At 41.7% G+C, this 72,089-nt stretch overlaps 3 protein-coding genes across 4 annotated transcripts; 2 read left to right on the top strand and 1 right to left on the bottom strand.

Annotated features, from left to right (window-relative positions):
• The first annotated feature begins 14,742 nt into the window (after nt 1-14,742).
• Nucleotides 14,743-17,369, top strand: LOC148871615 (putative lysophospholipase BODYGUARD 4). Its single transcript, XM_088967234.1, has 4 exons — nt 14,743-15,269; nt 15,586-15,935; nt 16,492-16,688; nt 16,850-17,369. The coding sequence occupies exons 1-4, from the start codon at nt 14,861-14,863 to the stop codon at nt 17,190-17,192; spliced, it is 1,299 nt and encodes a 432-aa protein (XP_088823360.1). The 5' UTR covers nt 14,743-14,860; the 3' UTR covers nt 17,193-17,369.
• A 19,715-nt stretch (nt 17,370-37,084) lies between these two features.
• LOC148871614 (mediator of RNA polymerase II transcription subunit) lies at nt 37,085-58,327 on the top strand. 2 transcript variants are annotated; one of them, XM_088971066.1, is made up of 7 exons: nt 37,085-37,448; nt 39,158-39,320; nt 44,557-45,031; nt 57,255-57,314; nt 57,411-57,479; nt 57,698-57,741; nt 57,813-58,327. In XM_088971066.1, exons 1-7 carry the CDS (start codon nt 37,169-37,171, stop codon nt 57,994-57,996), a joined length of 1,275 nt encoding a protein of 424 aa, XP_088827192.1. In that variant the 5' UTR covers nt 37,085-37,168; the 3' UTR covers nt 57,997-58,327. The 2 variants fall into 2 exon arrangements, with proteins under 2 accessions (XP_088827192.1, XP_088827193.1); XM_088971067.1 differs by having other exon boundaries at nt 57,790-58,327.
• Nucleotides 58,328-63,207: 4,880 nt separating this feature from the next.
• LOC148871613 (uncharacterized) lies at nt 63,208-64,569 on the bottom strand. The gene has a single exon (XM_088970043.1). It carries the CDS (start codon nt 64,567-64,569, stop codon nt 63,208-63,210), a length of 1,362 nt encoding a protein of 453 aa, XP_088826169.1.
• Between the last annotated feature and the right edge of the window lie 7,520 nt (nt 64,570-72,089).

The raw sequence follows: 72,089 nt of genomic DNA, 5'->3' as shown, positions 1-72,089 counted from the left end.
CATTGCTTTACTTGATATTTGGGCCTCCTTAGCGGATGGGCTCTTTGAAGAGGTAAAACTCCACTGATATGGTCTACTTGTAAGACAATTAATATATATACTCAAGATTAAAGAAGCGAAACTCCACTGATATGCATGATGGATTGAGAGCAAATAACGATACATGGGCCTCATGACACAACAGTGTGGCACAAAAGAAAAATCAAGTTAACTTATCATCATAGTGCCACATGCAAGTTCTTGATGTTACCTTGCGAATTGCCTGCAAGGCCACACTAGCCGGACCTCAAGAGTTGCCTTGTGAAGTCATATCATTCTAACTTTGTGACTTGCCTCACCATATTAGTATGTTTCACCTCACAAGTTTCCTCAATACATTACAATACCCCAGCCTTTCGAGTTGTCTCTTATGGTTATAACAATCCTGCCTTGCAAGAGTAAGATATCTTGCCTCATGAAGTAGAATATGTCTCACTAGCCTTGTGAGGCACTGGAAGTCTGATATGTGTGTATGTCTTGTGAGGCAAGCTAAATACTAATGAGGTGGCATCTAAGTATGTATAGTGAAGGTAGGTTAAGGGTGTCAAATGCATGATTGGTACCTCAAGAGAACCATGGCTAGTTGTACCTAATTGTCATACTAACATGTGTCACCAACGAGACCTGAGATCATACTGTAACAAACTTGCGGTCTTGAGAGACATGTGCCCTGAGAAGAGAAATTGACAGGATTTGCCTCTAGGAACTAGTATTAAGGAATATTCTAGAATTCTTTCTTCATGTACATAGTCTTGTGCCTTCTATAAATAGAGAAACCACTCTTTTCGAAAGGGGTCTAATCATCACTCAACGAAAATCTAAGTTTTGCATTCTATTGATATCTGCTTCTCCTATTCCAAGACTCCAAGTCCGTGACAAACATGTCACTGCTTATAATCTCCATTTGCTCTCCGCTTCCCACTGCCACCGCTAGAGAGCCATTATCACTAGATCCACTGGCACCTAAGGAGGATATCCCTTCTATTGAGGATGAAGATGAGAATATTCATGATAACCAATGGGCCAGTATTGATATAGGAAGGAGCAAGAGGAGCAATAGAGAATGCAGCACATGGAACAAAATCAAGACTGCTTGTTCTAACTACCATAGATCCATTTCTTGGCATCAAAAGCCTATACTCCACTCATAACACCAACGTAGTTGCAGAACACACTTTTAATAATTCAGAAAAAAAAATAAAAATAAAAAGAGAAAGAGAAAGAGAAAGAAAGAAAGAAGTGTAGGTAGAGTGGTAAGGTAAGAGGAGTTGGTCTCCCTGAAAGGTAGAGGATGATTGGAGGTCTTTGTGAAGGAGAGGTTTTTGAGGGAAGGGTATAGAGGATATAGGTAAGGAAGTCAGGAAGCAAGGACTCTCTTAGTACTCTTAAGATAGATCTCGTGTGGAGGCCTTTGAGTCTCTCCCTTACTATAGAGTGACAACTGAAGTTGTATCAAGAAATATACAAAATGAATTTTTCTTATTCGAGAAATGAGATGACGATTTTCTAATATACCCAATGAGTAAGCCTTATCGGGGTTTTGCCATATGTCTAGTGAGGATCTTTTGGGATTGAGATTTCCCATCCCTTTGAACTTTCACGTAGAGACAATTCTGATTATAGCCCTCTTATGCTTATTCGAAGTCATGTGATGGAAATGAAGCTTTTTAGGAAATGACATGGCTTATCATGATGAAAGGCTATCATGGTTACCTGTACGACAAAGACATGCCTTGCATAGCCATGATCGACACATAGAGAACATCACAGTATGCACAAGTGTGCTCGTCATTCTTGTGTGATTTTGAGTCATCACAGAGGTCTACACTTGTGGTTTCATGGCGATTCTGATGGAAAATACAATGCTCATTGCAAATCCTATAGTGGTTGCCTTTGCATGATCATGATCCTCATTGCAATCTTTGCAATGTTGATCTATGTATTCTTACAAGAAGAGTTTAAGTAGAAGCTTTAGGAAGAAGATAAAAGAATGGTAGAGAAGATAAGAGAGAAGAGAGTAGTTCGATCTCTATCCTTTGTCTCTCTCATTTTATTTATATATGCTGAAATAAAAATGTGTAATGTTACAAGAGTGCCCTTACTTGGGTGGCTGACTTAGGCATAAACAGAAAGAGATAAAAATAGGCCAATAAAGAAGGCCCACTACAATAGAACTAACAATAGAAATAAAGTTATTTAAAACAAAGAGAACTAAGGCCCATTTGGTCCAATATCTCCACACTCTCCTTCAATCTGAGCATAGATGTCAATCATGCCCAACTTACTTACACAATGTTGTAGCTTTGCTTTGGGAACTCCCTTAGTTAGAAAATTTGCTAGTTGTTCTTCTGAAGCAATGATAGGAAGGCACACTTCCCCCAAGGCCACTCTCTCTCATATAAAGTGTTTATCTACCTCAATGTGTAATTACCATGGACTCTGATCAGTTGGTCCAGTCTTCGAAGGTCCAGAAAGACAGTGGGAAAAGAGGGGAAGAGAGGAGAAGAGGGAGAGATAGATGAAACGGGTCTCTGTTAGTAAGTCTTGAGGACTTTATGTTTGTGTCTTACTTGTTTCTCCTTTTATAGACAAGATCCTGAGGCTATTAGGAGAAGATCCTACAAGAGACATTTTTTATTACGAAAGGGGATCTTTGTCTTTATTTCAACTATTAAGGGAGCACCATCGGAGTTTCGCCACATATCCAACAAGATCCTTCAAGGAAAAAATTTCCTTTCTCCTAAGGATTTTTGCATGGCACATGTAGGCTACATCCCTTTATGTGTTTCCCTATTGCTATATGTCAAGGACAAGTCTTAGGTTTGACTGGCATATGGGTGCTTGCTTGAACGCCTCCAAGGTGCCTCATCACAACTTGTTGTGACCATAAGGGATGTCAATCACCTGTAGGTAGGTGTCACTAGTCTCGGGGTTTATCCACCATTTGTTACAGCACGAGTTGCCATTTCATGCTCATCGCAAGGTGTTCATAGTGCATAAGGAACATCTCAAAGTTGCAATATTATTTTATGTCCATCACATGTCTTATGCAATGTTGGTTGTTTATCGCAGGTCCCAAGAGGTGTTTTATGTTCATCGCATGTGTATGAATTTTTCATCATTTTGACGTCCTCATCGTAATCCTAATGATGGTAAACTACATGTACTTACAATTAGCATCTCTACTTATTGATAAGGGTATTCTTGTCAAAAAGCATTCTTTGTAGTTCACCTATTTGCTTGCATGGTTATCTTTTGTAATTGGGTGTTTTGGAGATTAGTTTGTTGTCGATTATGATTTCATGGCCGTGATAGGAAGAAGAGGGCTTGGAGATCTTTGAATTTTGTTGGAAAGAAGAAAGTAATTGGTGTATGTTCATCAAAAAGTGGATGTTGCAAAGTGGTGGGGCTTTGTGGCAATGAGAGTGTGGATTAAAGCAATTGGTTAGACAGTGAGTTTGTTTTGTGGCTTGTTGGCTGGTGGTGGGAATTAATACAGATCCTTGCCTATTTTATTGTCCATTACAAGAGTGAAAATTTTTATTGTCTTCAGTTTTCGACCTTCGAAGCTGGTGTTGAGGGTTAACCTATTTCGTGGAACTTGGGAAATGAAGGATTGTGGGAAATGGCCCTAAGTTAAGGTATTGTTAGCAATGCCTTTGTTTAATGGTGTATCAAATGAGGGTGATACAATTGGATGATTCCTCTATTGTAGCCGCCCTATTTTTTATGGAAGCCCTTTTGTCGAGAAACTTGTATGCTATTACTTGTTATTTTAAGTTTACCACCCCTTATTTCTTGATAGAAGGCATTCTATTAGGAAACATTCAAGAGCGGGAAGAGATTGTGTTGAAATTTCAGTCCCCTATTTCTTGATAAAAGGCATTCTATCAAGAAAATATTTGAGGGAGGGAAGGGTGAGTCCAACTTGCAGCCCCCTGTATCTTGATAGAAGGCATTTTATCAATACATATTGAAGAGTATGGATTGAGTGAAGTTTTTAACTTCCCTACTGTAGTTGGATTGAGCATGTTTCATCAAAAGGTGTGTATAGAACCACATGCACATCGATACATGCCTAAAGTTGTTGGAACACCGAAATGCACTGTTGTCAATAGGCATGTATTGTGATTGATGAGTTGGTAGAGTTGCTAGTGGGTTTCCATAAATAGAAAAGGCTCGAAAATAGTATTCTGCATTTGGTGGTAAGGGGAAAATATGGTACAAAGGTGATAATAAGCCCCCTATTTAGTGTGCTGAATTTTGGAAGGAATATAATATTATTCTTGTGATGCAATTTGAGCATTTGTTGCAATTGTTTTTGTCACAACATACTGATAATCTCGTAACAATAATCTCGTGGATCATGATGCATGTAGTTTTATTTGAACTGAGTGTAGGATACATAGTCATGTAGTTTGGTTGGTGTGCTAAAAGATTAACAATCAATTAAAAGAGTTCTTTCTCCATTAGTTTTGGTGTAAGATGGATGGCATTAGAATGCACTAGTTTCGAGTTATTGTGCAACTATTTGATTATAGTAAACTTTGTGGTCTATTCTACTTGTATCTATTTGTGATATAGACAAAGATAAAGTAAATTACTAGTGCCTAAGATTAGTTACCTAGAGCTTCATAAGTAATGTGCAATGCTTGGGGTTGCCAGGGCTCTATGAGATGACAATCTGGGATACCAGGGTCTTGTGATATGAGCACTTGGGGTTACCAATGTTTCATGAGATGAGAGTGCCTGGGGTTTCTAGGGCTTCCTGCAATTGAACACTTGGGGTTGCCAGGGCCTCCTGGGGTTGCTAGGGAATTGTTTTTGAGCGCTTGGGGTTGCCGAGGAAATTGCGATGGGCTCTTGGGATTTCCAAGGCCTCCTGAAGTTTCTAGGAAATTGTCATTGAGCGCTTGGGGTTGGTAGGGCCTTCTAGGGTTTCCGTGGAATTGTGATGAGCTCCTGGGATTTCCAAGGAATTGTCATTGAGCGCCTAGGGTTGTTAGGGGTTGCTAGGGAATTGTGATTGAGCGCTTGGGTTTGCTAGGGAATTGCGATGGCCTCCTAGGGTTGCTAGGGAATTGTCATTGAATACTTAGGGTTGTCGGGGAATTGCGATGATCTCCTAGGGTTGCCAGGAATTTGTGATTGAGTGCATGCGGTTACCAGGGCCACTCAGGGGTTGCCGAGGAATTGTGATGAGCTCTTGGGGTTTCTAGGGAATTGTCATTGAGTGCCTGGGGTTGTTAGGAACTTGTGATTAAGTGCCTGAAATTGACAGGGCCTCTCAAGGTTGTCGTGGAGTTGTTATTGAGCGGTTGGGGCTGCCAAGGCCTCCCAGGGTTGCTGGGGAATTGCTAGAGTCCTCGGGGCTTCCTAGCTGAGACCCAACCAAATGTTCAAATTCCACCCCCTTACACTTATACTAGGCAGTGTGTCAATGGGAATGCCAAACCCTCACGGGATCATCGACACTCGCCTATAAGACATCCCGAGGCCCTCCGACCGAATAAACTCTCGACGGTGTTGCTCGATGGAGTGAAACTGATGTCCAAACTCCATCCCACCGGCACTTAAACCTGGTAGAGGGTCGATGGTGCTGCTAAACCCTCATAGTTGCGTCAATACTTGCCTGAAAGACATCCCCAAGCCCTTCAACCCAATAAACCCATGATAGTCTTACCCGACGGAACAAAATAGAGGTTATGCAAAACCTTCGTTTTGCTCAGTTGTAGCTCTGGAGCGCCCCGCTTCGCATCGTGGCATCGGGGGACATCATAGTACGACTTTGCAATGGTCCCATAACTGATCCATGTCAGGAGAGCCAAGCGCGACACACATGTCCAAATTCTACCCTAGTACTTAGACTAGGTGGAGGGTTGATGGGACTGCCAAACCCTTACAAAAGCATCGACACGCGTCCAACAGACATCTCCGGGCCCTCCTCCCACCCAATAAAATCCCGACAGTCTTGTCCAATGGAACAAAACGGAGGTTTTGCAGCCTGAATTCCAGCGGACCTATCCTTATAGAATAGTTGCATCCCGGATTCCAGCAACATCCCCAAGTAATTGATTTTTCTTTTCCTTATATCAATTTGTATGTATGACTGCATATACTTGCTTATGAATGACTATAGCGTTGATGATGGGTTGCATTTTGTGATTGCGTATCCTTGCTTATGCATGATCATAAATCATACTTCAAGTTGTCAGCTTTGCCTCGTTGGATTACTGCATTTTCTTTGAAGCATTAGCAAGAGGTTTGCCGTATTCCCATATCCAAATAAACTTTTTACATAGCTTTCTTATTCATTGACTTAGAATGGAAATTTTCTTGTTTCAAACACTCCTAACTTAAGAACTTAATCCCTTGTTATTGATAAAGTTATTAATAGATTAATTGAAATTAGAAAATCCAGATTTGGAGGAAAGCTATATACATTTAATTTGAATAGTTGTTTAGAATCAAAATTTTGAATTGGGAAGAGGAGTTCGTGATGATGGTTGAAGCTCAAGTTAAATACAAAATGTTTTATCGGTTCTTCACTCAGTGGGTTATCTTCCAATAGTAGATATTGAAGGTACAAGGTATTTGGGGAAATTCCAAAGACATGCTTTTTCATAGTCATGACCACTGGTTATATACGTAGGCGCAAACCACCGGCGACCCTGAAGATGGAACTTGTTTCGATAGCAAGGATTCAACTAGAAGGAAGCGGCAGAGGTGGTGTTTGGACATGGGGGTGAGAAAAAAACCAAAAATCGAATCGATTGAAACCGAACTGAAAAATCGGTTAACTGAATCGGACAGTTTGGTGTTTTTAAAAAATCGAAGGAATCGGTTCGGTTTCGATTAACCAATTTAAAAAACCAGTGGTTAATCAAACCGACTAGTATATATATATATATATTTCTATATATTTTATTTATATTTATGTATATTATATATATACATATATATATATATTTATATATTTTTTATATATTATAAATTTATAAATATGCATTATTGATGATGCGCAATCCGGCTACTCCTAGCTGGAAGTGACAAGGCTTCTAACTGGCGACGGGCAAGGGATACCTACAAGAAGGACGAAGGGACCCGGGGTTGAATACCCAACGAGGACTCTCCGATGCTTAAGTTAGAACTCGGTAGCGAGTTGAGAGAATAAGTTTGCAAGAATATGAGAAAGCTAGAGAGTGGTGAATATGTGATACCTCGGTCCCTAGGGAGTTGAAGTGTCTATATACCGATGCTCTGGCGTGTTTGGCTGAGTTGGCCACGTATCCATGCCGTGGCAGGATATGCTTGTCAGGCAGCATCTCGAGGTGGCGGACCATTATTGTCAGGACTGAAGGTAGGCGGGCAATAGTGTCGTTGCTTGGTACGGTCCCACTAATCAGGAGACAACCACAGGTCGCGACGCCACTTGTCGAGAGACGCGGGTACAACCTTCTGAATCGGCAGGCGTTGTGCCGCCTATCGAGAGATGTGGGCGCAGTTCTCTGAATCTGTAGGTGCTGCGGTGCTAGACAAAGGACGTGGGAGCAGTGCGGTAGGTATGGTTCTGTCAGATAAGAAGCTTCTCGTTGGGCGCCGCGCTACCCTGCAGCGAGCTACTCTATAGCGGGTTACTCCGTAGCGAGCTACCGGTGACGTGCCAAAGTGATTCTGCTTGAGGCAAGTTGTCTTCGGGATGACCCACTTGCTTGGGCCTGGAGTGAACTAGTTCGCAGACTGAGGTGAGCTTAGCTCGGAGTGCAGCTCGGGACGCTAGCACACTCGAGCTCACTTTGTGGCGAGTTGATACTTGGTGAGTTGTTACCTGCGTCGAGTTATGTCCACGTGTCATCTAGTTAGGGGGTCGGGTCAAATCGCCCTTCATCAATTGCCCCCCACTCCTTGAGCAAGTGGTTTTCCCCTGGCACAGGGAGTTCATGAAGTGACAGGCAGATTTGACCCGTAGTTCAAACTGTCTTGTCAGAACTCGTGAGGTGTACGCGCGGATGTCACGCGATTGTAGATCCTACGGGCGCCAAAAAATGCGTTAAACTGTTTTCAATCTCGGAGAATGTGCAGTCGATTTTGTTGTGGGTCGTTGGATCATTTTAATCGGGGCTGTTGTTTTTCGTGCACAATGGCTATAAATAGGAGAGCCCTAGATCTCATTTTTTCGTACCAACCTTCCTTGCTTTCGGCTATGAGGTCATGCCTTCGCCTTGCTTGCTCAAGTTCCTTCCGTTCATGTCATTCTTTTCATCCATCTTCTTCGGTGAGTCCCTCCTGCCTTACTCAATTATGTCTGGGTATCCGTATGATGGTGTTTGTTCTCGAGCTGGTAGTCGGGGCAAAGCCCCCTCGAGCTCGAGGGGAGCTCGGGAACTTCCCGAGGGGCAGTCTCTGGAGGCTCAGGAGCCAGACAATTTCGATCCTTCTTCTATGTCGATGGAGAGACTTCGGGCCCTGGTCTTTCAATACGACCTCCCTAGGGAGCCTATCTATAGCCTTGCAACCGGTAATTATCCTTGGGAGCACGGTCACGACGAAATTGTGATCTTCAAGGAACAGCTCGCGGCTGGTCTTCGCCTTCCCCTATACCCTTTGATAGTAGAAGTTCTCACTCATTTCAATGTCACCATAGACCAGTTGCACCCAAATTCTGTTTGGAACTTAGTTGGAACCATTTCTTTGTTTTTCGAGTACTGTCTTCCTCTCTCTCTCTCTCTCTCTCTCTCTCTCTCTCTCTCTCTCTCTCTCTCTCTCTCTCTCTCGATATTTTTGCCACTATCTTGTCGATCAAGAACGCTTCCCTCGGAGCCCCTGCAAATAGGCGCTCCTATTACTTTTCCCCCCGTCTTGGCTTCAAATTCCTCCATGGGTTGCCCAACAGGATCCCGGCCTGGAAGCGGAGCTACTTTGTAGTCCATAATCTTGAGGGGAGGCCCTTCCCAACCCATTGGAGGGTTGCCATCCAGGATCCGGGCACTAGCTTGGATCCAGATTCTAGTTTGGATCCAGGGACGCGGGAAACGCTATAGTCCTAGGCCGAGATCGGCTTCCTCTGCGCGGACTACTTGATCGAGGACAAGCTCGTGCAAGCCAGCTTGAGCCCCGTAGGTTACCTTAAGGGTTTTTTTTTTTCGAATTTGGCTAACACCTCTTTGCTTTTGTAGCTGCAATGTTAGACTGGACGAATGCTGCCTCCTATCGAACTCCTAGAAGGGCCATTGTAGGGCGAAGAGGTTTCACCTGGACAAAGCGTCTTCTTCTAGGGCCGCTAAGTTCGAGGCCGCGGACCCGTCTTTCATTCCACCACCGGAGGTCCTGCCCACGTTTCCCGATGAGGTATCTGCAAAAGGCGATGAAGGAGAGGCCCCTGCACCGATTGTTCCCTCTGCCATGCTGGCGTTCCCCACCGAGGGGTGTGATGAGAGCATCACCAACCCCGTCCTGGCCACGCGGAGGAGCCAAGACTCAATCTTCCATGAGGAGATAGCGGGGTGGTCGAAGATACACCCTAGGCGGATTCTGGGGCTGGTCTCGACTCACTGTATGGTGGTAAGTACCTACCCTTCTTCTCCCCCCCTTTTTTTTATTTACCTTGGCTCTCTGTTGGCAGTTGAACTCCGCCCTCAATGCCATGGCCTATCAGATAGCTGTTCACTCCAGGGATGCCACCGCCCAGACGACGGAAGTGTGGAGGCTCAATTGTGAGCTAGACCGGGCCTGGGGTGAGGTCCTCCAGGTCAAGAAGGGGAGTGAGGCCCAGGGGTAGCTCGTTTAGGACCAGGAAGCGCAAATCTCCAGGCTGATGGAGGAGAACGCCCGTTACAGGGAGGAGACCTCAAGGATGGATGAGGAAAGGGAGCACCTTTGTCAAGAGGTTCAAAGTCTGGAGGCCACCCTCCATGAATGAGCTCGAACCTTTCGTGCTGCCGTGGAGGAGGAATGGGTCAAAGCCATGGACCGCTTCAAAGAGTCCCTGAGTTTCGCGACCTCCAGGTCAAGTATGGCACGAACTTCTACCGCTCGGGGTTCAAGCTCTGCCAGCATTTGGTCTGGAAGAAATTTTCTGACCTTAGTCTTGACGACATTACCATGAAGGGCCTGGCCCCTGAGACGACGGATGCAATGGAGGAGGAAGAGCCCGATGAGGACGTGGAGGTGTTGGATCCTTGATGTTGGGGTGTTTCTTGATTCTTCTCTCTTTCTTTTTTGATCTCTGGATGCATGTTCCTGAGTGGTTGAGCCCGATTTTCTCCTCCTTTTCTTTCTCTTTCTGATGTACGGCCTGGTTTTTTATTTTGTTTTTTGCTTAGAATGGTTCCTTTTCTTATCCAAATCATACGTATATAGGTTACCTGAGCCGTCGAGCTGCCGAGTTGGCAACAAACGAGGGTAACCGAAGCGGGAGTCATTCCGAATTACGCGAGTTACCCTGAACTATTAGTTCTACCGATCTTGGTAGTGAGTAAGAGTAACCTTAGTAAGATTTTCCTAAGTTTCTTGCCATGAGTTGTCTACATTTTTTACTTTAGCGGGTGAGGTGGTGAGGTCTTACGCTTTGCTTGAAGCCACCGTTAGTTCGGTTTCATAGCCCTTAGGCTCGGGGAGTGACTCGGAGTCCACTCTTAAGCTTCACCCATGCCATGGAGGCGACTGGGGCTTAGTTCACCCATGCCCTGGAGGCGACTGGGACTTAGTTTACCCATGTCATTGAGGCGACTAGGAATTAGTTCGCCCATGCCATAGAGGCAACTAGGACTTAGCTCGCCCATGCCATAGAGGCAACTAGGACTTAGTTCGCCCATGCCATAGAGGCGACACTTAGCTCGCCCATGCCATAGAGGCGACTGGGACTTAGTTCGCCCATGCCATCGGTCACGGGTAGTACTGCCTTAGGTTGCTAATGTTCCAGGCTCGGGGTACCTGCTTTCCTTCCAACGTTTGGAGCTTGTACGTACCTTCCCCAAGTATTTGCTTTACCCGGTAAGGACCTTCCCAGTTCGGCCCAGCTTACCCGCTCCGGGCTCAAGTACCATTACTTTCTGGAGGACTAGGTCGCCTATGCAGAAGTGCTACTTCATGACCTGGTTGTTATAGTATTGAGCCACCTTTTGTTGGTATGTTGCGGTCCGAATATATGTGAGGTCCCATACCTCTTCTATCAGGTCGAGGTTGGTGTGAAGCTCGTCATCGTTGGCCTCTTTGTCGTATGCTTCTAATCATAGCGTAGGCACCTCGATTTCAGCCGGGATTACTGCTTTTGTGCCGTAGGTGAGATTGAAGGGGGTTTCGCCTGTGGCGGTCTTGACAGTGATTCAATAGGCCCATAGTACATTGGGCAGTTCGTCCACCCATAACCCTTTGGCTCGGGCTAGGCAGGCCTTCAGTCCACGGAGTATAGCCCTGTTTGTTACTTCTGCTTGCTCGTTCTCTTGAGGGTGCGCTACTGAGGTAAAGTTCTGTTGCATCCCCATCTCGGTGCACCAATCTTGAAACTTGATATCCTCAAACTGCTTGCCATTATCTAATACGCCTACTGAGGTAAAGTTCTGTTGCATCCCCATCTCGGTGCACCAATCTTGAAACTTGATATCCTCAAACTGCTTGCCATTATCTGATATGAGCATTCGAGGTAGACCGAAGCGGCATACCACGTTTATCCAAAAAAAGGTTTTGTATTGTTTGAGCTATGATTGTCGCTAGGGGTTCCACCTCTACCCATTTTTGTGAAGTAATCCACTACTACCACCAGGAACTTCCTCTGTCCTGTCGCTGGTGGGAATGGTCCAAGAATGTCGATTCCCGATTATGCGGAGGGCCATGGGCTGGTGAGGTACTTTAGGTCGGTAACCGGTTGATGATGGATATTCTATACCATGTGCGCGCCACTCCTCTGAAGGTCGTGGAGAAGGCGACGCACATGCAAGCTTCGCTAGCTCCAGTGAGGTGCATCTGGGATTGAAAGGAGTCCACATGGTCATTCGGATCGAACAATTCATCGTACTTGTCTAGAGGGGGAATTTTAAAGTCTTTTGGCTTGTGATCTACTAGGAGGTCAGGAGAGAGGGGAGATGGTACCAAAAGGAGGGGCGCGACCTTTGTAACTCCTGGGCCTGCCCCTGCCTTGCCTTCGGGTACTTAGGCTGGTCGAGCTTCGCGAGTTGTCCAGGGATCAGTGCATGGCGGGCTTTGGGATGCCGCCTCCGCTACCTCTTGGCTGAGTTCACGCTAGTGCTAGTTGTTTCAGTGCTGCCGGGTCGGGCCTTGGCCTGGTGAGAGTCTGACTGAAACTGGCTTTCACAAGCTAAAGGACTTCGCCTAGAGTTTGTTGCCAGGACTTCAAACCGATTGCCCGCCAGCGAGGCTTCCAGCTACACGTGTTGGGACGGACCGGCCTCGGCAGGGCGAGCACTTCCTGACCTGCCTTGTTGTTGCGAGGCGGCGGGGGCTGTTGGTCCTCTCCTACCGTGGAACGAGGCCTGGGAAGGTCTCCTCCCTGCGGGGAGGTCGACTACTTCAGTGGCGATCGAACGGCTGCTGGTTCAGCGGTGTTACAGAGCACTGCGATTGGGCTGACTGTTGGTTTTGTTGCAGCGCTGGGAACTGCTGCTGGTAGAAGTGACACAAGACTTGTTGTTGGTAATGCTGAAGTTGCTGGACTTGCTGTATTTGGGCCTGCATGTCCCGTACGCACTACACTAAGTCACCAACCTGGCTCTGCCCCACCACGGGGGGGACCACGGCGGGTTCAACGAAGGTGGTGTTCACCGTAGAAGGGAGTGGGGAGTTCACAACTTCAGCGACCTGGGGTAGGTCCAACGTGGGAACTCCGAAGGTGTTGAGGGTTATAGTAAATTGTCCAATACGTACAATGGGAGCTTGGAGGTGCTCCCCTGAGGTGTTTGTTCCATTGTTAAGCTTGGCGTTTCTAGAAGACACCATTGATACTGGTGAAAGTTTGGTAGAGAAGCCTTTTGAAATGTTTCCCACAGACGACGCCAATTGATGATGCGCAATCCGGCCACTCCTAGCTGGAAGTGACGAGGCTCCTAGCTGGCGACCGGCAAGGGATACCTTCAAGAAGGACGAAAGGACCCGGGGTTGAATACCCGGCGTGGACTCTCCGATGCTTAAGTTAGAACTCGGTAGCGAGCTGAGAGAGAATAAGTTTGCAAGAATATGAGAAAGCTAGAGAGTGGTGAATATGCAATACCTCGGTCCCTAGGGAGTTGAAGTGTCTATATACCAATGCTCTGACAAGATCAACTGAGTCAGCCACGTATCCTTGCTGTGGCGGGATATGGTTGTTAGGCAGCGTCTCGAGGTGGCTGATCGTTATTGTCAGGACTGAAGGCAGGCGGGCTACAGTGACCGTTATTGTCAGGAGACAACCCACAGGTCGCGACGCCACCTGTCGAGAGACGCGGGTACAGCCTTCTGAATCGGCAGGCGCTGCGCCACCTGTCAAGAGATGTGGGCGCAGTCCTCTAAATCTGCAGGTGCTGCGCCGCCAGACAAATGATGCAGGAGCGGTGCGGCAGGTACGGTTCTATCAGATAAGAAGCTTCTCGCCAGGCGTCGTGCTACCCTACAGCGAACTACCCCGTAGCGAGCTACTCTGTAGCGAGCTACCGGTGACGTGCCGAAGTGATTCTGCTTGAGGCGAGTTGTCTTCGGGATGACCCACTTGCTTGGGCCTGGAGTGAACTAGTTCACGGACTGAGGTGACCTTAGCTCGGAGTGCAGCTCGGGACGTCAGCGCAATCAAGCTCGCTTTGTGGCGAGCTGATACTTGGTGAGTTGTTACTTGTGTCGAGTCATGTCCATGTATCACCTAGTTAGGGGGTCGGGTCAAATCGCCCTTCATCAATTATATATATATATATATTTATTTATTTATATATCAATAAATTTTTATTATATATTTTAATATTTTATAATATATATTATAAAAGTAAAAAACCGAAAAACCGAAACCGTGAGCACCCTACATGGACAAAGATTTTGGGAAGAAGTCTCAAGCAACAAAGTAATTTGGTCAAAATTTAGTTGACGTATACAGGGTTAGAGTTGAATTTAATTACACATTTATAAGCCGAACTCGGAATACATTTGTATTCCAGCCACCGTACAAAGGTAGACGTTAATTTCAATTCTACCGTGGAGACGTCGTTAAAAACCCCTTTATTTTATACATAAATATTATATTATAATATAACGCCTATATTACATCTTAATTCATATTATATATAAAATTATTATATAACTTATAAAATAAATTTTATACACATGACATGACATATTATATTTAATGTTTTATACATAAAAGTAATGTTATGTTGGTGGTTTTTTGATATGCCCCTATAGGGGATGTACAGGGGTTTTGACCCGTTGAGGGGTGGAGGAGCCTTAAATCGGTCCTCTAAATCAATTTTGGAAAAAAAAAAGAAAAAACCTAAAAAACACTATCGATGTTGCCCGATACGCCCGAACATTGCAGAAAAATCATGGCCCCGGGCTTATATTTCAGGCTGGAACCCTGGTCGGGTTGGGTCCGAGCTCGTGCACATGTGCTAAGCCCGGCCCGTCAGGCCCATGATCACCTCCTATGCGTGGCGAAAATTTTCCCGCACATTCAGGCAAAAGCCTACCCATCCTTCAAATAATAATCAAATTCTGGAGTACGATCCAACCATCAACCACTTAGGTGATAACAGATAACGTCCACCAACCTTCCTTGAATGCTGCATACTTCTTTTATTAACTCCTTTACTTTTCAACTTTCGCGTTTCTGCTGAGAGCTCCTCCGGCCATGATTTCGTCGGGATGGTCGGAGAAAATCGTCAGAAGCATCGTTTCCATAGTGGATTTGGTTGTTTTTACGTTGTTGGATTTTTTGGATTTTATTCTTTGTTTCGTTTACCGATTCTTGGATGAATCCATTGAAGTAAATCCCCCCTCATGTTACTGCCGGAACAGGGGAAAGCAAGGTGTGAATGTCATTGGGGATGGAGAAGATGAACTCTCAGAAACTTTGTATGGTAGGAAGAACATTTTCAGGAATTGTGGTCTTCATAGATTGGGGAAAAGTGCGGATGATTCGGCTAAGAGAGGTAGTTTAAGAGCGAATAGGTGGTCCGACTGCAATTGTGAATCTTGTGTTTCATGGCAGCAAAATGGAGACAAGAATCTTCATGTTTTTGTAATGGAGCCATCACAAGGTACGTATAATCCATGGTTCTATTCATTTTTGAGGTAGTTTACTTTTTAATGGCTGTTAAATATTTCATGTTTTGATCAATTACAGTATCATTTTCTTAGCATCTAAGTGATTATGAGGAGTGCTTATGACTGAACTGGTGAAAATCGATAGTCCAGAGCAACCCAGTTCTCATACTGCAAACATCGACTTTGCATGAAAGATAGGAAGAACGTCGCTCAGTTCTTTATGGTGTTCATACTTCTGTTCTCATAAGTATGAAGACTGCAAAACAAAGTAGCTACTAACTGTCTTAATTCTTTTGTATATTGTGACAGCCATTAATGAGAACTGCAAGGGAATACTAGCTGAAAATGTGATTTTCTTACATGGGTTCCTCTCTTCATCCTCCCTTTGGACAGAAACTGTGTTTACCAGTCTGTCTGAATCTGTAAAACGGAACTACAAGTTATTTGCTGTAGACCTCTTGGGTTTTGGAAGAAGCCCAAAGCCACGGGACTGTTTATACACATTGAAAGACCACTTGGAAATGATTGAGAAATCTGTAATCGAGTCATCTCAACTTAACTCCTTTCACTTGGTTGCTCACTCAATGGGATGTATAATTGCTTTGGGCTTAGCTGCAAAATATGCCAAGTCTGTGAAATCAGTCATCCTTGTAGCTCCAGTGAGTATGTGAAACTTTTTTTTTTAATTTTCCTTCCTCTTCTTTTGAGATTTCTTGTATGAATGGGATAATATAACTCAATAGTTAATGCCACCTTTGAAATCAAGGAGGTATTTAGGCCCTGTTCCCTTTTCGGAAAGTAATGTATTCCAAATAAGTAAGACAATGACCGATTTAGCCATAAGTTTTCCGTAGACCTCACATAAATCTGAAAAAAGAACAGGGGTATCTTGGTCAATGGGAACCAAACTCCCATTGACCAACTTCCCCCTCTCAAAATCCAAAAAAATGAATAAGCCCTTAGGCTGTGTTTGGTTTGAAGGAAAAAGTAGGAAAAAGAAGAGAAAGGTAGGGAAACCTTTACAAATCTTGTATAGGTTTCCCTATATTTCCCTTCCATTCCTTACCTTTTCCTTCAAACCAAGCATAGTATTAGTGTTAGTCCATCTTTTTCTTTTTCTTTTTCCTAATTTCTATTTCTCTTTTTCATGTTGGATTCTTGGTTATGAAATTAAGCTTATTATATTACTCCTTTTCTATTGAATCTTGATTTCAGCCTTACTTCATCTCCACAAAAGAAGAGGCAAGTCTGAATGCACTTCATAGACTAGCTGAGAGGAGAATCTGGCCACTACTACAGTTTGGCTCTTCTCTTATGTCATGGTATGAGCACCTGGGTAGAACCGTCTGCTTCATTATTTGCAGAAACCACAGAATATGGGAATGCATGCTCAAGCTACTAACTTGGAGAAGGTATGAAGGTGAATTTAGGTTTTGCTTTATAATGAAAAACAGAGAATAAGAAATAACAAACAGGCTTATAAAAAGAAATCAAGAACCACAGATTGATCATAAGGAAAGAAACACTCACCTTTATAATGAAGTATTTATTAACTCTGTTTTTTGTTTTTCAGGGAGTTGCCGTTCACGATTATTGACTTCACTAGGCACACGCATCATTCAGCTTGGCATACAATGCACAATGTGATATGTGGGGGAGCAAAGTTAATGGATGAGTACTTGGAAACTTTGAGAAAGTCGGGAGTGTCACTAGCAGTCATCCAAGGTGATAAAGACCAAGTGGTTCCATTGGAATGTGGCAATAACATAAAACAAAAATACCCCCTTGCAGCGGTTAAAATCATCAATGGTTCTGATCACAGCACTGTTATTTTAGGTAGGGAGAAAGATTTTACAAGGGATTTAGAAGAGCTATGGTGTTATTTTTGTAGAAACTCATTGAGGAGAAGAAGATAAATAGTTCTTAAGGATGGTTATTTTCTGGGCCGTCTATAATGCATTTATTCGAACCAAGACCATACCCTAGATAGAAAGGATATGCATTTTGTAATGATTTTATTTATTCCCTGAAAACACATTAACTAAATGGCGATAATTATTATAGGAAAAGGGTGTATGCACCATGTTATTGCATTTCTGAGATTCTTGGTATACAAACTGTTTCTCCTGTGTGGCTTCCTATAATGACTTTTGCTTCTATGATCGCATAGTCCATTTGATTGATCCAAATTCTACCGCAACATAACTGGTGCACCAATTTTTAAGTGCAGTTCGTACTCTGACAATCCATTAAACCTAAAGGAGTTAAGAAACTCTTAAGAATAAAGAACTAATTCTTGGGATGAGTCACTACTGCATCCATGCTGCCAACATTTCGATAAGAGTGGATAGTTCCTGGCATTGCATTTAGCAAGTAGTTGTTAATCTGATCAACTTCAACATTTGTTGAGGGCAGTGTTAGCACCTACTTTTTACTCAGTCCCCTTTCCAATCAACTTTTCACACCTCATGATTGTGCTATATCATCACACTTGCCACACAATCAAACTCCATCACATGAAATAAAACCTTTAAACAACCAATTACATCAAATTTCAACCCTAAATTCTTTGATTTCACCATTCATCCATCAGAGATTCCCTTTTAATGCATTTGACACTATGACACTTCTCAAGCCTAAAACTTATGATCCACACATCCTCGAGATGATCAAACCCACTCAACAACCTCATAATTCAAATCCATGCTATCCTACCAAGTTTCAACCTAAAATCCCCTCATTTACCCATCCATTAAATCAAAATTTCATTTTAAGCCCCCTCATTGGTCGAAATACCCACTACTAGATTTTCATGATTCCCACACCTCTAAAGACATCAGATACTCCCACTAGACTCCAAAGATCCTAAGACACCCATTCACCAAATTTCAGACCTAAAAAATACCCATTTTGCCTCCTATCTCAAATGATTCCAAATCAACCACTCTCGTCACCTATTACTCTCAAAATAATAGATCTCAATCACAACACCACTCCCAAGAAATTCAAGCCTAACCAAAACTTTCCTCAACCACCTAATTGACCACCCAACAAATTTTAAACCTAAAATTGCCCATTTTACCTCTTGTACACAAATATTCTAAATCAATCACTTTCGTCGATTGCTACACTCAAAATCATAAATTTCTATCATGACACCTCCCCTAAGACACTCAAACCTTCCTAAAATCTTCATTAACCTCCTGATCAGCCATCCACCTAATTTTACACCTTAAAATACCCATTTTCCCCATAGAAAAATTTTAAACCAACCACTCCTTTTACTTGTTACTCCCAAAATCTTAAATCTCAATCACAACACCACTCCCAAGACACCTAAGCCTCCCCAAAACTTTCATCAGCCACCTGATTGACCATCCAACAAATTTTAGACCCACAAATATCCATTTCCCCTCATCTAGAAATATTTCAATTTGACCACTCTCGTCACTCGCTACTCTAAAAACCTCAAATCTCGGTCATGACACCTCTTCCATGACACTCAAGCCTCACCAAAACTTTCATTAACCACTTGATTGGCCACCTAGTAAATTTTACACTTAAAAATGTCCATTTTATTGCTTGTACACAAAGAGTCCAATTTGACCATTCCCATCTCTCACTACTCTCAAAATCATAGATCTTCATCATAACACCTCTCCTAAGATACTCAAACCTACACCAACCACTTGATTAACCATCTATCAAATTTTAGACCCAAGAGTACCCATTTTGCACCCCATCTAGAAAGATTCCAAATTGACTATTCTTATTGGTCACTACTCTCAAAGTCATAGATCTCCATCATGATACCTCCCCTGAAACAATTAAACCTTCCCAAAACCTTCGTCAACTGCTTGATTGACCACCCATCAAATTTTAGACCCAAGAATACCCATTCCCCTATCTAGAAAGATTCTAAATTAACCACTCTCGTCGTCCCTAGTATCAAAATTGTAGATCTCCAACACCATTGAACCAGCTCCTCCAAGCACTAGTTTCCATTCTCCTCTCTCTCTACTTCCTCCATTAATGAACCTCTTTCACAACTGAACTCCTCCATCTTCCTCCCTCTCTCTTTCGCCAACACCATCGAACCCTAGCCTCCCAACACCATCTTCTTCCCCCTCTCCTTTCACACCCTCATCTTCTCACTACCTCCATGAACAACCAAATCACTCCATGATCGAAACTCTCCTCCATCTTCATATCTTCTCTCCATATCCCTAGTTAAAAGAAAAAAAGAAAGAAGCAAGAGCTCCACTCGGCCAAGAGAGCAAGGTAGAAGAGAAAGGGAAGAAGAAAGAGAAAGATTGCTCCCTTGACCCTCATTGTTGTCTAGGTAACTAAACCCTAATATCTTCCTCTCTTTCCCCAACATCTACACTCCCCTGAACTGAACTTTCCTTCCCATCTATCTCCTTCCTCCTCTCTTCCCCAACCTCCATGAAGCCCTAGCTACCGAAATCCTCCTGCATCCACCATCTCCCTCTCCGTCCTCCATGAGTCCTCTATAACCAAAATCCACCATATATTGACACAACACCTAACACCCACTAAATTCTCATTACCTCTAGATTCCACTTTCTCACAAAAAAAAAAAAAACGGAAAAAGGAAGAAGGATGAAGAAGAAAACTCAGCCTAAGAACCTTAGGGAGGAATCAGTTCAAGGAAACCAAAGAAGAAGAAAAAGAGAAGAAATAAGGATAAAGAAGATAAGGAAATTTCAACCCACACCTCTACCTATCCAATTCAATCAAGGATTAATCCAAGAAAGGAGTGTCAACATTTCAACATTCTCCACTCTACAAGGTACTTGGTTAAAGAACACAAAGAGGTAACTTACCTCATCCCTTTCTTATTTTAATATCTATTTTTGGCATTTTGTAGCTTGTTGATTAGAAGATGTCATGCTTTTTTAGTTGACTTCATGGTGTTAAAGTGTAGGAAACATTCGAATGAATTGTTAGAATATTTGAATGAAGAATATATGTCTTTATTAGTGTTTTATTTAATGCTCAAATGTCTTTGACATCTTAGTTTTTAGATTTGGTTCTATTTGATTTAGAGATAATGTGCATGCTATGTTGTTTAGTGCTGAAATCTTTTAATTCTTCAATTTTCAGATTTAGTTTTGCATTGACCTAAAGATGAATGTATGCGTCAATATTTGCTTTGCTTAGTTAAGTAAAATATTAGGTTGGGAGTGGCCTTAGAAGAGGTTGCTTGTAGGAGATTTCCTCCCTTGTGGTTTGTGAAGGGATGAGAGATCCATCATATGGATGGCTGAACCCTACAGGTAGGTTGGGCGAAATTTCAAAAATTTCTCTCTCTCCCATCTGGAAATCACATTACCTGTTTTAGAAAATCTGCATTTTCAACGATCAATCTTGAACCAAGAATCAGACCAGATCTGAAACCAAAAGGTAGGAGAGGGATATACCTGATACAGAGGGGGTGCACTGTCTTTAACAGTGTATTCGACCAGGCCTTGTAACAAAGGCTGGGCCGAACCCATGTGGCTGATGTGTAGATCAATGCTTGGGTCCCACGCCATACAAGGAAGCCCAACTGGGCAGCAGTTAGGAAGGTTAAGTGAGCACATAAGCTTAATGGGCCTAAAGCCCATTTCGAACTAGGCTATTAATTTAGTTAATTAAAGGGGCGAATTCTGAGATGGATTAGCAGTTAGGATAGGGTCTTAATCCTATCCACTCAGAGAGTCCAGATCTGAATGTGATTCAGATCTAGAAACCTCCTAATAAGATTAGGATAAAGCTAATCTAATCTGTAGATAAGATAGGGGTTTATCCTTATCATTAGAAGAGAAGGCTGATCCAAATATGATTTGGATAAGCACCTCCTAATGGGATTAGGAGCTGATCTTTTCAAGTTAACAAAAAGGAAGGAGGGGGCGGCAGCCTTGAGAGAGACCAAGAAACACATCAGATCCTCTTTAGTGCTGAAATCAAGAAGAGAGAATTCTGCACCCTGCGAATACTCTCTTGCCGCCTCCCTGTTCTTGCCGCCCTGTTTGCCAGTTCGATCTCCAGCTGTGGGAGAAGTCAAGATTGGATCTTGACATCAATTCTTTGAGAAAGGATTGAAAAGAGAGTTGTGCTCACGTTCCATCCTGCTGTTTCTTGCGAAGGACAGAGTTCTTGGGGAAGAACACTATTGATTCTGCTCCATCCTGCACTGCGCCATCTTCAGTGGGAGCAGTCTTTGGATCCTTCCTTGGGCGTGAACACCTTCGTTGGGAGATATTGCTTCTCCGTATCAGGTATCATTCTCTCCCATTTCTTTTGGTTCAGATCTGGTTCAGTTTAAAGGTTCAAGATTTATCCTTGAAAATATGATTTTCTAAATAGGGAATGTGATTCCCAGTTGAAGGGAGAGAAAAAGTTTTGAAATTCGCCCCTTATTCCGCAATCTTTGGGCGTCCATGTGATGGATCTCTCAACCCTTCACCAGCACCTCGGCGTAAGGTAGCTCAGACCAAGGCAGCTCGGCAACCTGCAGGAAAGATCTGCTTGACAATAGTACCTGTCTAATCTAGAGGCTGCGCCCACGTCTCTTGTTAGGCGGCATCCTGCCTACCACTTCTGCTAGATGTGGCACGCCTGACAGGTCCGTACCCTGCAACGGTTGCCTGCATCCGCCACCTCGGCTTTGGTAGTAACGACTGTTGCAAAGGCAGTTACGCTTGATTTGAGAGATCTTCAATATAAAAAGACCTCGACCCCCGAGGAGCCAAGGTACTAAACTTGCGCCATCTGCACTTTTAGCTCTTTGTTTGTATTCTTCAATTCTCTTAGAGTTCTAACTTAAGCATCGGAGTGTTCCCGCCGGGCAAGCTCCCCGAGAATTCTGCACCGTCCTCTTTGCCTCAAGTATCGTCTGTCACCAATTAGGAGCCAGGTTTCCACTAGTTAGGAGTGCCCAGATCGTGCAACATCATTTGGCGCTATCTATGGGAACCGCTTCAAAAGGCCTTCCTCCAATCTCTGTAACTCTCAGAACTCAGCATCCTTGGCTTCCTCCAGCAATGCCAGATGAGGTGCAAACCGAAATGCTCTGAGGAACAACCTCAGCTTCCCACTGTCTGCATTGGACAGTTCACCATCCCCCTCTTTGTGGACGAAGTTCCCAGTCTGAATGTGCCTCAGACAGTGGCACCCGTGAACGTTCCACTTCCCCCTATGATCAGAACAACCTTTGTTGAACCCTCCATCATCCCTCCAGTGGCCAGCCAAAACCAGCTTGAGGACCTGATGCAATGCATGCGAGCTATGCAAGCTCAAATGCAATAGTTCCAACAGCTTCAACTTTATCAGCAACAAGTGTTGCACCAAGTTTCCCAGTATCAGTATCAATAGCAGTTTCCCTAACTGCCTCAGGCCCAGCAGCCACTCCCTTCTCGTTATCTAACCACGCAGCAAGCCAAACCCCACCACCGGAAAGAACTTCCTTCTTGTCGGGGAGAGACCTCAGCATCGTCTCATGGTGGGAAAGAGAGACCAGCTACCCCTACCTCGTAGCCTGCAGTCAGGTTGGGGGCCTCCTAGCCAGTTAGGTCCGCGTCGCCTCAGCATTCGCAGTTCGAGCTCCCACTTGCTGAAAACCGGTTCGAGGTGTTGGCCGCAAACTTGAGGCAAGGCCCCTTAATTCGCATCTACCAACAGCAGTCCGAGCCCCTCTCTGGGCGTGTCGAGCTCGGTAATACCAAAGCCAACAGCACCAATACCAAAGCCAGCAAGGAAGTAGCGGAGGCACTGCCGAGCTTGCCGAGCTCCCACTCACGATTTGCCTAAGCTCCGGGGTAAGGAAGAGGCAAGCTCGGGTGAAGTAAAAGTTACTCAACTTCTTTTGGTTCCTTCTCCTCTGTTGCTAGAACTTCTTGTTGTTCCTATGCCAAAGGACTTCAAGCTTCCCCCACTTGATAAGTATGATGGATCATTCGCCCAAACGACCATATGGATGCCTTCTAGTCCCAGATGATGAGAATAAAAATTATCATATTTTTATCCCCAAATATTCAGTCTTTTATACTTAATTAACACTTAATTGGACTCATTACTCTTGTATTTCAATTCAGGGCAAGGAAGAAGGCGACAGGAGGGAAACAAGGCTAATCGGATGATTTTGTATAGTTTCGGCACTACGAGATGATTTGGGCATTACTCTCCCATCCGGACTCTGATTGAGAATATTCAAGATGCATTGGAAAGATAATGGATAATTCCACAACTTTCATGTTTTGGGTTTTGACAGATTCGGTCTGCATCAAATTCAAAATCGGGCTTGAATTCAAAGCAAATTCATAGTAAAGCCCAGTTCACAACTGAAGCCCAATTCGCATAAAAGCCTTGTAGCAGCCCAATTTATTAAAGAAGCCCACATCGAATTCGAGAATAAAGAGTCCCATCAGATTTAAATTTCAATTGTCATTCTAGAAAGATAAAAGAGTGAGATTACTAGATAGGATAGGATATGATTAGATCTAATTAGGACTTTCTATTTTTTAAGAAAGAACTCCTAAGAGGAGTTGGACACAACCCCTCCTCCTAAAGCTATATAAAGGGGGGGTGGACTAGCTTTTGGGCATCAATCAGTCCATCTTCGAAGCAAAGCAAGGAGTAAAAGAGGAAGGTGGCGGCAAGGAGAAGACAAGCTCTTAGATTTCAGCTTCAAGGGCGACATCATGAGTTCTTTCTTACTCCTTGTTTGTTTTATTTGCTTTATCATGAATTAATTTATTTGTAGCTTGGGTTGTGGGAAGCCTAACCACGACAATGGATTGATTTTTATTTATCCAAGATTGTTGTTCTCATATTGTCTATGAGTTATTATGCATAATGCAATTAGGAGCTCGGCCATCTCTTAATTGGTTTGGTTTATATGAATGAATCGAGAGAGGAATTCATATAGTGGATTGAATAATTCATAGTGTGAATTGAATGGTATATAGAGATATATATATACATGATTCATCTGATGATATAAGTTTTTCATAGAACTTACTGCATCTCTATCACGAGAACCCTAGTCAAGAGATCGAATGATTACTTGATAGAGGTAGATTTGATATATCCTAAGAGGGAATATTAAATAAATTTGGAAAAACTTCAGCTTATGAAAATAATAAATTATCTTGGTTAATCTAATAAATTGATATCCATTGGAATGGTTAGGTGGACCAACAGTCCTAACGCTTCCAATTAGATCGTTGCAAGTTTTGTCATTGATTACCCTTATTTTTATTTCTTTTTCTTCTATTCTTAATTTTCAATAGTTCTTATTGTTAGATCTGAAATTTGGTTGTCCAAATAATTAAGGAAGGCTATAGTTCTAATACTTATTTTGTTAAATTCTCATGGGAACGATATCTTTATACTACTTGATAACTATGCACTTGCTAGGGTTATATAATTATAGCTATCACTAGATGCACCTGGCAAGGGCCAGTGAATCCTGTATGTGCGTGGCTTTCTCCACCACCTTCAAAGGGGTAGCCCGCACATGGTACCAAAACCTAGCACCCGGATCGATAAAAAGTTGGGCGCAGTTCGTGCAAGTCTTCGTTTCCCATTTTGTCACCAGCAAGAGATGCCCAAGAACTAAAGAAAGCCTCCTTGGCATAGTCCAGAAGGAAGGGGAGTCCATCCGAAGCTATATCACGTGGTTCAACGATGTTTGTTTGCAAATACCCGACCTGGACCCCGCAATTCAGCTCGTTGCAGCCAAGCGGGGCATCACCCATAAGGAATTCAAGTGGCATGTGGTTGTTAATCAGCCCAAGACTGTGGCCGAGTTCCTCAAGCTCATAGATTAGTTTATAGGGACGGAGGAGGAGATCAACCAGAAAGGTGAACATTACCTTGAGAAAAGAAAAAGGGAGACAGAGCCCTCAACTTAGGGCGATAGTAAGAAGAAGAAGGACCAAGCTCGGGGGGCAAGTCTAGGACAACCTTTCCGAACTCCAGCAGCAAAAAGGATGGACTACACGCCCCTGAATGCGAAGCAAGCCGAGATCCTTATGGCCATCAAGGATGCCCCATATGTGAAGTGGCCACCTTGGTTGAAGGCAGACCCTAATGTAAGAAATAAAAAATTTGTATTGTAATTTCCATTTAGACCACGGTCATAGTACCGAAAACTGTAAAAACCTCTGCGACGAGATAGAGGAGCTCATCTGTCGTGGATGCTTGAGGAATTTTGTACAAAATAATAATAATAATAATAAACTAGGTCGACAGGGGGAGCAGAGCAGAGATGCTCCCGAACCCAGGAGGCAGGCAAAGCAACCGCAAAGGTAGCCCCCAAAAGAGAGATCATTTCGTGGGACTATCCACGTGATCGTCGGAGGTTCGATTGTCGCAGGCTACACTTCAGTTGCAACTCGGACATTAGCTCGCAAGGCTGCTAGAGAAGAGCAGAATCCCCCGAAGCGACCAAGGATGGAAGACTCGATCTTCTTCATAGAGGATGACGCACGGGTTCCACTACCCCCATGATGACGCGCTCGTCATAAAGATAAAGATTAATGACTTTGAAGTCAGGCGTGTCCTGATCGACTCGGGCAGCTCGACGGATATCCTTTTCAAAGCAGCATTCGACCCTCTCCAGCTCCAAGAAAGCAACCTGAAGCCCGAAAATACTCCCCTGATAGGCTTCAATAGAGAGGAAGTCAGACCCCTGGGAAAGATTATAGTACCTATGTAAGTCGGCACCTGGCCTAGCATAGTGAGGCTCAACCGCAGCTTCTTGGTGGTCGCAACCCCCTCCCCGTATAATGCCATAGTAGGATGGCCAATCACCCATGCCCTACATGCTATGGTCTCCACTTACTATTTGGCAATGAAGTTCCCCATGGACTTCGGAATTGGGATAGCGCGAGGTGACCAGCTTGAGTGTCGCAAGTGCTACGTCACTGCCCTCAAAGGGAAAGCCAAGGTGGCCGATGACCTTGAGCTGGAGCGACCTATGGAGCAGTACGAGGAGCAAGTTGCACCCACAGAAGAGACTGTCTCCATCCCGGCATCGACAAAAGACCCAACTCGAGCACTTCAAATCGGTGCTTCTATTGAGGAGCCTCTGTGATCCCAACTGATAAGTTTTACGTAAAAATTTAGATGTTTTTGCATGGTCCGCGGCGGAGATGCCCAGCATAGACCCTAGCATCGTAACTCACAAGCTGAATACTGATCCTATAGTTAGGCCCGTTAGACAGAAGAAATGCAACTTAGCCCCAAAACGATGGAGGCCAGTTGACAAGGAGGTCGGGAAGCTCCTCGCAACCGACTTTATTGGGGAAGTCCATTACCTGAGCTGAGTGGCCAACCCCGTTCTGGTAAAAAAGGCTAACGGTAAGTGGTACATGTGCGTCGATTATACCGACCTGAACTGAGCTTGCCCGAAGGACTACTTCCCGCTACCCAAGATCGACCATCTGATGGACACGACCTCAGGGCATGAGTTGCTGAGTTTCTTAGACCCCTATTCGGGATACAACTAGATCAAGATGGACCTAGCTGACGAAGAAAATACTGCCTTCAGAACCGAGCTCGGCCTGTACTGTTACAAGGTCATGCCCTTTGGGTTGAAAAATGCTGGGGCAACCTTTCAAAGACTTGTAAATAAATTATTTGAGCCATTAATTGGCAGGAAGATAGAATTTCATGTAGACAACATGGTCGTCAAAACCCAATTTTCACATGATTTAATACAATATTTGCATTTAGTTTTTGAAAATCTATGTAAGTTTAACATGAAATTGAACCTGAATAAATGTGTCTTCGGTGTCACCTCGGGTAAATTCCTAGGGTACATCGTTAACCGGCACGGCATTGAGGCTAACTTGGACAAAATCAAGGCTCTCCTACAAATGAGACCACCCTAGAAGTTGAAGGAGGTTCAAAAGTTGAACGGCCGTTTAGCCGCTCTGAGCCGTTTCATGTCCAAGTCGGTAGACCGTTGCCTACCTTTCTTTAAGGCAATAAAAAGCAAAGGCTTCGAATGGACTGAAGAGTGTCAACTTGCGTTCGATGAGCTCAAAAAGTACCTTGCCAGCATCCCAGTCTTAACCCGACCCGAAGAGGGTGATGTTTTAGAGTTGTACCTCTCGGCAAGTGACGAGGTGGTTAGCTCGGTACTAATAAGAGAAGTAGATCAGGTCCAACGACCTGTCTACAATGTTAGTAAGTGTTGCAGGGAGCAGAGATGAGGTACCCAGGGATAGAAAAGCTAGCCTATGCACAAGTCATTGCAGCTTGGAAGCTCCATCCGTACTTCCAAGCTCACACCATCATCGTCCTTACCAACAAACCTCTAAGGCAAGTCCTGCTCAAGCCTGAGGTCTCTGGAAGGTTGACGAAGTGGGCCATCAAGATCAGTGAGTACGAGCTCCAGTACAAGCCGCGAATTGCTATCAAGGCCCAAGCCTTAGCAGATTTTGTCGCAGAATGCACCTTTAGCTCCGAAGTCCCCAGGTCGATCGAACACGAGGCCCCCATCTCGAGCGAGCCCGAGGTTCCTAGGCCGGTTGAGCTCCCAGTCATACTTCATCCAGCAGATCTCGAGATCAGAGAATGCTGAGGCCAATTTCCTATCCCAGTTAGCCAGCACTAGTGATAACACCATGAGAACCATGTATATAGAGAACTTACCTCAGCCTAGAATTCTTGGGGGGGGGGGGGGGGCAAAGGAGGTCGCTTTCGTCATTCAAGCAGAGCCGAGCTGGATCGATCTGCTCGCGAGCTTCCTGCTACACGGAACCCTCCCTACAGATCGTAATGCCGCTAGAAGGGTAGAGTGTCTAGCAACCAAATACGTCATGATAGACGAACGGCTGTACCGAAGGTCCTACACACTCCCCTATCTACATTGTTTGCGACCCTTTGAGGCTGAGCCCGTCCTCTGCGATACTCATGAGGGCCTGTATGGCAGACACTTGGGGGGTAGGGCCCTCTTCCAAAAAGCACTGCAATAGGGGTACTACTGGCCAACGATGAAGGCAAACGCGACCGAGCTCGTCAAAAGATGCGACAAGTGTCAGAAACACGCCAACATCCACCACCAGCCTGCCGCCGACCTAAAGTACCTTACTAGCCTGTGGCCATTCACACAGTGGGGGATTGACATACTCGGGCCATTCCCACCAGAAACAAGGCAAAGAAAGTTCGTAGTGGTGGTAGTCGATTATTTCACTAAGTGGGTTGAGGCTAAACCCTCACAACAATCACAACTCGGAATGTGTAGAACTTCTTCTAGAAGAGCATAGTGTGTCGTTTCGGACTACCTCAGGTACTAATCTTTGACAACAGTAAGTAGTTTCAGGACATCAAATTCTAGAACTGGTGCCAAGACATGGGAATTCAACAAAACTTCACCTCGGTGGCACACCCTCAAGCAAACAGTCAAGCGGAACTCACGAACAGAGCTATCCTCCGCGGACTAAAGGCACACCTAGACCGAGCTAAGGGATTATGGGCAGACGAGCTGCCCAGCATATTGTGGGCTTATCGAACCACAGTAAAGACCGCAATAGGCAAGACTACCTTCAATCTCACTTACGACACTGAAACAGTCATCCCAGCCGAGATCGAGGTCCCCACTCTACGATTAGAGCGATATGATGACAAGGCAAATGAAGACGAGCTACGCACCAACCTCGACCTACTTGATGATGTACGGGACCTTGCATATATCAGAATCGTGGCCTACCAGCAAAGAGTAGCTCGATACTATAATGCCAAGGTAAAAAATCGGAACTTCCGCATTGGAGACCTGGTTCTTCATAAAGTTATGGTGCCTGAGCCCGGCGTTGGTAAGCTTGGCCCTAATTGGGAAGGACCCTATCGAGTAAAGCGGGTGCTCGGGGAAGGTACATACGAGCTTGAAACCCTAGAAGGGAAACAAGTACCTCGGGCATGGAACATTGTCAACTTAAGGCAATATTACCCATGATCGCCAAGCTGAGTGAACTACAAGTTGTTCTCTGAGCCCAAGGGCCAAAATGCCGAGCTAACAATGACCACGGCACTATAAGACCCAGTCACCTCTTCAGCATGGGCAAACTCCAGGAGGGGGTAGACCGTAGTCGCTCCCAAAGCCTAAGGGCCAAAATGCCGAGCTAACGATGACCTCAATGCTATAAGACCCAATCACCTCTTCGGCATGGGCAGACTCTAGGAGGGAGTGACTAAAGTCGCTCCTCCTAGCCAAAGGGCTAAAATGCCATGCTACCCAAGGGCCTTGGCACTACAGTGCGTAGTATACCAAAGATGCAAGCAGCTCGGGTATGGACCCTACGGTGCTTAGCCCACCTCGGCATACAATGGGTTGGACCTGCTAGGGATAGCCAACAAGTCAAGTACTAGAAGATAGTTTAGGCATACGCCTTACTATGACGCTCACCTTGGTGTACGTTATAAAAACACCCTTACAAGGCATTGGGAGCCATTTCGGGGAGGCGATAGTTGAGAAACCCTACTTCATGCACTCAACTATGATAGCTCAGATAAAACCATCACTTCAGAAAGTAACAACTCTTGGCAAAAAAAAACAAATTTCATTAATGGAGAGTTCTATACAATGAGCTCGATAAAAAAGAAGAGGAGAAAGAAGAAAGTAAAACTGAGCTCGTAGGCTCATAGTATAACTATTTTGGCTCATCATTTCTGCTCGGGACCTCCTCAAGAGCTTCGGGCAGGTCGGTGACATCTACCTCATCATCGCCACCCTCTTCTTCGGAATCTAGATCCTCTGTAGCTTGTTGGGTTATGTCACTCGTGATCCGTGAAGTGGTGATGGCACTTGTGTCAAGCTCGGGGTATGTGTGCCTTATCAACCACCTCCCCACCATAGTGTCAAACCTGTCTGACTTGACATAGTCCATGACGGCCTTGACCTTGGTCTCCTCTATGGCTTGGGTGAAGATCTCGGTTTTCTCCTCGATGTCAGCCTTGAGGAACTCCACCTCGTGCTCTAGGCCTCCCTTATCTTTCTTGAGGCCTTTCACCTTGAGCTCTAAAGCCGCCTTGCCTGCCTTGAGGGTGTTCACCTCGCTCTTCAGCTCATCCCTCTCACGTGCCAGCTCTTCTTTCTCTGCCATTAGTGCCTCGATGACGTTCTTCTGAGATGAAGCATCACTCTCCAGTTGATAGCTTTGGTCGCGAGCTGCCCTCAGATCGGTGTGGGTTGCTCGAGTTGAGTCCTCAATAGCTAGAGCCTGCTTCAGGTGTCTCTTGGACTTAAGGGTCAAGGAATGCACGGTGGAGTTCACCTGACCAGAGAGGATTGGTTAGCACCGAAGAGATGTAAAAAAAAAAAAAAGAGAGAGAGAAGGGAGATAGGGGGAGAAGTCTTTATAACTTACCACCATTGTGTAGGTGGCAGCCCAGGCTCCGAGCTGAGTAGGAGTGAGGTGGGCCCAAACGAAGACCTCTTCGGCATAGACAGCCCCCCTTGCTCTTTCGAAGGCTGGATTGAGGAATCAGGATGCTCCGAGCTCCCTCTTGACTCCCTGAGCTGGAAATGGTCGTCTCGGCTGTGCGAATGGGCTCAGCGGAAGCTTCAGCCACTGCATCAGCAGTCTCAGTGGCGACCTCGGGCTCCGCAGCTACCTTTGGAGCAGGCTCTAATGATGTCTTGGGCTCCCAAGGTGGTATGATCTCCTCCAAGTCGATGATCGGAGGTACATCAGGGAGCTCAGGCTTAGAGGTAGGAGCTTGTGGAAGCTCGGGCTCGGAGGTGGGGGCTTACGGGGACTTGATGCGAGCCCTCTTGGCAGCTCGCTTCTTCCTCCCCTTCAAATGGGTGAAGAGCCTCTCCCCCTTGAGCTTCTCTTCTTCCATGGGTCCTACAATAAAGCTCAACATCAACAAACTCAAAGGTACAAACAACAAAAGGAAAATGTTTTAACTCTAGGTAAGACAACCTACCCGGGCTTAAGCCGACTTGTATGAGCTTGCTCTCGGTGATATAATCCTTGTAATTAAACCCGAGCTCAGCCCATGACTAGAGAATTTCCCTTGTCTTCTTGTCCAGGATAACGTCGGGGTCTTGAATAGTCGCCATCCAATGAGTGGGGAAGGGCCACCCTGCGGTGTTCCGGACTACATAGTAGTCCTGCTTTCAAGCCGGGACTTTGATAGGAAGCTTGTGCAGTAACTTGAAACCCAGGCGAGGGGACGGGTAGTAGGCCCGCTTGTGCTCGGGGAGAATGCTTGAAGTGCTCTTCTTTATTGAGAGAATCGAGCAAAAAATGTCTAAGTTCAAAGGGAGGATGTACTCGAAGCAGAGGGAAATAGTCCCGACCACATTACGAACGAAGTTTGGGTGAAGTTGATCTATTGTGATGTTGAAGTGGTTCACGACCTCTATGATAAGAGGGTGGAAAGGAAGATGGAGTCCGGGTATAAGTTGCTCCTGGAAAATCACGATCTTGTCAGGACCGTGCTCCCATGGGAAGTTACCCGCAGGAAGACTATAGGTGTACTCCCTAGGTAGATTGTATTGTCGGATGAGGTATCGGAGCCTCTCCAGGGTCATAGTGGAGGGATTGAACCAATCCGACATCTGACCTCGGTGAGAGGTGGACGCCAGATTACCTGAGCCCTCTCGCGCCTCGTGAGACAGGACTTTGGTGGGGTCACCTTGAGCCGAGGTACCCACCTCGGGCTCATCCAGTTGGCTATTGAAACTAGACATAGCGGAGAAAATGAAACGAACTGGAAGGAAAGGAAACTTAAAGAAAAGCTAAGGGGACTCTCCAAGGAAAAACAACCGAACTGGGGAGAATTGACCCGAGCTAGAGACCTTAGACGCGAGCTCAAGATGAATGCTGAGAACTTATGGTGAGGGAAAAATGACCAGGACCCCCACTATTTATAGCCATTGTACTCGGGCATCAACGGTCAAGATCAAGACGATCTGACGACTCTCAAGAAAACCGGCTATGCGACCCCCCAAGGAAAAATCGGTTTAGCGCATTTTTTGACATCCGCGGAGTCCATAGATCGCGTGACTTCCGCGCGTAGACTGTACATGATCTAGGTTGCCCTTGATTGAGCCGAGCAGTGAACTGGTCTGACCAATAAGTCGCCTAACTAGAAGGCCGGAGCTCCGAGCCAAATCCACCTGGCACACCACGGACTCCCCGCGCTGGGTCAGAATCCCCAGCACGGGGAGTGGGGGGCAATTGATGGAGGGTGATTTGGCTCGATGTCATAGCACGGGGACACGTGGGTACAACCTGACACAAGTGACAACTCAACGTGGCAGCCTGGCCATAACTCGGCGTAATGAACTCGCTGGAGCCCGGCGATACAACTCGGTGGACATGGCAACTTGCCGAGAAGAAGCATCCAGCTTACCCCGAATTCTCCCTAAGGGAGGAGCACCCCGAGTTCCCTCCAAGCGAGGACTCTTGAGCTCCTCCCAAGACCCGAGCTCCTCCCAACGGGCCCCGAACTTTTCCTTCTTGAGAAGGGAACACCCCGATCTATGGGTAAGTATCCCGAAGTGGAAACACTTCGGGACATCCCCATTAACACTCCTACTCATACTTACCTAAGGCTCGCCTCAAGTATAAGCACCTCAGCGTACCCGCAACACCCCGGCATAAGGTAGCTCGGACCAAGGCAGCTCGGCAACCTGCAGGAAAGATCTACCTGACAATAGTACCTACCGAATCTGGAGGTTGCGCCCATGTCTCTTGTCAGGCGGCGTCGTGCCTGCCACTTCTGCCAGATGTGGCACGCCTGACAGGTCCGTACCCTGCAACGGCTGTCTGCATCCGCCACCTTCGCTCTGGCAGTAACGGCTGTGGTAGAGGCGATTTTGTCTGATTTGAGAGATCTCCAATATAAAAAGACCCCAACCCTCGAGGAGTCAAGGTATTGAACTTGCACCATCTGCACTCTTAGCTCTTTATTTGTATTCTTCAATTCTGTTAGAGTTCTAACTTAAGCATCGGAGTGTTCCCGCCGGGCGAGCTCCCCGGGAATTCTGCATCTTCCTCTTCACCTCAGGTACCGCCCGTCACTAGCTAGGAGCCAGGTTTCTGCCTGCTAGGAGTGCCCGGATCGTGCAACATCAGTAAGTATGATAAACAATGTTTTAAAAATCGACCCGGAGGCAGACCCACTTTTGCCATCGGGTCACAGGTCACCAGTTTGACTATCAAGGTCAAACATGTCAAACCGCTTTGCATCAACACTATATATGTGTGTTTGTGTGTAAAAATACATATTTTATCAATAAATAGTATAATTATGTTTTACATATATTATAGTTTTGTTTTACATATATTTTATAATTATGTTTTGCATATATTACATATAATATATGTATTATGTTACATTTGTTTAATTTTTTTTAATTCAGATTTTAATTTTTTATTTATAAAAATATTAAAAATTACAATTGGGGGGCAAAAAAGGGGTTTCTTTTTCATGAAAATAGCAAGGTGATAACTCTACATTTTGATGCCTTAAGGGCATCATTTTTGGGGTATTTTCAGCCTTATGATAGTCAAGATGTGCCATTTTCTTAGTTAAATGCAATGTTGTGGCCTCTAAGGGTCTCTTTGCAAATTCTAAGGAAAACTATGAAGTTTTCATGGCTGAAATACAAATTTTGGGAAGTTGGTGTGAAATCCAACTAAGAGAGGGGGTATTTTTGTGAAAAACTGAAAGTAGGAGGGCACCTCCTAGCTGCTAAACTCATTTTGGCGCCCCTCCTACTGTATTAGCATGCTCCCCACGCCTTAGCAAACCCTAGGGCGCCTTTTAACCCATTCTTTTCACTTTTAACAAACCCTAGTCGCCCTTAACTGCTAAATCCTCACCTTCCATCCCTTTTAATCTCCACCATCCATTCTTGGGCACTCTCCTTTTAGCATTCTAACCCTGTGAACCACCTAACTTCTAATCTTCACCATTTAGCCTTTAGCCATTAAATCCCAGCCTTACATAATATTGGGTGCCTTCTCATTTTCTTCTCAGCCTTAGGATCACCCTAGAACCATCCTAACCCTTCATTCTAAACCTTATGACACCCATATTTTTGCTAAAACCCAACTGTCGCCCCCTCTTTCTTTATAATTCCAGATATATCCACTCTTCTCTATTAAAAGGACCCCAGGGGCCCTGGAGAAGGGGTTGGTCAATTCACCCAGTTAACAAGGCTAAGGTTTCTTGAGGAGTTCAAGGATTGTAGAAGGAGAGGACGCCTAGATCTTGTCAGGAGGGGTTTCTGCAAGCTATTCAACTATTATGCAACTACCGCCATTGGATTTGATCAACCATTCTTTTCTTTTCTTTATTTTTTTTCTGTTATTTTTATTTCTACAATATTTTATATTTAATTTTTGTTCGTTTCTCTATTTTGCAGATCTGAATTCATTCGGTTCAAGGCTAAGGTGTCTCGAGGGGTTCGAAGGTTTAGAAAGGATGGACGCCCGGTTCTTGTCAGGAGGGGTTTCTACAAGCTGTCTGGATGATCTGCAGCTACTGCCACCGGATCCGAATTTTGGATTATTTTATTTATTTATTTCTTTTATTTCCTTTCTTGATTCCCATACTTTATTATATTCTGATATTTATTTATTGTCTTATTTAAATTCGAAACATTTAATTTCAGCAATAATAGATTTTATTTTTGTATTTTTTGCCATTCTCGATTGCATTCTCTTGTCTGGATCTAAGTATATATTAATTTTTAGCTTGCTTCCTTGTGGATATGAGTCGTTCTCACCCACTTATTATATTAGTAGTTGTTTGAGAAACGATAAAAATTATAAATGTTTAAATTGGTGTTCCGGACTGTTTAATGACGCGCTTCTGGACACACCACAAGGCAAGGCACCTAAGGCCCTTGGAACATGTAGATCTTGAAAATTTACTCAAAAAAGAAAGATAACCCCGACCAGACATCAAAGTGGAAAGTTATGACTTCCAAAAGTTTGCACATAATTAAGTGTGCAACCTGCACTAGGTCGAACGTGGCATTGGTTGAACCACCCGAGTTAGATGGTTTTTAACTAAAAGGGGGAATGTTTCAATAGAACCAAACTTAAGATCAAGGCCAAGTGACGGTTTGAATAATTCAATTAGCTAAGTCAACAACAACTTGAAAACATTGATGATAAATAAGAAATTTATTTATCAATGATGGAAATGGAGTGTACAATTTAAAACCAATTGGAAGTAAAACTATTTTCCTATTATCTCTCATTAAATCTCATATCTAAGGTATATTCTCTTATTAAATCATATATTTAAGATATATTTTTCTCATCATTAAATTCTATTAATTAAATCCACAACATTAATTTTAATAATATAAAAATAAATATTTTGAAAAATAAATTGAAAACAAAATCATTTTCTTCCCTCTCGGTGGTGGGTAAGCAATTCAACCATTTGGGGTCAAATGTGTTAATAAATAATGCCATAATTAAATAATAATAATAACAATAATAATAATAATAATAACAACAACAACAACAACAACAACAACAACAACAACAACAACAATAATAATAATAATAATAATAATAACAATAATAATAACTAAAAAAATAATAACAATAATAATAATAACTATTATTATTATTATTATTATTGTTATTATTATTATTAGTATTATTATTATTTAAAATTTCTTCACGTAAGCATTTAGTACAAGTATTTAAGTTTCTTTTTAATCATATTGTTATTTTTATTAATTTTCAATTTATATCTTAACTATGATATATCTAAAATTCAAGTAATTAATATGGAAAAAAATTCATACGTGCAATGCACATGCTTAATTACAAGTAGCACTAAAAACATAGGAAAACAGAGCAAAGAATACATATCTTAGATATTTTCATTTCGGCAATAGCAAAGTACATAGCACTAAAATGGACTTCGGTCCAAATCATCCTACACCAATAATATGTTTTCACATAAAATAAATGAATAAATAAATAAAGTAGAGAGAGATAAGATTTGGAGAGGGAGGGACATGATTAATATAATCTAGAATTAGAATTGTAAGACACAATGGAAATCTTGAAGCTATATAAATAAAGTAGAGAGAGATGGGGGAAAGGAAAAAACATGGTTTGTTATTTAGAATTGTTAGACACAAAAGGAAATCTTGTACAACTGCAAGGGGTGTGACAGTAGGGGTAGAAATGAACTGAGCTTTTCATGAATTATTTGAGTTCGGCTCATGAATAGTTTGATTTCGCTTGGTTTAAATTGAGCTTCGAGCTGAGCTTGAGCTAAATACATACATACATACATATATATTCAAAATATTATATATATATATAATATTTTTATTTTTTATATATGATAACAAATGATTTTTATAATTCTTATTTTTTGTATGTAAAATATATATATTTTTATTTTTATATTTATAACAATATTATATATAGTATATTTATTTTTTATATGTATGGTAATAAACAATTTTTGTATGTAAAATAAAAAAAAATTATGTATAATTTTTCATTTTTATAAGAATTTTGGCTCATAACCGAACTAGGCCGAGTCAAACGTGAACTATGAACTTTAGAGCCCAGCCGGATTCGAATTCGAGTCCCTACAAATCGAGTTCAAGCCTAACATTCTTTTGGCGAACCGAGCTCGAATAGATAGGCAGGTCGGTTCGGCTCGGATACACCCTGTTTGTCTGTTTGTGTATTTTCTTATCGGGTCGGAAGCGGGTATACCCAGATCCAGTCCAGACGACCAGACCCCAACGGCCCAACCCAATAACCATTGAGACTTGACAGACCTAAGAGACGTGGACCAGTTGATTCGAACTAAAAAACGGGAGTGGGTAGAACGCGATCTCACCGGAAAGTGCAACTAGCGAGGAAAAGAAATGCAGCAGCAACCTCAGGCGCCGGTGGCGTCTGCTACACAGCCAGACCAGCCGGAATCTGGTGAAACCACGGCGGAGGCGCCTCCGAAGCAGGTGGCTCTGGCGATGGAGAGGTTAGGGCAAGCGGCTCGTCTCATTGCTGATGTCAGACTGGGCGCTGATCGCCTACTTGAAGCTCTCTTTATCGCTGCACAACCTCATCAATCCAACAAGCCTTTGCATTTGATTGTCAACGAAGAGGCTACAATGCGCCAGCACCTTCAGGATCTTCGAGCAGTCGGTAACAACACTTAGCAATTGATCCCCTATGTTCTTGTTTAATTTTATTTCCCAGGTTAGGGTTCTACAGTTCTACTGTCGACTTAGTTTGCTTTTTATTCCTTTTTCTTTCTTTTTTTTTTTTTTTTTTTTTTTTAACTTCAGTTGGTGATATATAAACCTAGAGCTGAGTATTAGTTGAAGAATTTGTATATATTTCTCCTTAGAAGAGATGCCATGGAGTTATCGATGTTTGTAGTAAGGATGAAACATAGGAGGCTAGTAAGCTATTCCTTGCAAGCTGGGTTGTTTCAAAAGTTACTAATTGCGACCTGAGCCAGTACAAGACAAACCATTGAACTATTGACCATAAAAAGAGTCTATCCACTTCTGGTTCAGCCTCACCATAGAGTTGAAGTTAGTAATTGTATCTATTATTTTCTTTTCTCTGTTCTTTGAATCCAGTGGTCATATTGTGGACAGTATATCCTGTTTAGGCATTTTTCTACGGATAAATATATCTTGATTAGCCATTGTCAGACTATTTTATGCTATCAGTGCTCATTAAGCCCCTATCCTATTGTTGATTTTTTTTTCTTGTCTTCTTTTAATGTTATCTTTTAAAGGAAAAGAAATGATTTCTATGAATTTTTAGCCTTTTTATTAGACTATTTATTTTAGCTGCCATAATGGAAACTATCTCCATATTCTTGTTTTTAGGTCATGAAATTCAGTGATGATGGCAAGATTGTTGGGGCTCACAACAACCATCCATGGGATAAAACTACAAAGTATTTGAAATGAAATAGCAATCAAGAAAACCCAATAGCAACAAAAATAATGAAATCCAATCAAAGACAAATAAAAACAAGTACTACAAAGAACACAAAGGATTTATGTGGTTCGGCCTTAACCACCTACGTCCACGGGAGAGGTGTAAACCATTTTTCGTTATGAGTGAAAATGAGAAACAGTATTTATCAAAAAAGAAAAATGAGAAACAGTACAAGAACCTTGTGGCTTGCAACCCAAACCAATCCTTAGCCCTTGTATACCCATTCTCCCTTTCCTCTCCCAACTTGAAGAAGAAAAACCCACTCTTACACCAGAGCACCCTCATTCTCTCAACCTCTTTATTTTTCTCCAACAAGGAAAAGAGCAAACTTCTTTCTTTCTCCTAAACCTTACATGCAAAAGAAACCTTTTATTTGCAAAATCCACCTTAACCTAAGGATGGATCACACTCAACCATTAGATTAAAAACTAATCCAGCGGTTGAAAAATAAGACACAACCCCAACAAAGATTAGATGAAGTTGAAGTTCATTTTTGTTGTTTATTACACTCTTAAATATGTGAAGCTTTTTGAAGAATTGCTATTGTTTAGTCTATGAATTTGTAGCATTTTTGTTCTTTATTCTATTGATATGTAACAGTAAGAGGCCATTTGATAACAGCTGAAGTTGCTGAACTAAAAGACATTGTTTTGTCTTTTAGTGGATAAAATAAGTAAATAATAAATATTCAAAGGTTATCTACTCAACTTCAGCTCCAGTCGTTAAGGATCCCACAACCTCCTTAAAAATTTATTCACTAAAATACAAATTAATAAGTTTTTCAGTTCAGTCACTTTAGCTGTTATCAAATGCCCCCCCCCCCCCCCCCCCCCCTAAGGTATTTTTTTTTTAAATTAATTTGAGATCATTAAACAATGGGATTCTCCAATTGTTAGGAAGACAACTGGAAGAGTCTGGGGTTCTGAATTCTCTTCGATCACGAAATAACTCTTGGGGTTTACATATGCCCCTTGTTTGTCCTGATGGTGCTGTTGTTGCATATGCTTGGAAACGTCAACTTGCTGGTCAGGCTGGTGCATCAGCTGTTGACAGAACCAGGTAGAAGATTCTGTTCACTAAAATGCATAATGGTAGCAGATCTGTCTAACTTGTAAATATCTTATGCTAGCTGGAAAATTTCTCTATCTTTGCTCCTTAATTTATCCGTTCTTATACTAGCTGGCTGATCTCCCTTAATTTATCTGTGTGGTATTTATTTAGGATAACCTTAGTTCTATTTTGTGATTCTGAAGTTCTTACAGTTTTTTTTTTTCTTCTAATTTTATGTTAACTAGTTCTAAATACTCAATGTTTAGAGGAAAAACTGTACTAATTGTGCTACCTTCTGTTATGTATTGGAATGTATCAAATGGGAAACAGTTCATATGCATCTTTTCTCCTTACTTTATCTGTTCTTATACTCACTGGATAATTGCTCTATCTTTTCTCCTAAATTTTTCTGTGAGGTATTTATTTAGGATAATCTTGTTTCATTTTTAGATCCCAAAGTTCTTACAAAGAATGAGTAATTTCAATTTTTCTTTTTAATTTTGTTTTAGCTAGTTCCAAATAATCCTTGCTTAGAAAAACAAATCTACTTAATTATACTACCTCTTATTATTTGTTGGAATGCATCAAAGGGAAAAAACTTGTATACAATTTCCTGAAACATACAAGTGGAGGAGATGGTTTACCATGTTTAGTGTGCCTCTGAAGTTAGTGTGCCATCATTGGAATAATCAGGGATTTAACATCTTATAATTTTGTATGGAACATTTGGTCTGTGATGATTTGATTTATTAAGGCTGTATTTGGTAAGAGTGCAAATGCAATATGTTTGGTTTATGAAAATGTTAACTTGGTTTGGTTTTGCATTGATATTTTTTTTTTGTATTTTTACCAACTGCATTTGGTTGTGATGGGTACAAACACGAATTCTGAGGCTGGGATCTACCTTTTATACATTGACAAATTTTGAGTGCAAAAATGAACTGCGTGCAAATTCACTTTACTTCAACATTTACACTCTTACCAAACACAACCTAATCAGTTATTGAAAGGTGAACCTTAGGCGCACAAGCAAGGCGCATTTCAAGGCTTCTGTGACTTTAGAAAGGCATGCGCCTGGTGCTCCTTGCGCTGTGACACAAGCGTGTACCTGTGAGAACCTGATGGGGATCAACTTAAGGCATATCAAAAGAGAACCAAAGTTGCTTTTATGTTCATTTGGCATCATTGCGAAGACGTGGGGCCCACATGGGAGCTGGGTTAGTAGTGGATCAACTTGGGAAGATCCTAGAGTCTTCATTCCACCTTAAAATGCTCTGTGTGGTTGAGCTTGCTATGGACAGGATTTATTTGGCTTTCTTACATTTCTAGACAGCAAAGGTATTTTTGTAATTTTGCATCTTTAGGGGGGGGGGGCTTATGTTTAGTCTAGTAATTTCCCTTTGTTTGGCTTTATATTTGTAATTGTTTAGAGTAGGTTTAGTTTAATCTAGCTTCTTTTTGTGAGTGACATGTTGGGCAAGCTAACTTGAGGGGCAACTTTCTTCCTTTGGAAGCTTCTTATTAAGCTTGTAAGGCTCATTTGGAGGATAGTTTTTGCTGATGAACAAAGAAAATTTATCTACAGAATTTGGTGTAGTTGCCAAGTTAGGGGTGTGATTGCCCTCACACCTCACCCTTAGGTGTGTAATTGCCTAGGGTTTTCATCTTATTTCCATCTCTTCTCTTCTCTTTTCTTCTTTCTCTATTCGTTCTTTGTTTGTTCTACACGCTTAGACGCAAGTTGGTTGCAAGAATAATGCTGAATCACAAAGATCCTGCATCAAAACCCCTCTTTTTTGCCAATATATTGTTCATTTCATTCTTCCTAATAGAATTATAAAACCATTTTTTTTTTCAAGTAGGAATTAAGAATTTAAGACCTTAGCATGAACTTACTTGGGTTTGCCTCAAAGGGCTTGATAAAAAGCGTCTCATAGAATTAGAGTAATACAATTGGGAAAGAAATAAAAAGCTTGAAAGTTTATGCTTAAATTGTTTTTTTATCAATAATTGTAACTTTTTCATTAAAGTTAAAAGAGTATGAGTACAACACAAAGAAGACAGTGAGAGATAAGTTCTCTTAACTTTAAAAGTACGACAAAAATTATAGCTGTGCCCAAAATAAATGATTTCTCCCCACCCCTTGTTTGGCTAGTGCATCAGCTATAGAGTTAGCAGTTCTTTTTTACTCATTGTAGCCTTAGATCCATATTCCTAGTGATCCATTGAAATTTCTTCTTCTCAATATTGTATCTCCATATCCCAGCTTCCTCTTTCTGCAGCCATGTCATAACCAGCTCGGAGTCCCTTGTATAATTAACTTCCTCAAGTTCATAGCTCCAGTCCTTTGTGCCCTTTCCATCAGAGCCATTACTTCTGCCCTTAAAGAGTCTCCCTCACTAACTGGGCCCGAAAATAAATCAATAACCTTACCTTCCTCATCCCTGAAGACCCCTCCAGTTCTAGACAGACCCTGATTGCCCAAACTACTTCCATCAAAATTTAGTTTGATAAACCCTCTTTCTGGTGGTGACCAAACAAGACTGATAACTTGCTTATTAGAAGTTGAATCCACAGCCTCCTTCTAGTTTCTAAAGATATCATCAAAGGATACATGTGAGAAAGCTTCCAAGGATTTAAGCCTATAAGCCACTCTGATAAGAACAATTTCCATTAAAGCATTCTTCCTTCTTTCCTTTTCCTTAAAAATTCTAGCATTACTGGAGGACACTTCTACCCCCATCACTTGCCCCCCACTTCCGAGGTCGAGGTGGTTCTACTCGGGTAAAGGAAGTACCCTAGAAAGTCGATTCTTGTCAAACTCTCCATCATGAGGTTTTCCTTCAAAATCCGTTGATTTGTATGCGAGCAAAGTGTCGCTTCGGTTCGCTCTGACAAGTCGAGTCCTCTCTACGCGCAGGCTTAATGCCATTTATTAACTTGAAGCGGACTTAAAAAACGTGCTCAACTGGTTTTGGTTATCGGGAAGCCCAACCGTCATGAATTTTAGCCATTGGATGAAGGGCGATCATAGCCGTTGGAGACCTACCATCCTTGCCTATAAATAGTGAGGAGAAGGGGGGTCCATTTCCCACTTACTCACTTGAAGGGGTCTTGCTCTAGAGGTTGAAGCTTGGTCCTTAGAAGCTTCCCAAGTCATAGGTCGTCGGGTTGGTCTTCCTTCAGTCTTCTTTTCTCTCCTATCCTAGGTGAGTTTTTCCCTACCCGAGTTCTCGCCTTTTCTTCAGTTTGGGGTTCCATGTCGGGCTCTCCAAAACATAGCGACTTTAGGGAAATGGACAGGGCTGTCTAGATGGAGGAGGAAGAGCTCGCCAACTCGACCTCCTTTGATTGCCAGGGGTCAGGGCATCACCATGATCTTTGAGCCATATAACTAGCTCGTCTTAGATCCTTCCGAGCCTTAGTTGATGGTGGTAGAGCTGTCCTAGAATGTCTAGGATTCTGAAGTGAAGGTGCTAGAGTTGCAGGCCCAAGTTGAGGAGATGAAGGCTGAGCTGGAGAGAGTGAGGGCCGAGGAGTTGAGAATTCAATGTGAGCTATTGGTTGAAGCTCGGAAGGAGGCTATCAGGGCTTTTAAGGCATCCCAGGAGTATGTGGACGAGTGGGTTGATTATGTTGTACCTTACCTAGAAAAGGGTTTCAGGTTGTGCAATTTCTTTGCGGCGACCTTGTTCCTTGACTTGCCCTTTGGTCAACTGAAGATAGATAACGTTCCCTAGGAGCTCTTTGCCAGCATTGACCAGGAGAGAGGAGGAAGGGGGAGAGGAAGGAACTAGGGGGTGGTGACGAGGTGGCCACGATCACCAAGTAGGTCACCACCAACATGCCCCCCAGTGATGCATGAATCTGTTGGCCTCTTTTCTTGGCCCTTGTATAATATTAAATTGTCAGAGCTTCCACGCCCGACTTGTTGTAGTTTGGTTTCTCTTTTTTTTTTTTTTTTTTTGTACTTAGTCACCCTTAATGAAACAAAGAGCCTTTTTTTGTCAATGTTGTGTGGATGATCTGAGTTTTTGGACTTACCCGTTTTCCCATTTATTTATACGCCAGTCGAGTTGGAATTGGCCCTAACCACCTTTTTCCTTTATCTTGAGCTGACAACAGGTCACTCGAGTTATCCCAGTTCTTCATGTCAAATTGAACCGAGGAGTTATCTCAGCTCAGTTACGAGTTGGGTTATGAGATGGCTCCATCTTGGTGTTCGGTCACGACCAATCACTCGAGCTGAGTTGAGACATACAAATGTGGTAAAAATATAAGTGTTGAAAGGACAACTCGTGATTCCGTTAATAATCAACCAACTACATTATTGATAATATAATTTTAGATTCATGGTATGCCAAGTGCGAGGTATAGCACACCCATCTAGAGTCTCGAGTTGGTAGGTCCTAGATCCCAACACCTTTACCACCTTGTATGGGCCTTCCCAGTTTGGGCTGTGTTTTCCTGAACCTACCTCATGTACAATGATCTTTTTGAGCACGAGGTCATCAACTCTGAAATTCCTTTTTTAGACATGTGCATTGTAAGAATGAGCTACTTGCTGTTGTTAGGCGACTGTGCAGACTTGTGCTTGCTCCTATACTAACTCCATTAGGTATAAGTTTTGAGCTCGTTGTTCTACTTTTCTTGAATGAGAATAAAGTTCTCTCTTTCTCTTTCTCTCCCCCCGTCCTCCTTAATGGGAGGATTATATAACTCTTGGCATACAAACTGTTGGAATGCCAACAATTGGTGGGACTCACTCATGATTGGTTGTTTCTGTAATATGACATGGAATAAAAAAAGTCCAAAGTTCAAAAAAAAGGAGGGAAAAACACACCCTTTCTTGTTTTAGTGTGTGTGGATTTCTAGCTTGGACCTGTGCAATGCATGGGCTTTGTTAAGCGAAAATTGAAGCAAAAAGAACCCCCTGTGTCCAAACCCAAGTATTATGTTTGGGTAATTTAACATTTATTATGATTATTAACTAAAATTTAAACTTTTCTTTATTTGCTGTCTGGGCTGGGCCCGTGCCAGGCTTGAAGTATTAGTTCCAGATATGTCAAAAATTTGTTAACCTGTTGGAGCTTCTTGTTTAGCCAAACTCCCAAAGTTTGTTAGCTTCATAAGTCTCCTATTTTGTTTGGTTAGGGATATGCAATACTTTGGCTCCTGCTTCTTGCACATCATGCATATACCCAGTATCTGAGAACCTCCTGTCCAATACTTTTTAATGTTGCAGGTTAGCTCTTAAAGCGTTCACTGATCAGAAGAGACGATTTTTTCCCCACCTTGAAGATGAATCATCCGGCCAAAATTCTGGTGTGGAATCTGGAGTTTCAAAGAAACATTGCAGTTCCCAAGCATCAACCTTGACTCATAAAGAAGAGCCTAGTGAAGAAAAAACATTACCTGAAGTTCTACTGCGAGTGGAAAAAGAGGCACCTAACATGAGGATTTTTACTTACCAACACCTGGATTGGCTGAAAAGGGCCTCTTCATTGTCGTCTTCAACAAATGAGAACTTCATAGAGTCATCAAAAGAAAATAATTTTCAGACATCAAATAGACTAAGAACAGGGTCACTGGGGCCTGTGTTAGCAGATCAGATTGCTGCTGTTGAGTTGTTGGTGCCTTCTGTTTTTAGAGCTATAATATCACTGCATCCAGCTGGGTCTATAGAACCTGATGCAGTAGCATTCTTTTCTCCAGATGAGGTAATCTTGTTAACAATATATCATGAGCTGGTTTTCAATGTTAGGTTAAGTATTTTACTCCCCTGTTTACTTACTGAAAACCTGAAGAACAAGTTGCAGGAAATTATTTTCAAGTGCAGTGCACTAATACCCTAAACCTTGTTAAAACAGGAAATTATTTATCAAGTTATCCTTGTTTCTGGATTCCTATTTATAGGTTGTCTATAGTGTGCTCATTGTTTTATGCCATGCTGTCTCAAGTATGTGCTTGTTATTGCTGTCTCTAAGCTATCATCTGTTTGATCATTGCATATGCTTTACTTTCTCTCTCTCCCTCTCTCTATACACTCACATGTATACATATTAGGGTTGCATGGACTCTCCTCAGTGGATACCACGCCATGTCGGACATTTTACCTGAGGCTGACACTTAATGTTTTCTTGGGAGCACTTCTACATACCATTTCCTTTTTATTTTCCTAGCTTATTTGGCATATATGAACAGCTAATCTACAAAATGGATCCATTTTTCAGATCAAATGATACTTGGTAACAAAGGCAACATTTTTTGTAAGTATATAATGTTAAAATTGAAAAAAAATATTAATTATATTAATAGTATATACTTTTCCATGTATGTGTTTGTGAGTCTATGTTTTCTCATTGTTAAGGAGTTTCTTTAGGTTCTTAGGATTTATTATGTTCTGTTATTGGGCTGTTTTTGTGTTATCATCTGTTTAGGACAGAAGGGTAGTTTAGTCATTTTCATTCTTTTATTAAGGACATACCCAGTCCTGATACTAAACAGGGATTCTTGTAATTGATATATTTAATTGAGTAATATAATGTTAAAATTGAAAAAAAATATGAATTATATTAATAGTATATACTTTTCCATAGATGTGTTTGTGAGTCTATGTTTTCTCATTGTTAAGGAGTTTCTTTAGGTTCTTAGGATTTATTATGTTCTGTTATTGGGCTGTTTTTGTGTTATCGTCTGTTTTGGACAGCAGGGTAGTTTAGTCATTTTCATTCTTTTATTAAGGACATACCCAGTCCTGATACTAAGCAGGGATTCTTGTAATTGATATATTTTATTGAGTAATATAAGTACCCAACCGCCTTCTAGGTGAGATGATTAATTCAACGACTCACCCAAAGAGGGGTGTGGTTGTTTCTCTTATTCCCAGTCTGCAATAGGTTTTCTTCCTTATTCGCCATTTCTCTCAGTTGAGAACAGGTACAAAGGCTTTCATGGTATCAGAGCAGGCTTGCTTACCTTCTGTTCCTCTCTTTTTTCTCTTTCTCTGATTTTGATTTCTCTCTTCTCCATTATTTCTTTTCTTTTCTATAGAGGATAGAGGATCAGAACAATGTTGATTGCTGTCTAGGTGATTTATGATGGTTCTACCATCGCTCTATGTGCTTTGAGTGATGTGTGATGTGAGATCCTCTATCGAGGCAATCCTTGAGGGCTTTGTGGTTGCTATGATTGAAATCAGTGAAGATGGTGCATACTATGGAGTTTCCATGGTGTGATTTTGTGTAATAAGAGGTGAGCAGTTGTTTATTGATGCTGAAAGTCTAGTTTCATTTTTTTAATGACTGGCTGATTGTGTTAAAGTGAGGTTTACCAGATTTAGAATTTATTTAATTAATTATGACTGACATGGGGTCTAAATCTGCTGTTGTGGTATCTCCTGATTTTTTACCCATTCAGACGACATCTGTTATGTGGGCTATATCCGTTGAGGTGTTATTGACTACAAAGGGGAAACTTAAGTACCTAATGAAAAGAAACCTAAATCTGTTAGGCCTTCTTACTCTGATTGGCTGCAAGAGAATGCTCAAATAAAGATCTGGTTGTGGAATTCATCAAGCCTAATGTTAGTATCAGCTTAATTTTCTTGGATACTTCTAAGCACATTTGAGATCAAGTTAGGAGAATGTATTTGGGAAGCAATTGAAGGGATTATTTCTATGTTGCCATTTTTTTTAATCTAGAATTAAGCCTGAGTACGAATCAGTGAGATCACAAATTTGGGTAGTCTTGACTTTCTATCCATGGAAGAAGTTTTCTCATGACTCTGAAAAGCTAGACTTCTGAAGTTACAGACTACACCTGTTGATGGAAGAAGTTTTCTCATGACTCTGAAAAGCTAGACTTCTGAAGTTACAGACTACACCTGTTGTTAACTGTTTAGCTTGGAAGTTAGTGGATATATAGGATGTGGTGGACCTGGTGGTTGTAGTAGTGGTTCACATGGAGGATGTGGATGTGGCTCTACAGGAGGTTGATCTAAGGTTGGAGGTGTTGTGGTCATGGTAGGACCATGAATGGTAGATATTGTATTCACTATGGACTTGAGGGACATACAATTGGGTATTATAGAGATTTACATGGAGTTTGGACATGCTTTCATTGTGGGTCTGAGGGGCAGACTGTTGACTATGGTAGAAGTCCACTTGTATAGCTGTGTAGTCATTAACCATGTGAGCACCACCAGATTGTGAGAGGAATTACACCTCATGCCTCCTCTTCCACGACTACTATTGCCCAAACTTTCAGGTATTGGCTCATCTTGCTCTTTTTCTACTAGTACTCCATGGGTCATTGACTTAGGAGAGCTACAAACCATATGATAGGTACCTATTCTTCCTTTTAACAATTTATCCCTATTTACAAGTCTTTTCAACATGTCACCCTGGCCAATGGTACTGTTTCCTCTGTCTCTGGTGTAGGAGTAGCAATTCCTTTTGTTTTTGATAAGCAACCTAAATTTCATGAAATTAAAATGATAAAATGAGAAAGTACAACAGGATGGAAAGTACCCCAGCCACCCATATCATTTTTCAGTACATCCCAAGTACAATTTAGTGCAAAAGAATTGTTCCCTGTGAACCCCTTGATTGGCCAAAGAGTTTGCCATTGTACTTTCTATCCTGATCCACCTAAATGTAGCTGCCACATCCTTGGAGAATGACTCAATTTCCCTTACTGTCTACCTATAAGTCTAAAACTCCTGGGATGTTGCTGCTTAACCATGAGATAACTACTTTAGAATCCCTTTCCACCTCCAATTGTTAGAGTCCAAGTTTCTTGCCCATCCCTTAAATCTTGTAGCAAGGCCATTATTCCAGCTTTAATAGAATCAAGAACTCCAATGGGGCCTGAAGACAATGCCTTGATAGCACCTGTTGTATCTCTAATGAATTCCCCGATTCCTGCCAGGCTTGGGTTGCCTAGCAAGCTACCATCAAAAATCAACTCCAGTCTGTGACTTGATGGTTGTTTCCAATCCATCACAGCTTTATCTTTCACTCTGTAAGAGTTAGCCACTTTTCCTCAAGCTCTCACTATTTCATTCACCAAGAATTCTCTGAAATTGTCCATCTTTTCAACCCACTTTGCAACCTTTATCTTTATGTTGCCCATTATTTCTCAGTTATCTTTATCATCTACTCCTAGTTCTCAACAATCTTTATCATCTATTTTATTTGTTCCTCAGGTTTCTTTTTGATCAATAACTGAATCAGGTTCATTAAATTAAAACAAAGAGATACAAGGAGCAAAAAAAGGGAGAGATAAACCTTCTTAGCTCTCCCTTACACATGTTTACTACAAAGCCCAAAATAGTTGATTCCTTTCCCCCCCTTGTTTAGCCGATGCATCAATGAAAGAATTAGCATCTCTTTTCACTCATTGTAGATTAACTTCCATTCCTTGTGATAGCCACTTGAACCTCCTTTTTTCATTAATGTAGTCCCACCAACCAGCACCCTCCTTTTTTTTTTTTGATAAGTGCATCCTCCTTTTTGTAGCCAACCTCTTACTAACTTTGAGTCCAATCCCCTTCAATGATCAGTTTGTAAATATGCATTTCCTTAGCCTTTTGTACTCCTTCCATTGCATCCATTATTTCAGCCCTCAGAGGATCACCCTCTCCAATTAGGCTTGAATAAAGAGCAATGATCCTTCATCATTTTTGACACTCGTCCAATGCCTGAAGGGTGTGGATTTCCATCACTACTTCCACAAAGTTCAGCTATATGAATCACCCAATTGGTGGGGACCAAGATGCCCAATGACATCCCTGAGGGGGGCTGAGTCAGCCATTTCCTTCCGTTTTCTCATCAAGTCATAGGAATGTACTCAAAAAGTTTCAAGGATTTCACCCAATGGACCACTCTGATAGTAATAGCTTCAATTAAAGCAACCCTACTTCTCTCCTTTTCTGAGAAAACTCTCTGATTTCTCTCTTACCAAATTGTCCAACAAACAGCCGCTCTTGTACACCTTCATAAAATTCTTCTCCTCTTCTTCGGTCAACTAACAAAGGTAGAGGTAAACAAGCTTTGTACATTTGGCAGGGGTTTCCCAAATTGAGGAAACAAAGGGGGAGGAGATTAATAAGTGATAGAAAGTCTCATCATTAGCCTTACAAAGAGAGCACCAGTGAGGGAATAAGCATCAATTAGGTCTTTTTCTCTAGAGTAATAAATGTTAAAGTGGTTTCATCTCTGCAGTTAGGAAAGGGCATATAGTAAGGGAATTGTTCCTTTAAGAGTGAATTGCACCACTAAATGTGTTCCCAAAATTTAATAAAATTTCCAGAACAAAGGTTATACATAGTTTCAGGAAAGGGATAGGCGCAACAAATTAGATGGACTTGTTTATTCTTGTTCAAGTGTTTGGAGCTCACAAATTTCCGCACTTGGAGTTTCATCTGGGAAGCCTCCTGTGGTTGTTTTAACCCTCTGAGCACTCCCATTGTTCTGTTGCTTATCCCTAACTGGAATCTCCCTGCTCAGCCTCAGTTGATCCTTCACTATCTCCTTACGGACACCCTGCCTAGAATGAAAATTTGGTTTGGTTCCCCCTTGTTTGGGGTTTGGTTTCCTACCCCAACTGCCTCCTTATATGTAACCATATTACATCCTCTAATTTTTTTTTGATGAATATATTACATCCTCTACTGTTTTCCGCTGAACATGAAGATGAGGCATCCTTCAACACATTCCCCTCTTCGGCAAAGAATATGCCTGTGCTGAGGTAGTCTTCAGGTTTCTCTACCATAACTTCCTCATCTCCCACACTATCAACCAATGACCCCATCTCTGAATCAGATTCTTCATTGTCCGACTGACTACGGTCCACCCAGCCATCATCAACATCAAGATCCTCCGGTCAATCCTGATGTACCTGGGATTGGGGCGATCACTCATGGCTTCAGTTGAAGTCTTATGCATAGCCTCCAGCCTTGGAACCCACTGCTATGATGTCTTCAATCCAGAGTTTGAAGCTGTTCTCTCATAGGCATCAACTTGGGACAATGATGGACTAGTTTTACCATTACTAGTTGAGCCCAACAGGTCGTGCCTCATGTGACAACTAAAATTGTCACATGATCCATAAACTGATAAGCTTCCAACTCATTGGAATTTCAAGCAAGTCCATAGCCTGGTCCACATTTCTCCTAATTAGTTCAGATGTTACTTCACCCTTATGAGGTCTCTTGTTGGCCTTCAATGGACTGGGCCCCATGTGGGATATGATGCAGTCCCTTTTCTAAGAACCTCAGCAAAGAGGTGTTACCCGTTCCCTTCATTTTGGGTTCAAATTTATTTGAAAAATTTTCCTTACCAAGGAGATCCTTGATTTGACCCCTGGCTTTTGATTGTCATCTTCCATGTTAAAAATTTCTTTAACTTCTTTTCCTCTATCCTCTCTCCTTCCACTACATAAGCATCACCCTGCAGCCCATCATCTTCTTCAACATCTCAACCTTCTCTCCACAGTGACGTTTCAACTTCCGCCACCAACCACACATTGGTCCGCAACCTGTCAGAGATGTCGATTGAAAGGGGAACTATTTCAGGTTTCAATCCAGTGATTCTAACCCTCACAGAACAAAGATTAGCTATTTAGCTGTATTGATCGCTAGGACACTTCCCATAATTCTTATGATTCTGTCAAGAGAAGACTCCTTCCACAATGTAAAGGGTAGGCCTACCAATTTAATCGTGAAGGCTCCATCAGTTACCTCCTTCTGTTGCAAGAGAATGACCAATTCTCTACCAAAACCAATTCCATCTCATTTTCCACTGTTGTAAAGTCTACATCTTTGTCCCCTATTTCCAGAACAGATCTCCTCTCGTCAAAGGAAAAGAAACTCCAAAACTGACTGAGTTTGGGCATAATCGAATCCAGAATAACTCCCCAGTCGGTCACCTCCTTCCCCACCCTTAGAACCTGTCTTTTTCCACATTCTCCTTTGCCATTTTCCAGAATTAACTTTTGGAACTTGAACTTACCACCAGCAAATTCTTTTGTGTCTCTTCTTGCAAGTTATATTCTGCATCTCCTCCACTATTATTTGCTTCACTTGACTCCTCTTTAGACTTCTCATGATTAATCTTTATTTGCTTTGCCTCCAGGGTCTCGCAACTTAAGATTATCATTTTCTTTCTTCAACGGAAATTCTTGCATCTTCTCTACAACGGTCTTCTAGCCCAGACCTTGCTTTCCTTCTGGGATACAAATCAGTTGTTTTTTGTTGTTGCCAAAGAACTCTGAGTATTTCACAGACCAGCCTTTCCGATTATGCTCCAGCAGTCCAGCTCTACTTGATATCTTCTTCTTGATAGCTCTGGATAGCTCTCCCAACCAATGTTCTTAACAGAGTAGAGTGCCCCATTGATGAAGCCTTTCAACCATAGTGTTGCTTCTCCAATCAAGAAAATGATTTCTTTTTCTTTATTCCATTATCATCTTCTTTGCTTCGATTACCATCTCTTCTTAACATCTTGTTGCAGGAAGGAAAGTCCCCTCATTTTTTCTCTTTATCTTGTCAAGTGAGAGGATTTTATTTATTCCTCAGTTTCCTTTTAGCTTAATGTCTGTGAGTAGATTATCCTTCTCATTGTGTATTTTAGACTTGAAGACCAAGAGGCAGATTGGAGGATGCAAGTCTGGTGGTTCATATTTTCTTGATGGTGGCAATATAGCTTTATACTCATCCTCTAGTGAATTAGTACTTTGGTTGCATTACCATTTGGGCATCCTTATAGAGTCTACAGAGTATTATCTTTATTGAAGTTTGTGTTGTGTTAGAGTGTGATGTTTGCCTGTTGAGTAAACATCACTGGGCATCTTTTCCACCTTGTGTGATTAGTTTTGTGTCTAGTCTATTTAAGTTAGGTGATTCTGTTGTTTGAGACCCATGTTCAGTTATGTCTTTTTTGGTATTTAAATACTGTTACCTTTGTTGATGACTTTCTCGGATGGCTTGGTTATATTTAATGAATGGTAAATCTGAGATGTTCTCTATTTTTAAATCTGGGGTGCAGGCCAAGATGAATTTTGACAAACTCTCAATTCATTAATAGGTGAAATGGAGGCAGCATTGCAGCAGTCCTGGAGTCTCTGGTTGAAAGGTGATAATAATACTGCCTGCATTCACAAAATGGCCAATGCTAGGAGGTGGGTGAACAGTATTATGACATTGAAAGCAAGGTTCAAGGTATCGATACGATACACACTGTATCAGGCATATCGTATCGTATCTTTGGGTACCTGATACACCTGTTTACAGGTGTTTTTGGGAACCCATTTTTATAAAATAATATATATATATATATATATATATATATATATATATATATATATATATATATATGTTTAAAACTGAAATTTGAAAAAATAACTAAAAAAATAAAGGGTGTATAGTTTAAAGTACCTATACACCTCTGCCGATACGCAAAGGTGTATCGATACTTTGAACCATGATTAAAAGTAAATGAGGAGGTGCTGGGGGATGAGTGTCGAATCAAGGGAGCCATTATGGATTTCTATTCAAGCCTCTACGAAGAATGGTGGAATAGAAGGCCAAGGCTGAATGGCTTGGACTTTAATAGATCTGATGAAGAAGCTGCTGATTTAGAAAAGTCATTTTTAGAGGAAGAAATAATGGATGCCATTTTCCATATGGAGGGAGGTAAGTTACTAGGACTGAATTGTTTTACAATGAAATTCTGTAAGATTGGTTGGTACACTTTCAAACAGGATTTTTCAAATGGAGGTGCAGAGGGACTTTCTATGGAGTGTTAGGGCCAAGGAAAGAAGTCCCACTTGGTGAAATGGGACGTTTGTAGGGATAAAAAAGATGGCTTGGGGATTAGAAGGGTGAGGTTATTTAATGGTGCACTACTGAGGAAGTGGTTGTGGAGGTTTGGTTGTGAAAAGGAGGCATTATGGAGGGTCATTGCATGCAAATATGGGCTGGTGAATTTTGGATGGGATTTAAAAGAGGTGAAGTTAACTCATGGGGTGTGTTTTTGGAAATGGATAATGAATTTTCATTCAGCCTTTATGAATTATGTCTTACGATGTTGGAAATGATTCAAGAACTAGATTTTGAGAAGACAAGTGGTTGGGGATTGAAAAGTTAAGTGATATATGTGCAAGGTTGTATAGACTTATGAATTGTGTCTTATGATGTTGCAATTTCTAAATGACCTGGCCCCTTAATGGACCTGAAGTTCCTTGAAAGCTTGCCAACATTTTCCAAAAAAAAAAAAGCTTGCCAACATTTAAGGACTTCATGCAGCAGTTTTCTTTTCCGGTTTTCCCATCAGACATTGTGAAGCTCTTTGAGAGCAGTTTTCTTTCTATACCTACAAAAAGGTTAGAGAATATGTGGAGGTGCAAACAAGTAGAAGAGATGGGTTATATGGAAGGAGAGAAGCTCCATTCTATTTAATGATAGGTGAGATTCTGAAATGGTCATTTACTTGGCTGGATACACACAAGCCAGGAAACATGGCAGCATAGAGACATTCTGACAGAAATTAAGCAAATAATAAGGGAAAGAGTTATTTCAATCGTGCGGTTTCATAGGTTAGCAAGTTGCATCACTGACTCACTTGCAATGCAAGGGGCAAACAGGGCTCAAATGTATTTGGGCCTTAGGGACTAACAAATGAAAGGTACTTGGTAGCAGTAATGAGAAGTAAAGACTTTGGTGTTAGGTGGTGAAAGGCCTGCCTAACGTGATCCTTTTTTTAAAAATCAATAAAGTTATTCTTAACAATAAAAAATGATTATTTATTTGGTTATGATCAGAGTTATTTATTGGATGCTTAGATTGCGTTGATCTTCTGGCAACCGATTGCTAGTTTTTTGTCCCATAGGGGCACCCATCAACGTTGATATTTTATCTCCTGTTTGTGGAAGTCCTTCCTGTTGAGCTGGCAACCCATGGGACAAAGTAACCCAAGAATTAGCACCTAGGCTTCACTGGAAATCAACTCCTGGAAGAACTATTAGCAAGCAATACCTAATAGCTTCTTGAGGGAATTGTCACTTTAGGTAAGTTTCTGTAACTTAAATGTTAAAAGCAGAAAAATATTACTTTATCTTCTGCAGAAAAAATATAGAACTTATATATAATTATAGGCAAAGATGAGGAAATTGGCCAGCCTTTCCCCCTTGTTTTTCTACTTTACACCAAAACCAGACTAAGATACTAACTAGGAATAAAGCAAATCCTAGTTGACTTGGAACTAAGACTTACAGTTTAACATAATTCTTGGTTTTGTACAAATTCCTATTTCAATTAGGAAAACTAACTCTTAACTATAATCAGGAAAACCAACTCCTAATGCAACTAGAAAAACCAAATCCTATTGCAACTATAAACAATACTAATGGTTTAAATGATATAATATAGCTACTGAAGTACTGAATAATTAATTATATGATAGTACCCTCCGAAATGCAAGAAAACACATGGAAATTCAGAATATCCTGGACTTGACTCATTAACTTTTGCATCGTTCTCTCCTAGATAGAAAAAAACATGCCCTTGAGTTTTAGAGGATCTGAGAATGAATCATGAAAGTTTGTTCAATGCCGATGGTAGAAAGAACATAAGCTATGAAGATTCCCAAAGCAGCTTCAATGAACATGGATTGTACAATAAATTTCTTTTATATGACCAGGAAATGATCTTGAAAGCAATGTATATCTGAGCCTATTATCTGTTTTCGATGAATATATCTGAACTATTATCTTCCATAACTTCGTAGGTTGAATCAGAATGTCTTAGACCTATCTCTCTGATGGATATCTTTCAGAAATTTATTACAATGTAATAAAACAATCATATACTATGTGTTAAGTGATTTCCCCCAGGCTACAATAATTAGTAGCCATTACATTGCTTTTCCTTCGTTTACAGCAACTGTTATATATCCCTTTAAATGGTTTCCCAATACATTCGACTTCTGCTTACCCCTTGTCTTGCAAGAGTGATCTCGTTGATCACATGAATCTGGGTATCATCTTCCCTTCTTTTTTCTTATACTACAGCCATCTGGTAGCTGTTTTTGAGTCTCCCACAATCAAAACTGTGTGGTCTTCCTAACTTCAGCCCATGTAATAAAGCCAGTCATTAATCCTTGGTCAGTAGTTGTCAAGGCGTCGCCTAGGCGACTAAGCGCCCTTGGCTGGGCACCTCACCCAAACGCCTTGACTTTTAGCAACTAGGTGCCGACCTAGCCGACTAAGCGCCTGCCTAGGCGACAAAAATGACAAGGCAGGCACCTTTTATAATATCATTTGTATTGCTGTATCTTATTAATGTATGTGTTAATAAATTCTATTATATGCTATATATATCAATTATACTTTGTTTTAATGTTTTACTATTGAAATTTAAAAGATCAAAGGGTTTTGAGGAGAGAAGAAAGAAAGAAAGAAATAAGAAAGAATAGAATTATGAAGTGGTTCCTTTTTTTTTTTCTATTCTCTCTCTAATTAAATAAAACAGAAAGTCCATCCTTGTTTTTTCTAATTTACTTTCCATCTTGAATATTTATCATATAAAGTTAACCTTCTTTAGTTGCTAATTGATATGAATTTCTCTATTAAATCCTTATTATAGTAGTATTATTTATGAAAATAATGAAATTAATGTGTAGAAGTTTTTCATCTTTTAGATGTGATGATTTGCCACATTTTTAAAGGAAATTTAATATTCTTAATAAAGATAATTGCTATTTTTTCAATTAATATACATGTTGAATGGTATATAAAACTAGGGAACTAGCCAAAAGTTAGTGTTTTATATTATAAATTTTTTATAATATGATTGAGAGATGATCCATAATGGTAGGACCAATACCTACACTTTTTGGAAGGATGGTATCAAATATTTTTTCGCAGCTGAACTACCAGATGGACTTCCCAATTGTTCACACTACCGTCTAGACCCTAAAGAGCAAGAACTGAAATGGCGAGTGAAAGAGCTGCTAGAAAAAGGGCATATCTGCCCCAGCCCTAGTCCATGTGCAGTCCAAGTTTGTTGGTGCCAAAGAAAGAATGTCTAAGTGCAGATTTCCAATTCCCTGGTTGGATGAAATGTTAAACAACTTAAGCAAAACCTTGTGTTTCCCAATAATCGATTAGAAAAGTGGGTATTACCAAATAAGACCTAAACTTGGAGATGAGTGGAAAACATCCTTCAAAACTATTGAGAGGTTGTAGGAATGGTTGGTCAAGGCATTTAGCTTGTCTAATGCCCCATCCACTTTCATAATGTGTACTTGGCAATTTGGTTCTTTGCACCAGCTTGAGGGGGAGTATTGTTAGTGTGCACCAGTGTTGGTTTTTCTCAAGGTGCTTTACTCTATCTATTTCACATTAATAATTAAAGGAGTTTATAAGGGCCATGGCCTTAGTATCCCTCTCTTCAATTTCTCTATTTTCCTCCCAGCTTTTCCTTCCCTCTCCTCTTTTGATCTATAATGGCCACTCTATCTATTTCACATTAGTAATTAAAGGAGTTTATAAGGGCCATGGCCTTAGTATCACTTCAATTTCCCTATTTCCCTCCCAGCTTTTCCTTCCCTCTCCTCTTTTGATTTTATAATGGCCACTAGAATTAAATAAACAACAATAATAAAGGTCCTGCCATCTTGAAGGTGTCCTGATGTATATTCTTTATGGGTTTCACCATTATATCTGTGATTTGTTCGATGTGCATAAAATGGATTAGTTGCACTGATGGATCATGTTTAGGTTCTCAGCTTTGTCACATTCTTTGTTAAACAATGTGATCTCCAGTTTTGGAGCTTTTGTGTTTTCAGTTGCTTGATTTGTTATTTTTGTTTCTCGTTTAGAGTTTCTGAAGTGCTGTCTATCAATTCACTGATATATGATTTGACCTCTTTTTTCTCTTAGGGAGGCAGTTACATTCATTCAAGAGGATTTTCAGTGTATCATGTGTTTAGACACCTCACGGTAGGAGCCTACAATGACTAGGGAATTTTGCAGTTTCAGTGGCTGACTGAAATACATATGAAGCTCAACTTTTCACTTTTGACCACACCCTTGCAGGAACATGCTGTCAAGGCATTGCAGTTTTTTCTTGGCATCAACACTGATATGGCATTATATAATCTTCTGGTTCTCTCTCTCTCTCTCTCTCTCTCACACACACACACACACACACACACACACACACACACACACAGACCCACCCACCCACACACACAGAGCCAAACCAGAGATGCACAATGAGATGATCTAGTTCAGTTCCCATCCCTGTCATCCTAAGTAAGGTATATGTGCATGAGTACTTTTTTTATCTCCTGGAATGTCCTTGACTTTTTATGTATTGGCAGCACTGGATCTGCAGCTACGAAACTTTGTTTACAAAATCCTGCTGGTAGGTAAACATGTCCTCCTGTATTTTATTTCTATGATTGCTTTGAAGTATTTTTAATTGTTGTTTTGCAGTAAATGTGGGCGGCTTTTGACCATAGACAAGCAGTCGACTTTTCTTCTGCCTCCTATTATTCGTCCTTACCGACATTCTTTTACTACAAAAGCCACAGTAACCCAATCATCATTTTCAATGAAAGACCAAAGCTCACATCTCGTCCCAGCGTATCATGTTGGGTGCTACTCTGAAGAATTATAGTCACGTCTAGTGGTTACAATTTCATTGGCCAACGCCTGCCTGCAAGGCCTTGTGAGGAAATTCGACAACGAAAAGAAATGCTGGCGTTTGTAGATTAGAAGGCCCTCTCGATGAAATTTCAATTTTATCCAGTCACGAGATATTGACAATGTAGATTATGCCCGGAGATTTTGTAGAGAATTTTTTCAATGTACATAAACCAGTACAACCCAAACAAACTAATTTGTTTGGGGAAAGGTTTATTTATTTATTATTATTATTATTTTTTCTGGGCAAACAAAGTAATTTGTTCAACATTAAACTAGTACAACCCAAAGCTTTCTTTCATCCATTCCGTAGGCTCATCTGGCGACAGTACATCCTTTTTCAGTCTACTTATGGAAAAATATTTACAAAGATTTGATTTGTAATTGATGTTAACAAAATGAACACAAGACCAAAATATCATATTGATCACTATTTAAAGCATGATCTGAATTAGGTATTTTTTTTCCTTGAAAAAAAAGCCCGCAGGCAAATTCATTCAACTTAATCCTATTGTAGAGGATTCGGGAAATTTGGTGAACGAGGCATGCCTTTATTTTAGAAATAGTTCAAGCATGCGCGGTTAAGACATGCGCAATCTTATTTCATGTACGGGGAGTGAAGATGCTAAAGTTTTGTAAATTGCGGGAAATGCTACTGTAATTGGCAATGGTGTGGATTGGTCAAAGGATCACTTTACTATGATCCAACAAGAGTTGGTGCAAATTTTTTGAGCCGAAGGAGTCCTCTCTCCTCCGAATGCAATAGCTTCCATCTTTTTTATGCATACTGATTATGATTTTGATGGGGCTGTACCCTGGCTTGGTTGCCCTGCCACATTGGATTTGACATAGTAGGTAATTTGAATGTTGGCTTGACCACATCATCAGCCCGAATTGTCACCATGAGTAGAGCAACGACCACAGAGTGGGCCGAGAATCCAAATGTTAGACAGTGTATGCCCTTAGCTCCAATCAGATCGATGTACATTATGACATTTATTGTAAATAAGTAAAGTACATATTTGATTCATGTTATAGTGGTGTGTTTTTCTGTAATACCCTTAAACTGAACACTTATAAGACTCGTGTTATTTTAGATTGTTCACAACCGTTGGATAAGTTTGCGAAGATTTATTGTGCCAAGGCTGACACTGATGTGTCGCCAAGTGTTGGTGTGGCCTGTCTTATCTGCCAGAGTGAGACCCGAGGTACATGCAGTGTAGGTTTACTTGAAACCCTGAACTAGACCAGAATTCTAGTATTGCCCTGGACTTTGGTGATTAGTGGGCAAAACTAGAATGTTACACCTGACCCCTAGACTCAATTATAATACTGCACTAAGTGTCGGATTGGGCTGTTTTTGATATGCCAATCAGTGAGATCCTTAGAGGGGGTCAAAACCTTGGTATGTTGGGATAGTCTGAGAATTCATCTGAGTGGGTAATCATAGTGATATGATAAGCCCCTTTGTCGGACAAAGGTAATGATCGGATATGCACTCTCTTTGATGGAAACCAAGATTACCGGCAACCGGTTTCAATCGTTGAAATTTGTTTTGCAAAATATATTTATATACAGATGTACATGTGAGTAGAGAGTGCAACAATGTTCCTTGCAGCCGAGGGAGATGTCCTCTCTTGTCGGGCAGTGTTTAATCATTATGGGCTGAGAGGTTAAGTGTAAGACCATTGATGGTAATAACTGATGGGCTAATCTTGCATCTGCCCACAGTCCTTGGGTTTTTATAAGGTGGCTTGGCCCAGAGACCACTTAGTATAAGTGTTGGGCGTGTTAAGTGCCCATGGTGATGGGTTCAGGGGTTCACTGCCCATAATAGTGAATTCGGCCAAGCCTTGTAACAGAGGCTTGGATGAACCCATGTAGCTGATGTGTAGATCAATGTTTGGGTCTCATGCCATACAAAGAAGCCCAACTGGGCAGCAGTTTGGAAGGCCATTGAGCACATAAGACTTATTGGGCCTAAAGCCCATTTCAAACTAGTTTAGTTAGACTAATTAAAAAGAGGGGCGGATCTGGGATTGGATCAGCAGATAGGATAGGGAGTTATTCCTATCCACTCAGAGAGTCCAGATCTGAATTTGGATATGGAAACTTCCTAATGAGATTATGAGAGAGCTGATCTAATCTGCAGATAACATAAGGATTTATCCTTATCACTTAAAGGGAGTCCAGATTCAAATAAGGATTTGAATCAGGAAACTCCTAATGAGATTAGGAGTTGATCTCTTTAAGTCTATAAAAGGAGGAGGGGGCGAACCATTCACTCCATCCCAAAATCCCAAAGATCATATCTCAGATCACACATAGAGAAGACAACAACAGTGTGACTGCACCATCTTCTCCCTGCGTTCTCCTCCAATTGCTGCCTACTGCCAGTTCGATCTCCAGTTTTGTAGGAGAGATCAAGAATAGTTCTTGATATCAGTCTTTGGAGAAAGGCTGATAAGAAGTCGTGCTCACAGCCTCCATCGAATCCTTGCTGAAGGGTTCGGTTCTTGGGAAGAACACTACTGATTCTGCTCCACCCTACACTATGTTATCTTCAGTGGGAGCAGTCTTTGGAGATTTCTTTGGGTGTGAACACCTTCATTGGAGGATACTATTTCTTCATATCAGGTATCTCCCTCTCCTACCTTTTGGTTTCAGATCTGGTCCGGTTCTAGGTTCAAGATTGATCATTGAAAATGCAGATTTTTTAAAACAAGGAATGTGATTCTAGTGGGTGTCGAATCCAACCAAAGATAAAAAGTCTTGCTCGAAGTGAATAATTTGTATATAGTGATGATCAAGGTCGTCTCCACAGGGATTGGGTGGATTTATTTCCAAGTAACGAAGTAAGGGACAAGTTAAGGAAAATAAGATGCAAGGATAGTTTCATATGGTTACGAATCAATGATAGATAGCTTCTGATTAAAGGGACAAGTTCAGCCTTGATTCTTATCATTGATCATCGATGCAAGGATAGTTTCATATGATTACGAATAAATTGGTTATAGCCGTTAACAAGCTCTAATAGCCAACCTCTACTCGTATTAGTCAACAACCAAAACAAACTCTTTGGTTGCTTCCCTTATCCATAGACAGTTCTAAACAAGCTCTTAGGATTTAATCTACTAATAGCATTAAGAGGGGAGATACCCAATTTTGATCAGCGATCTCAAAAGCTCGGACCGTTAAAACTAGATCATACATTTTCCTAATATAGATCAAAAACTTTTTTGCAATTAATTTCTGTTAGTTGCCACCATGATCGAACCTACCAATCATATACGAAACTGGAGGTTCAATTGGCCATAGATTATTTCCATTAAATGAGCAAGGGGCCCTTCTTGCTTAATCAATAAAAATAATCCTCATAGTTAATCGCAGAAAACATATGAATACCTATAAACAATGAACTGAAATAAAAATCAATTATATCTCACAATGTTTAAAGAATCAAAGCTTCCCTAACCCTTCAACCAGAAATAAAAACTTATAGACACTCCATGATGAAATCGCAGCTTCCAGATGAGAGGGGGCGAACTCTACTTCTTCCTCCTTGGTTGCTGATGTCTCTCTCTGAAGGCTTAAGCTCTTCTTGGAGGATTTGATGCCTTGGGTGCCAGTCCGCCCCCCCCCCCCCCTTTATATAGATTTGGGGAGAGGGCTATTCTCCAACTCCTTTTAGGAGATTATCCTCAAAACTGGAAAGTCCTAGTCTAATCTGAACTTATCCTATCCTAATTCTTATCTCAATCTCTTATCTTTCTAGGATTACAATTTGAAAATTTAAATCTGATAAAACTCTCTTTCTTGAGATTACATTCAACTTCAACTTCTATTCTAATGGGACTCTTGGTTCTTGAATTCGAGCTGGGCTTCTTTAACAATTCGGGCTGCTTCAAGGCACTTTTGCGAAATGGGTTTCAGTTGTGAAATGGGCCTTGCTATGAAATTGCTCCGACTTTGGTCCAGAATTCTTCTTTGATGCGGATCGATTCTGACAAAACCCAAAACATAAAAGTTGTGGGCCTTTTCCTTATCTTTCCAGTGCTTCTTGAATTGTCCAAATCGGAGCCTGGAATTGAGAGTTATTCCCATATCACTAATCAGTGCTGAAACTGTACAAAATCATCCGATTAGCCTTGTTTTCTTCCAATCGCCTTCTTGCTTGCCCTGAATCGAAATACAAGAGTAATGAGTCCAATTAGGTACAAATTAAGTATAAAATATTGAATATTGAGGGATAAAGATATGACAAATTTTATTCTCATCAAATCCCCCCACACTTAAACCTTGCCCGTCCTTGCGCAAGTAAAAAATTCAAGTAAAAATAGAACAAGAACAAACTAGCTATCCTACCAATTTTTAAAATCAACTCTCCTTCATATTTCTCCACAAATATTGTAGGTTAATTATTTTGAACCTTTAAATCAGCATAACCAAGTCATACACAACTCATCCATCAGTCAATCCAAGTTTTGCTACTACAAACCAGGTAGTAAACTAGGGAAAACATCTTTCTCTTCTCTCTCTTTTTGTTTTCTTTGTCTTTCTTCTGAAGAAATGAGTGCATTTTATGCTCCATCTCACTCTTGGATTCCTTGGTCAGTAGGTGCATTTTATGTGCCATCATACTGTTTGAATTACTAGCTAGTAGGTGCATTTTATGCTCCATCCTACTATCAGATGACTTGGCTGGTAGGTGCATTTTATGCTCCATCCTACCATCGGATTGCTAGGCTGGTAGGTGCATTTTATGCTCCATCCTACCAATTATAGCAATGGTAAAGTATTTTCCCTATTTACTTAAACTTGAATTTAGGACTAGCTTAAAAAGTGATGGCTTCAGACAAATGGTGTACTCCCTGATCATATCTCTTTATTCAATTCGCAAGAATTTTCCCAGAACATTGTTTCAATTGATTCAAAAGAGTTGAGTTTTTTTTTTGAAGTAAAATAAAACGGTTAAAGCCTGCACTCCCCCCTTGCCAAGGAACATGTATTTTAAGTTCTTTGGTAATGATTTCAACTCCAGCTGGGGTGCTTGCACAATAGATGGAAGGAGTCTTGTGTGAGCTGGGGTCAAACTAATGAAAGAAGAATTATGAACAAATTCAAAAGAGTTTAGTTCAGAAGTCAAATTTTATAGTTCCGATTTCAGCATAAACTTCTACTCTGCTCATTGCAGTTGATCAGGCCCATTGTTAAGTGCAACTTTTAGTGTGTCTTCATCATCTAGTTCAAAAGTTTGCTGCACTAAAGAGTCAGTAATGTCTATTGAAAAAATTGAATGCGCATCATTGGGATATCTCATGGCATCATAGATATTAAATTTAATAATTTCACCATCGAATTCCATGGTAAGTGTCCCCTTATGCACATCGATTTTTGTTTTGGACGTCTTAAGAAAGGGTCTTCCCAGCAAAATTGGAGTCGAGTTGGAAGAATTATCTTCTTTCGTGTCGATCACATAAAAATCGGCAGGAAAGACCAGATTATTGACTTGGACTAAAACTTCCTCCAAGACCCCCTTCGGGTATGTAGTAGATCGATCAGCGAGTTGTAAGATCACACCCGTCTCTTTCAATGGTCCAAGAATCATGGTTGTGTAAATAGAATGCGGCATGACATTTATCGAAGCTCCTAGGTCTAGCATTGCTTTTTTGATATGGACATTTCCTATTTTACATGGAATGGTGAACATACATGGATCCTTGCATTTAGGGGGTAGTCTTTTCTGGAGAATGGCTGAAACATTTTCTCCTATATGGACCTTCTCATCGCCTTTTAGCCTTCTCTTAGTAGTGCACAACTCCTTGAGGAATTTAGCATAGCGGGGTACTTGCTTAATTGCATCAAGGAGGAGGATGTTTACCTCAACCTTGCGGAATGTCTCGAGAATGTCCCTGTCTTGCTCCTCCCCCTTGGATTTTGCGAATCGGCTAGGGAAAGGTGGAGCGATGACTATTGCTTGGGGTGGCTTTCCGCTTGAACCTGTTTGGGGAGATGGTGTCTCTTTTTTGGTTGTGTCTTTGGATGCCTCTTGACTGGGTTCATTCAGCTCCTTCCCGCTTTTCAAGGTGATTGCGCAAGCATTCTGTTTTGGGTTGGTCGTGGTCTGGGAAGGTAGCCTCCCTGATGATTGAGATTCCATTCGACTCATAGCTGTTGCTAATTGGCTGACCCGATTCTCTAGGTTCCGGATGCTTGTCCTTGTCTCCTGTTGAAATTGTTGAGTATTGGTTGCAAGTGCTTTCACAATTTCATCGATAGACATACCTGGATTGGAAGACGATGAATATGGTGGAACTAGCAGCCTAGCTTGATGCTGATGTTGGAAGCCGAAGGGCTTGGTTTCATAGTTAAGGTTGGGATGATCCCTCCATCCTGCATTGTAGGTATTCGAGTAGGGATCATAACTCTTTTGTGGGAATCCTTCAACAGCATTGGCTTGTTCGTAAGGTTCATCTTGAAGCGTAGGGCACATGTCGGTTGGATGTCCCGGAGTTGAATAAATCCCACAAGCCTTAACCATTTGCATGTTACCTGTGGACAATTGATAGACAAGAGAGGTCAGGCTTGCAATTTTTTGTTCTAGGGAGGAGATGTTTACCTCGTTAGCATGGGTTGCTGGAGGGTTGAGCCTATAGCCGAACTGTTGAGAGTTGGCTACCATGTTCGAGATCAATTCTCTTGCTTGTGTAGGAGTTTTGTTCACCAACACTCTTCCGCTTGCTGCATCGATCATACTCCTATCCATTGGCAATAACCCTTCGTAGAAATATTGGATAAGGAGTTTATCTAGAATTTGATGTTGCAGACAACTGGCACAAAGATGCTTAAATCTCTCCCAGTATTCGTAGAGAGTTTCTCTACTGAATTGTCTTATGCCACAGATCTCCTTTCTGATGTTAGCATCTCGGGAGGCAGGGAAGAACTTCTCAAGGAATTGCCTTTCATATCATTCCATGTTGTGATAGAACCGAAGGGTAGGTAGTAAAGCCAATCCTTAGCTTTATTAGCTAATGAGAAAGGAAAGGCACGCAACTTGATCTATTCCTCGTAACACCTTGAGGTTTCATGCTTGAACCTACTACATGGAATTCTTTTAAGTGTTTGTGAGGATCTTCACCTACAAGTCCACGAAAAGTAGGGAGTAAGTGTATAAGACCAGATTTGAGTTCGAAAGGTAATGCTAGATCTGCATATTCGATGTAGAGAGGTTGTTGGCGCAAATCCGGTGCGGCTATCTCTCTAAGGGTTCTCTCTTCATTGTTGGCCATGACTTCTTTAGGATGATTGGATGGCTCAATGATTTCTGTAGCTGACTTCACTCCGAGAGTTGGGAGTAATGCTGGTTGGTTGCGATGATGCTTGGCATCCTTCCTCAAGCGGCGAGTTCACTACGAGAAGAACGAGGCATAAACCAAGCAATAGGAAATAAATCTACTTAGGATGCCAATCCCCGACAATGGCGCCAAAATTTGGTGGGCGTCGAATCCAACCAAAGATAAAAAGTCTTACTCGAAGTGAATAATTTGTATATAGTGATGAGCATGGTCGTCTCCACAGGGATTGGGTGGATTTATTTCCAAGTAACGAAGTAAGGGGGTTTGTAAAGTTAAGGAAAATAAGAAGAAATAAAGAAAATAACAAAAAAAAAAAACAGAAAAGAAAGAGATCAAATTGATAGTAGATAGCTTTCGGTTGAAGGGACAAGTTCAGCCTTGATTCTTATCATTGATCATCGATGCGAGGATAGGTTCATATGGTTACGAATAAATTGGTTATAGCCGTTAACATGCTCTAATAGCCAGCCTCTACTCATATTAGTCAACAACCAAAACAAGCTCTTTGGTTGCTTCCCTTATCCATAGACAGTTCTAAACAAGCTCTTAGGATTTAATCTATTAATAGCATTAAGAGGGAGGGACTCAATTTTGGTCAGCGATCTCACAAGCTCAGACCGTTTAAACCAGATCATACCTTTTCCTAACATAGATCGAAATCTTTTTTACAATCAATTTCTGTTAGTTGTCACCATGATCAAACCTACCAATCTGAAGGGATAGGATATCCATCACATGGACGCCAAAATCTTGCGGAATGGACTGGGTGAATTTCAAAATTTCTCCCATCTTTGAAGGGAATCAAATTCCCTATTTTAGAAAAACATATTTTTCAAGGATCAATCCTGAACCATTAACCAAACCAGATCTGAACCAAAAGGAGTAAGAGGGAGGATGTACCTGATATAGAGAAACAATATCTCTCAATGGAGGTGTTCACACCCAAAGAAGGATCCAAAATCTGCTCCCACTGAAGATGGCGCAGTGCAGGATGGAGCATAATCAACAATGTTCTTCAAAAGAACTTGACCCTTCGCAAGAATCAACTGGATGGCTTTTGAGTACAACTCCAATCAATCTATCAAGATCAGATCTTGATTTCTCCCAAGAATTGGAGATCGAACTGCTGGAGGTGGCGGCTACAGGAAAGAGGTGGCAAGAGAGTATTCGCAGGGTGCAGAATTTTCTCTTCTTGTGATTTCAGCTCTGAAGGCAAGAGTATGATGGTTGCATGTCTAAAGGCTGCCGCCCCCTCCTCCTTTTATAATCTTAAAGGGATCAGCTCCTAATCCCATTAGGAGTTGCTGATTCAAATCATATTTGGATTAGAAGTCCCTTTAAGTGATAAGGGATAACTTTTATCTTATCTACAGATCAAATCAGCCATCTCCTAATCTAATTAGGAGGCTTCCTGATTAAAATCTTATTTAGATCTTGGACTCTCTAAGTGGATAGGGTCTAGGCCCAATCCTACCAGCTGATCCATCTTAGAATTCACACCTTTTAATTGACTAATCAAATCAGCCCAGTTCGAAATGGGCTTAAGGCCCATTTAAGGTTATGTACTCACTTAGCCTTCCAAACTGTTGCCCAGTTGGGCTTTTTTGTATGGCATGGGACCCAAACATTGATCTACAAATCAGCCACATGGGTTCAGCCCAGTCTTTGTCACAAGGCCTAGCCGAATACACTCTTAAGGACATTGCACCCTCTGAAACCCATCTTATGGGCTCTATGGGCCCAACACTTACCCTAAGTGGTCCCTAGGCCAAGCCACCTTGTAACACCCAGGGACTGTGGGCAAATGCAAGATTAGCCTCGGTTGCAAGGAACAGTCTTGCACTCTCTGCTTATATGGATCCCGTGAATTAAAACCTTTTGCATATCATTTCAAAACCATAGTATATATACTTTTATATCTCATATAAAATATATTTTGCAAAACAAATCTTAACGATTGAAATCGGCTGCCAGTAGTCTTGGTTTCCATCAGTGAGAGTGCTTCCCCGATCATTACCTTTGTCCAACAAAGGGGCTGATCCTGTCACTATGATCACCCATTCAGATGAATTATCAGACTGTCCCAACATACCCAGGTTTTGACCCCCGCTAAGGATCTCACTGATTGGTATATCAAATACAATCCAATCCAACACCTAGTGCAATATCATAATCGAGTCTAGGGGTCGGGTGTAACTTTTCAGTTTTGCCCATCAATCTCCAAGGTCCAGGGCAATACTGGAAATCTAGTCCAGTTCATAGATTCAATTAATCCTACACTGTATGTGCCTAGGGTCTCACCTTGGCAGCTGAGACAGGCCACCCCAACCGACTTGGTGGGACCATAGTGTCAGCCTTGTTAGGATAGGTCTCCCTAGACCGACCCACTGGCTGTGAACATTCTAAACTAAACGAGTCTCATTAAGTGTCCAGTTTAAGGGTATTACACAGAAACATACCAAGGGAACATGAATCAAATATGCAATTTTATTCATTTACAATAAACTCATAAAGTACATCATTCTGATTGAAGTTAAGGGCATACAAAACTGTCTAATAGCTCCCACTTCCACTTAGGTCTAATCAGGTACAAGCCGAAATCCCATGCTTTCCACGTGTTTCTCAAACACTTTCTGTGATAGTGGCTTCATCAATGGGTCTGCTACATTTTCCGCTGACGCTACCTTCTGAATTAGGACGTCCCCTCTACGACAATCTCTCGTAGTACGTGGTACTTCCTCTCGATGTGCTTCGACTTCGAGTGGGCTCGTGGCTCCTTAGCCTGAGCAATGGCTCCATTGTTGTCACACAACAATGGGATGGGTGATGTGCTGGACGTAACTACTCCCAACTCGTGATCGAACTTCTTCATCCATATTGCTTCTTTGGCAGTCTCACTTGCGACAATGTATTCGACCTCAGTCATGGAGTCTGCAGTGGACCCCTATTTGCTGCTTTTCCAGCAAACAACACACGATCCTAACATGAAAACATATCCAGATGTAGACTTTCTATCATTTGGATCCGACTGAAATCAGCATCTGTATACCCTTGGATCTGTAGTGAGCTACCATCGAATACTACACAAAACTCTTTTGTCCTCCGAAGGTACTTAAGTATGTTTTTCATAGCAGTCTAGTGCTCCTGCCCTGGGTTGGCCTGAAATCTGCTTACTACACTCACTGCCTGAGCAATGTCAGGACGAGTGCACAACATGGCATACATGATGCTTCCTATAGCAGAGGCATAGGGAATGTCTTTCATGCCATCAATCTCCTCAGAAGTCTTGGGAGACATCTTCTTGGAGAGAGTGACTCCGTGCCTGAAAGGAACATTTACTCTCTTGGAGTTTAACATGCTGTATATTTTGACTATTTTGTCAATGTAAGCAGATTTGGATAATCCTATTATCTGCTTCGATCTATCTCTATAGAGTCGAAGACCGAGTATATAGGAGGCTTCTCCAAGATCTTTCATGGAGAAGTGCTATGAAAACCATACTTTCACCGTAGTTGACATTCCTACATCATTCCCACTATGTAGAATGTCATCTACATACAGAACCAAGAAGGTAACCTTATCTCCACTGTACTTCTTGTAGACATAGGGTTCATCTTGATTTTGCTCGAAGTCAAACGATTTGACAGTAGAGTCAAAATGGATGTTCCAACTTCTAGAAGCTTGCTTAAGTCCATAAATGGATCTATTAAGTTTACATACCATGTTTTCCTGACTTGGAACAAGAAGCCTTGCGGCTGCTGCATATAGATATTTTTAGTAAGATCTCAATTCAGGAATGCAGTTTTGACATCCATCTGCCAAATCTCATAATCATGGTATGCTGCTACAGTTAGCAGGATCCTAATGGATTTAAGCATTGCCACAAGCAAAAATGTTTCCTCATAATCGATGCCCTCTTTCTAAGTGTACCCTTTCGCGACCAAACGAGCTTTGAAGTTCTCAACCCTACCATTGGGGCCCTTCTTCCTCATGTAAATCCATTTGCAACCGATTGCTTTTACCCCGGAGGGTGGATCTACTAGAGTCTAGACTCCATTGGTCTCCATTGAGTCCATCTCTGCTCTCATGGCCTCCACCCACTTCTAGGAATCTATGTCCAACATAGCTTCCGCGTAAGTCACAAGATCCTCACTAGTCAAGGTTTCCACCAAGTAACTATCCTGGTCATAACCATAATGGACTGGTGGCCTGGATACCCGAGTGGATCTTCTAGTTTGGTCACTACCTAGAACTTGTGGGACATCTCCCACTGCTCCTGAGCTCTCCTCATCAAGAACAACTTCCTGACGATGGGTGCCCAGGATGAAATTGGTTTCCAAGAATTGTGCATTTCGACTGTAGAACACTTTCTGCTCACTTGGGTCATAGAATAGGTAACCTATAGAGCCTTTTGGGTAGCCTACAAATAGGCAACGACTGGTCTTGGATTCCAACTTGTCTGCACTCGTTCTTTTAACGTGTGCTGGAAAACCCCAAATCTTTAAGTGTCTGACACTTGGTTTCTTTCCGTTCCAAAGTTCATATGGAGTATTCGGAACCGATTTGGTTGGAACCTGATTCAGCACGTAAATCGCAGTCCCTAATGCGTAACCCCAAAAGGATGTGGGTAACTCTGAGTGTATGAGAAGCGACTGGACCATATCCAATAAGGTCCTATACCTCCTCTCTGAAATACCGTTAAGTTGTGGTGTAGTAGGAGGAGCTAATTGTGATACTATTCCATTGTTCTTTAAGTAGTCCCTAAATTTGTCAGAGAGATATTCACCACCTCAATCTGATCAAAGGGCTTTAATTTCTCTCCCTAACTGTTTCTTGACCTCTTGTCTAAAGTCTTTGAACTTTTTAAAGGATTCAGATTTGTATCTCATTAGGTACACGTAACCATTTCGTGAAAAATCATCTGTGAAGGTGATGAAATACACGTATTGATTCCGTGTCCTAACACTCTGGGGACCACATACATCAGTATGTATTAGGTCAAGTGTGTTTGTTCATCTTTCAGGCTTACCGTTAAATGGTCGTTTTGTCATCTTGCCTTGTAGGCAAAGCTCATAAGTGGGAAGATCTTCTACAGTTAGAAAATCCAAATGATCATCCTTTACCAACCTTGTGATTCGGTCAACACCGATGTGGCCAGGTCGGTAATGCCACAGACACGTGGCATTTAGAAGCTAGGAACGCTCCAGGGCTGGATTCCTTGCCACTTTGTCTAGCTTTTTAGAAGCTAGGAATGACATAACGTTCCTGTACCAGTCGGCATAGTTTGGGCCCTTAAGCTTGTTGTCGTCAAGAAGCTTTGCAAATGATCCGTTCGCCATTTTTTGATAAAAGAGCAAACATCAGTCCACAACCTTAATTGATTCATGTTCATTTCATAGATATGGATTTTAATCTACGTTCCATTTCCATTTATTCATCTCTGAGATTTCCCTACTTTCTCAGTGACGGAGACTACGGGTTGTCTTTGGAAATGTGAAAAATCACATAGGGTGCATGGAGCCAACTCTTTTAGCTGCATAACCCCACCACCTTTCTATGAAGGATCATATCCACTCATCATATGAGTTTTCCCTTTGGCCTCTGTCAGACAAGGTTCAGAGCCATTTTCAGGTAAACCTTTCTGTCCAGTGAGTCTTACCCATCATATTCGTGAACGCCAAGGTACCGTGAGAGAGTTCCCATTTTTTGGTGAATCCCCTCCCACATCGGTCTATGACGCCCCTATCATCTTATGAAACCCTTAGACAATCCCAATAGCAAATGGATAGCCCATTTTTTGGTGCATTTCCTCATTACTGAAGGACCCATCCTCATGCTAATGATGAAAGGCCTTTAGAGAGTTCATCATATGAATCTCCCTATCACATGCACTCATATTAGCTGGAGGGAACAATTAATTACGCCCTAATTTGATCTAGGTCTAACCAAAGTGGCTCCCACTGACTTTCATAAAGTCAGATTTTGGTGGGCCTAAATCGGCCAGAGTTCCACATGTAACCTCTTGAAGAGGTGTGGGACCCACCACTGAGGGAGGTCATCCAATGACCAAAAGGGACACCATGGCAATGATGTGCATTCAGCCATGGTGTGCGCAAGAGCCACTGTTGATTGAGCATGAGCCAAGCACTTATGGCCCATGTACGTAGCACATCACACATCCATACATCTCATGCAGGGATAAATTGATCCAATCAATTAATCATCTGTAAGGTCCATTGGAAACCCATTTTAAATCCATAATATTAACCATTAATATTATCTAGGTATATGGGCTGAATTAGGGTTACCTAGTTCGGCCCATATAGCTTTAAGTGTTAAGTGGGCTTTTAGCAGTTTTAACTATTTAAAACTGGGCCTTTACAGGTTGGGCTAAATTAACCATTTAATTAAATATCAATCCTTAGGCCTATTAGTGGGAAAATTAGGCTGACTTTCAGCCTTGATTAAACCTTAGATTTGGTCCAAACAGTTTGAACCAATCTTGGTTCGAATGGGTCTAGGGTTTGATGTTTAAATAAATCTTTAATTCAAAAAAATAATCTGAAATTAAAGAACTGATAAGACAAAAACAAGAATCAGTCAAACAGGGCTGTTCGCACAATCCTTCCTGCAAAACAGAGGTTAGATCACAGATTGTAGTTTCACAAACTACAAATCCCAGGTAGCGAATGTCCCATTTGCGAAATCTCCT

The sequence above is a fragment of the Nelumbo lutea genome, chromosome 2 (genome assembly GCF_056320005.1).
Source record: "Nelumbo lutea isolate HS-2025 chromosome 2, American lotus-T2T, whole genome shotgun sequence".
Classification (NCBI taxonomy): Eukaryota; Viridiplantae; Streptophyta; class Magnoliopsida; order Proteales; family Nelumbonaceae; genus Nelumbo; species Nelumbo lutea.
This window is presented reverse-complemented; position numbering and strand designations above follow the sequence as displayed.

What these genes read in the sequence shown, in the direction of transcription:
- LOC148871614 (XM_088971066.1), top strand. Translation starts at nt 37,169, where the DNA reads ATGCAGCAGCAACCTCAGGCGCCGGTGGCGTCTGCTACACAGCCAGAC. An exon ending in TCAGCTGTTGACAGAACCAG is followed by an intron (nt 39,321 to 44,556) that starts GTAGAAGATTCT and finishes TTAATGTTGCAG; the next exon opens with GTTAGCTCTTAAAGCGTTCA. An exon ending in TGGCATTATATAATCTTCTG is followed by an intron (nt 57,480 to 57,697) that starts GTTCTCTCTCTC and finishes ATGTATTGGCAG; the next exon opens with CACTGGATCTGCAGCTACGA.
- LOC148871615 (XM_088967234.1), top strand. Translation starts at nt 14,861, where the DNA reads ATGATTTCGTCGGGATGGTCGGAGAAAATCGTCAGAAGCATCGTTTCC. An exon ending in TGTAATGGAGCCATCACAAG is followed by an intron (nt 15,270 to 15,585) that starts GTACGTATAATC and finishes ATATTGTGACAG; the next exon opens with CCATTAATGAGAACTGCAAG. An exon ending in CAGTCATCCTTGTAGCTCCA is followed by an intron (nt 15,936 to 16,491) that starts GTGAGTATGTGA and finishes TCTTGATTTCAG; the next exon opens with CCTTACTTCATCTCCACAAA.
- LOC148871613 (XM_088970043.1), bottom strand. Translation starts at nt 64,569, where the DNA reads ATGCAAATGGTTAAGGCTTGTGGGATTTATTCAACTCCGGGACATCCA.